At 41.6% G+C, this 72,089-nt stretch overlaps 1 protein-coding gene across 2 annotated transcripts; it reads right to left on the bottom strand.

Annotated features, from left to right (window-relative positions):
• Positions 1 to 15,458: 15,458 nt before the first annotated feature.
• Positions 15,459 to 59,607, bottom strand: LOC102447430 (desmocollin-1). 2 transcript variants are annotated; one of them, XM_075920790.2, is made up of 17 exons: positions 59,130 to 59,607; positions 55,443 to 55,527; positions 53,104 to 53,306; positions 52,505 to 52,624; positions 48,787 to 48,942; positions 46,658 to 46,802; positions 43,233 to 43,399; positions 41,359 to 41,493; positions 38,776 to 38,961; positions 35,304 to 35,563; positions 35,061 to 35,203; positions 29,481 to 29,693; positions 24,097 to 24,324; positions 20,278 to 20,399; positions 18,244 to 18,453; positions 17,155 to 17,200; positions 16,935 to 17,072 (listed from the first exon to the last, which is right to left on the bottom strand). In XM_075920790.2, exons 1-16 carry the CDS (start codon positions 59,202 to 59,204, stop codon positions 17,165 to 17,167), a joined length of 2,484 nt encoding a protein of 827 aa, XP_075776905.2. In that variant the 5' UTR covers positions 59,205 to 59,607; the 3' UTR covers positions 16,935 to 17,072; positions 17,155 to 17,164. The 2 variants fall into 2 exon arrangements, with proteins under 2 accessions (XP_075776904.2, XP_075776905.2); XM_075920789.2 differs by lacking the exon at positions 17,155 to 17,200 and having other exon boundaries at positions 15,459 to 17,072.
• Positions 59,608 to 72,089: the final 12,482 nt, after the last annotated feature.

The following is a 72,089-nucleotide window of genomic DNA, read 5'->3' as shown; positions in this document are numbered from 1 at the left end:
AGCCAGGTTTGCATGACAGCTGTGTGCAGCAAGTTAGGGTGCTGCACATTCACTCCCTGGCTTGCTGTGCACCTTCTCAACAAGCTCAATCTCTCACTCTTACCCAGATTTGTAAAGCAAACAGTAACTTTGCTGAACTAATCAGCTTTAGGAGTGTTTTTTGTTTTTTAAGGTGAAGAATAACGTGGGAAGAGGGGTGACTTCAATGTCTATATATTTGTATTATTTTTCTTCAATGCTCACCTTCCAGGCACCTGATACTGGACAATCCGTTTTCAAGAAAATTGCAAGTAAAGGTAAGTTTTGATCTATGGTGATATTTGTAAAGCGTTTTACTAAATCCCAGGTTTGATTGTCTTTGAAATTGTTTCAAATAGTTTGGGATAGTTTTAAATGAAACTAGACAACAAGTTCTCAAAGAAGAATTTTAAACTACCCATTTCATCTCTTTTCTCATTTTTGTTCTTTTTTTAATTTTCTTTGCTCCTTTTCTTTCTCCGTTCTTTTTATTTTCTCTTTTTTGTCTTTTCTGTCTTCCTTTTTTTAAAAGCCCTCAAAGAAATGTTAGGTCTGTCCTTGAGGGAAATAATAAAGAAGTATTCCCATAGCCATACATTGTATATTATCAGTCAGGGTAAATCTACCCAGCAGGGCTAAAGTCCAATTAAGCTACGCTACTTCAATTGTGTAGCTTAAGTCTAAATAGCTTAACTCAGCTTTTGGTGCTGTCTACACAGTAGGAAGTTGAAGGAAGAACACTCTTCCTTTGCCTTCTCTTACAAGAGTCAGAGTAAGAAGTACTTCAGCTTGACTTTATTTTGAAATAATGGCTTGCAGTGTAAACACACTCTTTATTTCAGAATAACATTCGATATTTTGAAATAATGCTGCTGTGTAGATGTACCCTCATAGACTTTAAGGTCAGAAGGAACCATTATGATCATCTAGTCTGACCCCCTGCACAGTGCAGGCCACAGAATCTCACCCACCCTTCCTAGAATAATCCTATATCTCAGATATTGAAGCCCTCAAATACTTTGAAGACCCCAAGATGCAGAGAATCCTCCAGCTGTGATCTGTACCCCATGCTACAGAGGAAGGCGAAAAACCTCCAGGGCTTCTGCCAATCTACCCTGGAGGAAAATTCCTTCCCGACCCCAAATATGGCGATCAGCTAAACCCTGAGCATGTGGGCAAGACTCACCAGCCAGGCACCCAGAAAGTTCTCTATAGTAACTCCTATCATCCCTCATTGTTTTAAGTACCAAAAGGAAACAAAAGGAAATATTTCTCACATAAAGCACAGTCAAGCTGTGCAACTGTTTGCCAGAGGGCATTGTAAAGGCCAACATTATAAATGGGTTGAAAAAGCAAACTAGATAGAAAAAGCAAACATGAAGGACCAGTCCATCAAAGGTTATTAACCAAGATAGGCTGGGATGCAAAACCTTGCTGTGTGTCCCTACCCTCTGTTTGCCAGAAGCTGGAAATGGGTGACAAGATCATTTGATGCTTCCCTTTTCTGTTCACTCCCTCTGGGGCACCTGGCATTGACCAGTGTCAGACGACAGAACACTGGGCTAGATGCACTTTTGGTCTGATGCAGTATGGCTGTTCTTATGTTAAAACAGTAATGCAAAAATACCTCTTGTTTTGAAATATGAGAATTTTATTAGCCATGATATAAAGATTTGTGCTTCCTAAAATGGATTAATTGTTAACAAATCAGTGACAATATAAAAGAAACTATATACTCTATTGCCCCAGGTTTTCCATTTGTTTAAATGTGTTAGGGCTTATGGTGATTGACAGTCCTGAAGATAAAATTAATCCAGTATTTTTCCACAGAACAAGTGCAGTTCAGGCTGTCTCAGCAAGACAAGACAATCTGTCCTTTCCCACAAACATTTCTCAGCCCCAATCTAGAAGAGTCACTTTTAGGGTGGGAAGGTAAGTCAGTCTCTGTGTACATTCAGGGTACGTCTAGACTACGGGCTTGTCTCAACAGAGGCTTTGTCGACTGATACTGTCGACAAAGCTTCTGTTGACAAAGAGCGTCTAGACTACATCCAGTTCTGTCAACAAAGCAAGCTACTTTGTCGACATGGGAGTGTACAAAGGACAGTGTAGATGCGTTATTCTTCATAGAATGAGGTCGTCGATAAAACTGCCGAGTTCTGTCGACGTTATGTAACGTCAATATGCAAATGACGTTATGTCGACAGAACTCAGCGGTAGTATAGACACAGGTATAGTTTTGTCGACAAAAGTCCACTTCTGTCAACAAAACCCTGTAGTCTAGACACACCTTCAGTGCTTGGGCTCTGGGCTGGAACTGTCAACAAAGCTACCTGCTGTGGGGTTTATTGTGTGGCCATTTTCTGTTAGGAACTGGACTGATGTGGTCATGTACTGGGGTGCAGATTAAACAGTTAGAGGTTGTTTCACCACTTGTCCTGTAACCCTAAGGCTATGTCTACACTGCAGGCTTTTTCTGGCAGAGTGTATGCTAATGAAGCGCTCATTCGCATTTGTCACGCTGTCTTTTGCATATTCTCTGCTGATGCTTTTTGCACAAGAGGTATTTGCGCAAAAACAAGCAGTGTAGATGGGACTGTTTGCACAAACCTCCCCTTTTGCACAAGATCTTTGTGCCTCAAAAAAGGAGGTATACAGATCTTGCACAAATGGGAGGTTTGCGCAAAACAGACCCATCTGCACTGCTTGTTTTTACACAGAAACCTCTTGCACAAAAAGCGTTGGCAGAGAATATGCAAATGACAGCGCAACAAATGCAAATGAGCGCTTCATTAGTATACTCTCTGATGGAAAAAGCCTGCAGTGTAGACATAGCCTTAAGTTCTTGAAAATTCTCCAGTGCTGTAGCGCCTGCTCTGTACACTCCCAGCCAGCATACAAGCATGCATTCAATATCTCTGTGTTAAGCAGCCCTGGTGTAGCAACTCTAATGACAGAAGCCACTGTCACGCTCTCATCTCCACCAGCCTTGGTTACTATAAGCCACATGACCCCAACACACCCCAAAGCCTAATATCCCCCAGTCTTGTCTGAAATGTCCAGCCCTCTCCTGGAACATTCAGGGGAGTATTAAGGTCCATTTATACTGTAAAGAGACAAAAGCGCAGTAACATCTTGCTTTAACTGGTGATAATAATCACATCAGATCAAACTCAGCGGTGGATTATTTAGAATAAAGGATAAAACAAGTGTATTTAATCAAAAAGAGAGAGCTTTCAAGTGAAGTGATATTGAATAATCCAGTCCTTCCTCTCTTCCAAAGACTTACTAATTTCAGGAAGCATTGTCAATTTGCCTCTTAACCAGTGTTTGTGTGATGAAGCCCCCAATGTGATGTGTGCAAGCTAGTTAAGCTTTGCTGCACATTACATTTCCTCTGAAAGTATCTCTACCTCTTTATTCCTTTCTGCCTGGATAACCAACACTGAGATTGCTTTAAATTAATTAATACTCTGGTGCATTTGGTGATATAGATTGTTTGAAATTCATTATAGGATTAGATTGTGACACCACATGATAGATGGTTAGGTAAGGATTTCATAATTTGGCTTTAACTGTAGTATACTGGTGTACCTATTATAGCCCAGATTATGATTTTAAGGACACAATCAGCCCTTTGATACAGAATAAATTTCTGCTTGTATATCCAATGGTTAAACCACAAATGTAGCATAAAGATGCCATGTGCAAGTAGGAAATCTCACTATCATGCCAATTTAGCACCAACTGGAGAGTGAAAAAAGAGGCAGCAGCAAAGAGAAAAGCCTTGGGAAGCAAAAGAAGATGCTTATGTTAACATATATAGCTTAGCAAGCACAGCAACTTTCAAGGCTTCCAGGCATATGCTAATCATATTTATAAATCAAGAAGCACTATATACAGCCTTTTGTAGTTGGCTAAGTGCATGAAGGTATTTTGAACTTTGATGGTGTGTTGTACCATTGAGCTATGCTGTTCTGGCCATGGTGCTGAATGTGTGGTCCAATTCAATATGAGGAAGACAGCTAGAGGGTCTCACAGCTGTTAGTAAGGAAATAAAATTAGCCTTAAAATGTAGCTCTCACCTGACAACAGTCAACAGCAGTTGCACAATGTTTCTTTTGTTTGTTCTATTACATTTATGTTCTATCTTGCTGGTGAATTAGTCATGTTGAAAGAAATGTTGCAATTGTTATTCCTTAGGGATTTTAGTAGCATAATTGTTCTGTTCAGAACCAGTTTGTTCAGAACCAGTTCTGTTCAGAAACATGTTTGGACAGCAAGAGGCAGCTGCCCAGTAGAAGCAAAACAATGTCAGGATAAATGTTGAATCTCATTGAGCAGAATACATGATGTACTGATGTTGGATCTTGAACCACTTTCTGAAGCAGGTTGCATGACTTGGAAATGGAAACTGAGAAATAAGTAGATACAAATCTGTGCATTCACTGGTGAATTTGCTGGCAGAAAGCCATCTTCTGAGATTCCCCTTCCTCACTTACTTGTTCACTTTCTGATTGCTTCCTTTATTTTTTGCAGGTGCTAGAGATATTAGTACATGAAGGAAGATTATTCTAAAAGCATTTCTCTGGTCAGTCCCAGTTCTGTTCTCATAGCCATTACCCTATTTCTGTTTGTCTGGTATGGGACATTGATCCAAGTCCTATTTAAGTCAAAGGAAGCAGAAAGATGTACTGCAAAGATGGAAAGTGCTTTTTCAGAGGTGTCACGAAAGTTGCCATTGTTTGTTTTGAATTAGATAATAAATTTGAAAACCTTTTTATACACAAATGGGGATATTTTAAAAGACTTTTTATGAGACTCTGAAGATCAGAACTGCAATCGATGGAGTGCACATGTACTGTCTAATGTTGACTTCACACTGCTTTGAACAGCACGCTGTGTTATCTAAATTTGGACCACCCAGTTCTGAGATGAGTGCTCTGCCTTCATCCCCACAACTCTTAATGGGAACGCAACTCTTTATTCCCACTGCAATGCTATCAGGTGCCCTAGATTCTAAATCTATGGTGTCAGCAAAGAGTACACAGGCTCCCAACTTGCTCAGACTTGATGTTTACCACTTCAATCTCAGTTCTAGCTCTGAAAGTGGAATAGGAAGGAGAGCTTCTGTATGCATTTGTAAGGTACCACTTGAAAAAGAACTATAAAACATCAGAAGGATGTTTGAGTTCAAGACATTTTTCAAGTGGACTGTAACACAGTGTGATTCACCATCACAGCACCTCCTGCTGGTCATTCAGGAATTAGCTCATTTCAGCCCTGGAGTGCCCCCTTTTGGACAGCGTCTCACTTGCTCTTACATTTTATTCTGAATATCTGTGTGTTAGAACTCACGTCCCTCCCAGACCACAGAGTCCTGCCCTCTAGGCACTGCCCTGCTGCAGTGCCCCCACACTCTGGAGAACTCCACTTCAGGGAACCTCCACTGCCAGTCTTCGTCTATTGTTCTATTCATCCAGCCCCTGCCACAGAGGCACACTGCACTCTGAAATGGCCACTCATCATTGGCCAGGGGTAAGGACCTGCTGACTTTGCCTACCCTGTCTGCATCCCTGCAACTCTAGTACCCTCAGTAACCTAGGAACTTGCCTGGCCAGAGCTTCCCCAGATCTATCTGCCTTTCCCCAGCCCTGCAGTGTGTTAGAAAGCCTCAAGCTTCCTTGGCAGCCAGGTTCCTCCTGCTCCACAGCTGGAGCAAGAGTAAGTCAGAGTTTTCCTCCCCACCAGAGTCCTTTATTTATATTGCTGGGCTCTAATTGGCTAATATCTGCCACAGTTGCATGGTACCCAGCCCCCTCCCAGGGCTGGATTTAACTCTTGTAGGGCCAGTGTGGGGCAGATGTCCTGTCACATAGACTTTTAATTTAAGACAGCCAAGTCTGTATAGTTTCTATAAAAATAGGCTGTGACTAGTTCTGTTAGCAGCAGCTGTAGGATCATGGAATCATAGAACACTAGAACTAGAAGAGACCTTGAGAGGTTATCGAGTCCAGTCCCCTGCCCTCAGGACCACACACCATCTAGACCAGTGATCTCCAATCTTTTTAACCAGACGATCATTTTTTCAAATTAAGTGCAATCTAAGATCTACCTCACACCCAAATATCCTTGCCCACTTCCTTCCCGCACCTTCTTTGAGGTCCTGACCTGCTCTGCCCCTTCTATGAGGCCTTACCCTGCTCACTCCATTCCCCTCACCTCCCCCATTTTCACTCACTTTCACTAGGCTGGGGGTAGGAGGTTGGGGTGCAGGCTCTGGTCTTGGGCTAAGGTGTTTGGAGTGAGGGAGGGGCTCTGGATTTAGTCCAAGGTAGGGGATTGGAGTCCAGGAGGAGTCTCAGGGTGCAAGCTCTGGGAAGGAGTTTGTATGCAAAGGGACTCATGTCTGGGGCAGGAGGAGGTTCACAGCTGGGACAGGTGTTCAGGGGTTCTGGTTGAGCATCGTTTACTGAGACGGCTTTTGGGTGGTGGAGCATTGGGGTTAAGTCAGGCTTACTCCTGACCGAGTCCTGCACCGCTCCTGAAAGCAGCTGGCATGTACAGCAATGGCTCCATAGTATCAAGTACTAAAAGGTGAGTACTGGGAGTAGGCCACAGATATTTAAAAATATCTCTAGGGGAATTATACCTTCCAAAGCTATAACTGTAATGCTTCCTTCCATTGCCATTAGAGCAGTAAACATGCTCTTCCCAAGTCAGGGACTCTGAGTCCTATTTTGGCCTTTGTTTTGTTTTATATAATATACATTAAGTAAAATATGTATCTGCAAAGAGATTCTCAAAAGAGTGTGTGGAAAAAGGAAATTAACAAAAATTTAACTTTTTAGTGAGAAGGGTTATGAATGATCAGGTGCTATCAGATGTTAAGTTTCATCTTATACTTTCAGCAATTAGTATCCTGGTCACATATGAAGTTATCTACTATATAAATGTATCTGAAGAAGTGGGTTGTGCCCACGAAAGCTCATGATACCATCTACATATTTTGTTAGTCTTTAAGGTGCTACTAGACTATTTGTTGTCATATAAATGTGTAGAGTCTTAAAGTGGAGTCCTAAGAACCACCATGTTTAATTAAATACATCTGTTGCTGCTGGCATGCTACTATCTCCACCTCTCTTATAAAAAAGAACTGAGTTTTGTTCCTCTCTCCCACAACCACATTACAGGCAAGTAAAATCTATAATGCTTGCAAGTAAATGCTGGTAAATGTTAACTTCACCATACACACGCCACCTGCTGAAAAAATATGTCCATCAATAATCATTAATGTTCACAGAATTAAGATAAATATTGATTGAGACCTCTAAGTATGTTTACTGCGTATGTTTTTATATGATGTTGACAATTTGTGCATGAATGATTATAAAGCATTAACTTTTTTAATCTCAGCACGTACTGTCATTAACTAATATCCCATATAAAATGAGATCCCATTTATTTATTGTAAATAGATAAATATAAAAACACATTGATATATGTCAAAATTGTAAAAAAGAAAAACATCTAGCTATAGAATATCCTGGAGAGTAGTAAACTGTGTTGCTGGATGAAAGCAGATCTCATCAGGAAAAAATGTCACTTGGACACAGTGGCTAGGGAAAAAGTCCTATAGCAACACTACCCTTCATTGGTAGTGTGGACAAGACTTAAAGTCTTTAGCAACTTCTTTTCCTGGTCATAGTATTAGGGTAACAAAGTTATAATACCACATGGATGTTCGTGAACAAATAGGAAGAACGATGCTACACATACAGTATTATGGTCTTTCATTTTGATGGTTTTCACGTCAGGTCACTATTTTTCTTGCCATAGTAAATTTCAATTAGAAACTATATGCAAGTTAAGGAAATACGGGATCAATTTGTGCAGTGAGATCACTAGCTGCTGACTAAATCATATGATATAAAGTAATGGATGTGCTGCTATACCTCAGATAAAAAGCTTTAGGGGCAGTTTAGTTTTGCCAAAGTTTTGTGGAGACTATTACAAACCTGTAGATTGTGCCCTCATTCATTCATTATGCACAGTTGTCTCAGAAAGCAGAGCGTTTATGAATGGATTGAGAGAAGAATGTGGCCTTAGATTAGTGAATGTTTCTTGTAACCACCTTTATCTAGTTGCCATGCACTTAACTTTAGCTTTTTTTGTATTAATATTGTCAGTTGATATGGTGCTGATTGGAATTAAAACAGACTAAATGGCCAAATTATGACTGCATCAAAAGGCATTTTAAATGGGGTAGCATGTAAATGGTTCAAAACACTTATTGCCTCATCTCTTTGTTTAGTGGCTAGCCCTAATTCCAGTCCACACACTTCAGTCTGATGGTGTTAGTCGCCCAAAGTGGGTGAAGAGAGGATGCTAGTGGAAATAAGGGCCTGCATCAGTTGTTAAGACATTCATGGGGTATGGATGTGATAGTGTGAAAGCTATAATTTGGGGTAGAAGAATTATAGGTGGAGCTGGTAATGCCACTTATAATTATGTTCGCCCAAGGCTTCCCACTGTAACACTGTTTTCATTTGCTTATACCTGTGTCAGAGTTAAACTCAGCTGAAATTTCCCATGCCCAGCCTCTACCTCAAGCTGGACCTTTTGGATTCAGCCATATTAGATAAGCAATTTAGCGGGAAACACTGATGTTGATTTCTTGCATTTTACCTATTTTGTTGAGGCATTTAAGCATCACTAGGCTTTGGATAATGGACTTGAAATTTGTTAAGGTAGCGGGTAAGCCCAGGGGTTTAAGATAGTGTGGAGTTGGGCTTTTGTTGTTGTTTTGTTGTACTATGTAAACTTGACCAATTGCTGAGCCTTTGAAACACTGCTCTTCGCGTATGCACAAAAACAGCTTAGAGTTTCACTCCTCTGAGAATGTCGCTGCCATCAATGTGCAACATGCTCCTCTGCAGAGGTTAAGCAGGATCTTCCCTAAAATTGCTGGCCCTAGCTGCTTTGGGTCCCTGTGGGACACACGATCACTGAGCTCAAGTAGCTTTTCTTCCATGCTCCCTTTGGCTGGCACGTAGAGGAAAGAATCTGCCTGAAAGACAGAGAGGGCAAGAACAAGACTGGGTGTGGGGGAAGAGGTGGGGAAATATAGACTTGGACCTATATGTGCACAAGACTGACTGGTACTTGCTGGATAAGAAGACAGAGTTGGAGCTAGCAGGAAGATTGAGATTGGGTAGGATGGGAAGGAGAAAGGGTTGGAGCTGGGTGGCGGAGCAGATAAAACAAAACTGGGACAGATACAGCTTAGAGGGAACACAGAGCAGGAGACATACTTGGAGTTGAAGGAGGAGGGAAAGGACAGCTGACAGTATTGTAAATTCCCCTCCAGAACCAGGAAAGGAACCCAAAGATTCCTGAATCTCACTGGTCCTCTGCTCTCAGCACCCATTTCTGACACTCACTGTAAGGCTACGTCTAGACTATAGGCTTTTGTCAACAAAGGTTTTGTCGACAGATATTGTCGACAAAGCTTCTGTCGACAAAGAGCGTCTAGACTACATCCAGTTCTGTCGGCAAAGCAAGCCACTTGCTTTGTCGACATGACAGTGTAGATGCAAAGGACAGTATAGATGCAATAACGCCTTCTGTTGACAGAATTCTGTTGACAAAAAGGCATTATTCCTCGTAGAATGAGGTTTACCGCCGTCGACAAAACTGCAGAGTTCTGTTGATGTTATGTCGACAGAACTCGGCAGTAGTGTAGACGCAGGTATATTTTTGTCGACAAAAGGCCACTTGTCGACAAAACCTTGTAGTCTAGACACACCCAGGCTGTGTCTACATTGGCATCCCTTTCGGAAAAGGGATGCTAATGAGACACTTCGGAATTGCAAATCCGCAGGGGATTTAAATATCCCCCGCAGCATTTGCATTTACATGGCTGCCACTTTTTTCCGACTCAGGGTTTTTGCCAGAGAAAAGCGCCAGTGTAGACGCGATTTTCTGGAAAATAAGCCCTTTTCCGGGAGATCCCTTATTCCTTGAAAGTAGGAATAAGGGATCTCACAGAAAAGGGCATATTTTCCAGAAATTCGCGTCTACACTGGCACTTTTCTCTGGCAAAAACCCCGAGTCGGAAAAAAGCGGCAGCCATGTAAATGCAAATGCCGCAGGGGATATTTAAATCCCCCGCGGATTTGCAATTCCGAAGTGTCTCATTAGCATCCCTTTTCCGGAAAGGGATGCCAATGTAGACACAGCCTAAGTGTGTGCCTCATTTCCTTTTGGTGTCTAATCCATGATTTATTACAGATGCCAGCCACTCCATTAGCTCAAGAGGCAGAGGTCTGCACAGTACCTCTTTAAACACTGCAGATGCCACATTGGTGGCAATGTGACTCTACACAATGGAATTGCTTTTTTCAGTTTGCTTTTGGAATAACATCCACAATTACATTATAAGGTTAAGGTTGCAAAGTCAAACACTCAAAGTTAGGATATATCAGAATTAAGGGTTGCCTTTACACCCCCCAATTTGACCCATTGTGTCATAGTACATAAGCACAGATTACATAAGTAATGTGAGATTACTTGTCTCATTCAGTGTGTGAAGATAGGTTTGTGAAGCCCTTGGATTCTAAAGGGATTAGGGGTGATATGAGCAACCTGAAGTCTGACATTTAATAGTTTAAAATAATATCAAGGGTACAATTCAAGTACTTAGTAGTTTTTGTAGGACTTCAGGTTCTGTTAAAGCATATTGAGCCACAGTCCATGTTGTGAAGTGTACCAAGGCTTTGATCCACTTTGTTCCAATTGAAATTCCCAAAGGTTTTCTGGTTAGGTGGTTGACTAAATATTTCAGAGATGGTATGGAGCAAACACTGCAGTGGATGGGGCAGCATTCATACCCATTTACCATGTTAGCAGAACGGAATTGGAAAGGCAAAGACAAAAAATGGAACACAAAGCTTGACTTGGAGAAGGGTTTAAAGATATTCTATCAATTCTACATTAGAAATTTAGGTACCCCTCTCATGTGCATTTCTACCTCTGGGAAAAGTCTCTTGACTCAAAATCATCTCTCCAATTAGTAGAATTGTTGGTAACCATTCAAGTTAATTCCTTGATTCTGAGGGCAAACTGTAACTTACATGTATGTCCTTTTGCAAGTGAGTAAACCAGCTTCATTTATGTAAGGCTCTTTAGAATATCTTTTAGTTCCTTCTGTTTGCTCCATTTGTCTTCTCATTTCCTTCTCAGGCAGCTATTTGGTAAAGCATTGTGGATATAAAAATTAAATGTCATACACAGCTGGATTAAACAACAGTATTGTAATCATTAGAAAGCTGTCCCAACTGCATGGGATTGTAAAATTCAATCTATAGATAGCAGTATCAGAATAGGACTGACTTTTTAATGTGGACCTTACTGATGAGACGTAGCAAACTCTGTTCATGCACATTTGCCAATCATTAGTTACTCTTCTGTAACTATTTTCCATTTCCCAAAAATAGGCAAAACTGACCATCTAAAATACCACTGTTTTATAATTGTTGATAAATGACCACCACTCTCCTACAGCTCCTATTGAAAGCCACCACATAGCCTCTAAAGCAGGAACACTGAGGTAGTACAAGCCCCCAGCTTTCTTCTTCTAAGCCAGGGGTGGGTAATAATTTTTGATGGGGGGGGGAGCATGTCACAAATTTTGGAAGTGGTTTCTGGTTGCTCCTGAAGGGGTTGGGCCTTGGGTGAAAAGGGGCTGCTCCTTCTAGGTGTGGCACAGGGTGGAGACTTTAGGTGCTTCCCCACCCCCAGGCCAATCAGGGTCTAGGGGTGGGGGAAAATACAGTCTCTCTCCTCTCCACCCTGTCAGGAGTGTGTGGTGCCTACAGAGAACCACTAGCTATTTTCAAGAGCTGGTGGTTCCCTCAGGTGCCTTTTGCCCAAGATCCTGTATACCTCTTTTTTTGGAGGAGTACAGGATCTTTCGAAAAAGGGTTTTATTTTTGAAAGATCCCCATCTTAACTGCCATTTTTCTATCAAAAAGCTCTGTGTCAGAACACCCCGTGGCCTCCATTATGCAAATGAAGCATGGAAAATTTAAATCCCAGCTTCATTTGTGATTTCAAAGTGTCTAATTTACATCCCTTTTTCGAGAAAGGGATGTAGTCTAGACAGAGCCTGTGCCAGCTGCATTCCTGCTCCTGTCCGAGCTCAACCCCAAGCTCATTCTGGGGCCCCTCTCCCTGGGTGCAGGAGCTACACTCTAGCAACCACTAACCACTGTGGAGAGGAGTTTCTGGAGGCTCAACACCAGTTCGGACTGGTAGGACCAGCTGGTCATGGAGGGGTGGGACCACCAGAAGTGGCTTCAAAACTTCCGCATGCAAAAGGCCACCTTTTTGGAGCTGTGTGCCTGGCTCATCCCTGCCCTCTGAAGACGCAACACCCACCTGCAGCCCACCATCCCCGTGGGTCACAATTGCCTTCTGGAAGCTCGCCACCCGAACAGCTTCCGGTTGGTGGGCAACCAGTTTGGCATGGGGGAAGTCCACCGTCAGGGCCCTCCTCATGGAGATAAAGCACTCTGGGGCTGCAATCCATGCAGGGGATTAGGGGGAGTTCTGGAAAAGGACTCAGGAAAGGGAGGTTGAGGGCTTGGGGGGGGGGGGGGAAGCCCTGTCCCCGGGGAGTTGTGCCTTCACATAGCCCTGCTGCTGCAGGGAGGGGTAGCTTAAAAGAGGATGGCTCCTAGGGTGTCTGGGGGGAAAAGAGGAGGTAGGCACCTCCCTGTGTGAGAGAAACTAAAACCACCTCACCTAAAGATCCCTCCCCGGCATCCAATGAGGCCTGGCTCACAAGAAGTGGCTCCAGGAACAGGGTCACGATCTCCTCCTCTTCCTCCTCTGCCATGACTGCTGGCCAGGCAACGATGGGGGTCTGGAAGCTGGAGTCCACCACGATGGGTAGGGAAGACGGGAAAAGGCTTCTTCCTTATAGAAAGAGGACTACCAGTGCTGGAAAAACCCTTCTGTTCTTTTGATTTACTTTCGGAAGAACACAATTGCAGTGTGGACGTAACTCAGATTTTGTTGGAAAAATGGCCGTTTTTCTGACAAAACTGTAGCGTAGATATACTGAGTGTGGAACTTTTCCACTTTCTCTCCTGCCCCTCTGGTAGCAGCCACACATGGTTATGGAGGCAGTTTTTACAGTCCTAGTAATATTGTGTTCAATTCTGCAGCCTTAGGATCCTAATAAGTGCCACCTGGCCCTTTCTTGGAAAGTTTTAGCCATTTGTGCAGACCCTTAACAAATCATATGCATTCTTTCAGATATCTTCCCCAGCACCACAGTCCATCAAAGTGATAGAATATGGGGTGAATACCACTTCGGATTGAAGACTGTTCAATTTTTTTTTTTTTTTTTTTTTTTTGGTAATTTAGTGCTCAGACACTCAAACACCAAACAAGCTGCACTGCACACTATGACAACCATTTGTGAATTCTCCGTTAGTTTCAAAGCCCCTCTCTCTCTAGCCCTTTGGACCAGATGTGGTAGGTAAGTAGTTTTCCATTTATTCCATATATTGGAACAGAACAGAAAGTATTTAAATCGAATAGTTAATATAATTAGATAAACTTCAGGGCTAATATGCAACAATACATATTTTAAATCATATGGCAAAGATGCAGATTTCCGAGAATTCTTTTCCAGGACACAAAAATGAACTACACTTGCAGTCCTTGTTTTCCAAAAATCCAGTTTATTACTCACTGTTGTACCAAATATTGTTTTAAAAAAAGGATGACATTAAACAAGAATGTTTACATAACTAGACAGTTTTAAGTTACTGAGTTGATGAGAACAAGTCTTTCCGAGATGATCCTAGACAGTAATAATCAGTGAAGTATACATCTTGAAACACTGTGTGCTTTGTGCAATTAAAGTTATTTTAAAATATACAAATCTTGTTGAATCTGAGAACTTGTATAAAACAAATCTATTTTAAACTTATTTTTCTAGTGTAGGCATGTGTTAGCATAAGGTTACCAGATTTAACAAGAACATTGCCAGACAGATATGGCATAACATTTACGATTGGTAGTAACAAAAACACTTTATAATAAAGTTTTGTAATGTCAATGGAAATGGTTAAAATATTCACCACTTATTCAAGCAATGCATGCAGCAATGTACAAATAAAATGACTCGTTTTAATTGAATTGTCCAAGCTGAGCAAAAGGTGTAAAATACTCCAGAAATGGTGAATGTAAATTAGATGCTTCTGGCACCAATAAAAGTCACACCAAGAATGAATTTGTTTGGAGCATGCTTTTTTGAACAGTTCTATTCTGGTGTCTTCTTGAATGATGAAACCATAGTTGTGAGTATTACTTTTTATATCCAGTATTTATTAAGACTATTGGGTTTATGGTTGTTTTTTGATGACATTTACCATACACACTTATGAGTCAAAGGTTTTCTTGCAGCTTTAAAAAAAAAAAAAAAAAAAAAAAGATTCCAAAGCAGTGTGTCAACCTTTTTTTGCTCATGGTCCCCTTCTGAGCCTCATTCATCATACGCCTGGTAGTTAAGTTTGGGTGGCCCCCCTAATGTTTCATTTTTTCCATGTGTCCCCCTAGAAGTAAGGTGTGGCTCCCGGGAAGCCATATGGCCCACGTTGAGAATCACTGTTCTAAAGGGTGCAGGGTGCGAAATCAAATTATCTTAAAATATCAATACCTAACATTGAAGATAGTTTATTCAAAAAAAGAGTGAAGCTAGTAAGTACCTCGGGGCCTCATTTCAGTTGTGAGCACAGCATAGCTCTATTACTGTCAATGCCAATTTACACTGCTTGAGGATCTTAGCCCTCAATATACAAAGAAACAGAATGGATGTGGGTGAGTAGCAATGCCATCACGATTTATTTTTACTGTGATTTTATTCTGTAGCAAGAAAGTTCAGAATACCTTGGATATTATTAAAATCTTTGATCTCTGTGACAGTCTTGCCTCTCGTGTTGGAAGCGGACATTGCTCAGGGTAAATTGGGCGCCATTGCCATACACACTACTGATTATCTAAAATACCTTTAACATTTTCATCCTTGTGCAGACTATTTATCACAATTTGATCTTATTAAAAAATATTCTGAAGTCTACTTACAGCCAATAAAATATAAAGCTGCATCTACCTTTTGAAGTTATTTAGACAATTAAGGTTTTGAACTGACTTGTAGCCATGTGTAGAATTCCCATTGCCATCAAAGGCAGTTTTCCACACAGACACAGAATAACATGACCCCCTTTGTCATGTATCATGTGTTTAAAAAATTCATATAATACAGGTTAAAAACAATTTCCATCCTAAGGCATATGTGGACAGAGCAACTCCTACAAGCAGCATGACAAAAAACAAAACAAAAAACCCCACCATAAAACCCTTAATTTTCTCCCTTTTTTTTTTTTACAATGAAAGGGAAATTTTAATGCACAAATGAATCCTGGGAGCACAGCAAAGATGAGTATTATATCCAGGGTAGCAAAGGTTAACCAGATGAAAACTTACTGAATTCAGGAACAGCTAGTTTATAACACAACCATGAGGTCCCAATCTTATATACATGATACAATACTAAAGTATTTTAATATGTAAACTTTAATTATGCTTGAGCAATACATGTTTACTTTTCCTTAGGGATCTGCCTGTAGTCGTACCTGTGAGTATGTAACAAATTATATATTAATAAATAATAGGATAACAGTGGATATCATACTTGAGTTGTTTTTTTAAATGATAAAATTATCAGTGCTGTCTGTGTCCATACTTCATGCTGCATTTTGTGACACTTCTGCTCACAGAAATAAATGACTGATTTCATAATATGATTAATTTTATAATGTGACTTGTCTCCTTTGCCTTAGGGTTCTTTCTCTCTCCAGTGGTATACACCTAAGGCTAGATTTTACAGTAGGCATTAGTAGCCATATTGTATAAAATGGTAGGCAGTATTCACCATCTCTGATGTACTTATACTGAAGCTCACAAACAGCTGAGGTACAAATTATATCTAGAACACTAAAAGTAAGTCTTGGAGGTCATGTGCTCAGGATATAGGAGTCTATTCTACTGCATTTGCATTACAGTAGTTATCCTATATCCTGAACTCCTGATCTCCAAGCATATTACTTAAGTGCTTACATACAATACTAATCTACATCCCTTGGGATAGTACGTTTAGCGGGTACTAGTCCAATAGGAGGAAATACACTTTTGAATATTGTTACATCTATACAATACATACTGTTTTTTCTTTTCAGTTCAACATAATGTTTCTTCCCACATCATCATCGAGTATTCTAGTTTGAAACTGTACTTGTAAATTAAAATCTCCTATTTAAATGTATACAGGTAAGACATAAAATACCTTGTTTTAGTTATACAGTATTTTTTCACTGAAGAAAAAAAATGAAATAAAACTGTCTACCTCAAGCCAAATAAGAGGAAAATATGAAGATGAACGCTTAAGGACTACACTACTAAGTTTTATATTAAAAAGCAAAACACAATAGAAAAGTAGAACACCAGAAAGAATGCAATATTATTGTATTCACATCACTTTAAGAAAAGCACCTAAAATATAAACTTCAAAGCATAGGAAATGAGTACAGGTAAAAAATCTACATACCACGGAATTAATGCAGGATTTACACACTTAAAACCACCCTAAATGTTTTGATAAACCACTTTCCTTAGCAAGAAAAAAAAAATAGAATCAGCTACTTCAAGTTTAAAAATACCTATCCTCTGCAAAGTATGACACCGCCCTTTATTTACAGATATTAGTACTCTGACACAAACACTTATCTCTTTATACATGTTTCTGCTAATGTCCTAAACTTGGGTTCCAGATGATCTAAAAAGTCAAGCGCCTCCTCTTCTTGCTGATCAGTGCAGCAGCCTACAGAACCAGCCAATGATCCTCTTCCTTCATAATTATATGGAAGGACATAGTCTTCAGAATGCTTATTTTCTTCATCCTGTCTGCACATATACACCTTCTGCATAATAAAACAAAATATACTATTAGTTTTCTTAAACTGTTATCCTAAAAGTATGGCATAAAAATAATTTTTTATTTACCTTTTATTGTTTAATTTTTAATCAGAGTGTGTCCTCTAATGGGTTCCTACATACAAAAAATGCACATAATTGGTCTATATCTTTCATACTATAAAATAAGTATTTAACAAAAATACTGATCACACACACAATAATAAAAATGTGAAGAAACTGGTTAACCTGTTAAACAATTCAAAACCATTGGAAAATGAGATTAAAAGCATGATTTATACATAATTGGGGCCCTACCAAATTTACAGTATCAGTTTTAATATTGGCCAATTTCACATTTTTAGACATTCCGGGTATATCTAAACTACACCCTTCTGTCAGCAGAGGAATATAAATTAGACGTATCAAAAGCGCAAATGAAGCCGTGATTTAAATATCCCGCGCTTCATTTGCATAAAGGCAACCGCTGCTTTTTTTCTAAACGAGGCTCTTCAGAAAAAAACAGCAGTTTAGACGGGGCATTTTTGATAGAAATGCCTCGTTTCGAAAGATCCTGTATACCTCTGCAGCATGAGAAAATACTCGGAGGTGGAACTCATATACCCACCTCTGGCAGTTATAAAAGGGACAAACAAATCCTGTCCCTGCCCACCCCAGCCAGGACTTGCAGCTAGGAGTCGTTCCCCTACCCCCAACCCAGCTGGAGTGCTCCCAGCAGCATGGGGAGATCAACTTTTACAGGGAAGAACTTATTTCACAGTCTAGGACACATTTTTCACTGCCAAACACATAAAACTTGGGATTTGGTGCATTTTGTACATACATTTTCTAATGTTGTATAGCAAAATATGCATCACATCTAGTATGTGCATGAGGCCTTAAATTATCATTTCTTGGAAGCACTTAGATAAAAACTGTGTAATGAACAGTAGCCCAAAACCAAGTATGACTGTTCACACACAGGTTGCATTCTAAATGGAAAACAGTTCTGCTTTTTTAAAAAGTGAAGAAAATCATTTACCCAACTCTAATAAATTCCACTGAGAACCACACCAAAACAAAGAATGGTCTAACAATCACAGAAGGGATGGGGTAAGGAGAGGAACTGTTGTAAATTTAAACTAGTGCAATACCTAAGACAGATATCAAAATACTTACTTCACCTAGACGAGAATGTGTGAAATTGTGCCATTCTGAGTATGAGTATCTGCCTTGTTCCATCATGGTCTGCCCACGTTCATTGAGGGTCTGATGTCCTTTGGACATTTCAAAAGCATTTCCCCCTGTGCTTACTTCATGTCCGCCCATGCCAACCCCATGTTCACAAGAATGTACAGGTGCAGCTTGTAAAGGAATTATATTTGGATCCTAAAAGCAAAGATAATAGTGGGGAGGAAAATCTTACCAAAATACTTCAGGTGTAAATTTTTCCTAACAAAGAAATATTTCCTTTTCTTTAGGCACCTTTGCTTTTGAATACCTAACTTGGAAAGGATACAAAATGGTCAGTGCTTAAACTGAAATGTCTCAGTTCTGTCTGCAAACAGTATTGTACTGAATCCAGGCTGAGCACGCTCCCTGATATCAAAAGAAATTTGTGGATAAATCACAAACAACTGAAGGCCTTAAATACATATAGTTTCGAAAGCATCTTACAATGACCACTTTGGGAAGCAAAAAGCACTCAGATACTTTTGTATTACAAATCTTTGGCTAGTATGCTATAAAGTATTACATCAATAAAATTTTATTTAGATTGCAAAGTCAAGCACTAAAAAGCTGCAAAGCCAAATTTTTGGTTGTTTGTACAACCTTCATTTTGTTCCCTTGGGCATTTCAGCCTTTGCACTGAAAGAGGCTGGAGTCCTGTAGAAAAAAATTGTATATAATCACATGATTAAAAGACAGACATTAACAATACCTAGGCACAGGGTGGCCAATTTAAGATTACAGGCAACTGTAAATCTGATATTTCCTAACTTTTTGAAACTCAAGAAAGATTTAAGGTGATTTTAAGAGGGAAAAAAACCAGGCGCTATGCTCAATTATAACACCCTTCCAAACAATGCATCATTATAATTTGCATCCCGAGTTTTAAACTTGAGTGCTTGACTTTACAACTTTAATGTTGTTTTAACCAGTTGAGAGAGTAGTTGAATGCTGTTATCCTCTGTGTGGATCAGCCACTTTCATTAAATTCCCCTGCTGGAAGCCTCAGGCAGGCGTGGGCAATAATTTGATAGGGGGCCACACCAAGATTTTGGAAAGTGGTTGAAGGCCACGCTCTTGCATGGAGGAAGTGTGGGATCTGGGATGGTAGTTGGGTGCAGGAAGGGACTTGGGGTAAGATTGAGATTCAGGAGGGAGAATGGAGTCTGGGAGTGAGTTTGGGTGAAGGAGGCAGTTGTGACCCAGGGCAGGGAACTGGGATGCAGGATTTGGGGATGTGACCTAAGATAGGAGGGGATTGTGATCTCAGGCAGGAGATTGGGGTGCCAGATCTGGGAGGTGGTATGGGTGCATGTGGAATAGTGGGGCAGGAGTGGGGGCCAGAGGCAGGTTCTGGCCAGAAGACTGACCAGCCAGCAGCCAAACCAGCCTGCCTCCCTGCAGAGCTTAAATTGTTTCTGACTGCTCAGCCATGTGCTTGAGTGAGTAACTGAGCAGAAGGATTGTGCTCCTTGGCTGCCTGTTATTCAAACAAGCAGCTCCCATTGGCTAGTGTCTGTCCAGAAACCAGACAGTGGGATTGTGCTGTGGGCAGGAACAGAATCTGAATCTTTCTCCCTCCCCTCCCGACTCAAAGAGAAAGCATCCCACAGCTGTGTTTGAGTGATGTCCAGGGCAAGCAGAAGAGATTGCCTGGGGCTCCCCACTGCCTCCGTGGGCCGGATCCAGCCCGTGTGCCTTATTTTGCCCAAGCCTGGCCTCATGTGTAGGTCTCTCTCGGCTATTAAATACATCCCCACCTCTTCAAGATTTGACACACCTATCTTTTTCCTTTCTAACCCCTATCTCTATTTGAAAATAAAACCCGCTTTGCAAGTGATCAATACATTTACTAATCCATTATCCTAATTTTTTCTTTTCACTTACTGATTCACAAATTTGCAAGGCTTCTCTGTTACACTGTGGTGCTAAAATACCTTCATTCCACATTCCTACATTTAAATAAATAAAACCACAACTCACCATCACTTCTTCTCCTGGTGCTTCTGTGTTTGATATAATTAAGTTCTGATTAGCTAAATCATCAGTCACGTGTTTATGCACTATTGTCCTGCCATAACAGCCACAAAGTGTAATCAGGATTACTACAAAACAGAAAAAAACATTTTTTAAAAACATCTTGAGTATAAGGTACTTGATTTTTGTGCATGTCTGAGAAGAATATATGCATAGCCTAGTACTGATGAAGTACTTAATATTTTATCTCCAGCAAACCCAAGTGTGATTAGTGACTAGCAAATTTTAAGCCTATAAATACTCTGGTATGCAAAAGTCATATTTGAAAACAGGGTGCATTGATTTAAATCAGCAAGCAGGAAACCCTGATTTAAATAATTTATTTTGATCTTGTTTATTGATGGTGTTCGATTATTTTCCCATACGGAGGTTAAGTCTCCATGGTTAGCAACCAAGTTTACATTCAACTAAGTATTGCCTTTACACTAAATTTCATATTGCTTTTTGCTAATATAGCATACATATACATTTATGTAAGCAGCTATATTAACATGCATACATTTAGATTTCTGAAGTTTACATTTTCTCATTGTTAGAAAATGATAAATATGTTATTTATCAGAAATGCACAAACTTTAGTTAAATGGAACTCTCAAATATTCTGGATACAAACAAGAAAAGTTTTTAAAAAGTCAGTTTTAAATACAAAATGTGTTTGATAAATAAAGTATTAGCTGTAATAAACTGAACAGTTTATGGTTACCATGTCCATCCATATTTTAGAACTAGTAAACCCTGTTACTCATATATCAAGATTTTATTCCCAGTCGGACTAAATCAAATATAATTTACCTCGATATGAAGCTACCAGACCTGAGGAATCTCCAGCTAGTATAGAATGGGGCAACCTGTCTCCTCAGAAACATAAGCACATCAAGACTGTTGCCATTTACTGCACTGTCTTCTCATAAAATACTATGTCAGCTTCAAGTTCCCAGTCCTCTATTTTCAAAACACTTTGATGGTTTAAGCCACAATATGTATGTTGCACAAAGATGCAAGAGGAGGACTCCATATCTCTGGCAAAAATCAAACTGAAAACTGACCATTACAAGAGTAAAGCTCACCTGTGCAGGCAACAAAGCTTTCTTATAAGCTTTGAAATGAGATCTTGTGAGAGTTTAACACAACATCACAAACTTCACCCACTTCTATTCCAAATACAAATGCAAAATGAACAACATGTAGCACAGCTAACATATGCTCAATAAAATAACTTGCGCTGTTGATTAACTGCAGTTAATGCACATGATTAACTAAAAAAATTGTGTTAAAAATTAGTTCTGATTAAACACCACTTTAATCCCACTGTTACATAACAGGATACCAATTGAAATTGAATAAGTGTTTTTCTACATTTTCATATAGATTAATTTCAATTACAACATAGAATACGTATGCAAGTGCCTAATATTTTATTATAAATGTTTGCAGTATAAAAATGATTTTAAAAGTCTTTCAATTTACTTAAGTATACTATAGTGTATTCTCTATCATGAAAATGCAACTTACAACATAAATATTTGTTACATAACTGTACTTAATACAAAACAACGTAAAACTTTAGAGGCTACAAGTTCAATCAGTCCTACTTCTTGTTTAGTCAATCATTATGACAAACAAGTTTGTTTACATTTACAAGAGATAATTTTACCTGCTTGTTTACACTGTCACCTGAAAGTCAGAAAAGGTATTTGCATGACACTGTTGTACCCAGTGTTGCAAGATATTTACATGCCAACTCATATATTCCTTTATGCTTCAACTAGAAGACAGGTACACCAAACAGAATGCCATATATTTCATGTTACAACTGTCTTGAATGAAATGAGCAATAGTTTCATCAAGAACACTTTCACTACAGATTTGACAACACAAAGAAGGTACCAACGTGAAATTTCTAGAGATAGCTACAGCACTCAACCCAAGTTTTGAGAATCTGAAGTGCTTTCCAAAATCTGAGAAGGATGAGATGTGGAACATTCTATAAGAAATCTTAAAAGAGCAATACACTGATGCAAAAACTACAGAACTCAAACAACCAAAAAGACAATCTACTGCATGTAGGTGGCATCTCACTCAGATGATGAAAAAACATCTGTCAGTCCATGTTTCTTTGGATTAATACTGAGCAGAACTAATCATCAGCATGGAAACATAAGAACATAAAAACAGCCATACTGGTCACACCATAGGTCCATTGAGCCCAGTGTCTTCTCTTCCAACAGTGGCTCATGCCAGATGCCCCAGAGGGAGTGAACAGAACAGATAATTACCACATGACCCTTCTCCTGTCATCCATTTCCAGCCTCTGACAAATGGAGGCTAGAGACACCATTTCTACCCATCTGGCTAATAGCCATTGAAGGACATAATCTCCATGAATTTATCTAGTTCTTTTTTGAACCATGTTAAAGTCCTGGTCTTCACAACCTCTTCTGGCAACAAATTCCACAGATTGACTGTTCACTGCGTGAAGAAATACTTCTTTGTTTGTTTTAAACATGCTACCTATTAATTTCATTTCATGATCCCTAGTTTTATATTATGGGAACAAGTAATTAATTTTTCTTATTCACTTTTTCCACATCAGTCATAATTTTATAGACCCCCCCCCCCCATCATATTCCCCTTTAACTGCCTCTTTTCCAAGCTAAAAATCCCAGTCTTTTTAATCTCTCTTCCTATAGGAACCATTCCAAACCACTAATCATTTTTGTTGCCCTTTTCTGAACCTTTTCCAATGTCAATATATCTTTGAGATAAAGCAACCACATCTGTATGCAGTATTCAAGGTGTGGGTGTACCATGGTTTTATATAGAGGCAATTAGATACTGTTTTATTCTATATCCCTTTTTCATTGATTCCTAATGTTCTGTTTGCTTTTTTGACTGCTGCTGCACATTGAGTGGATGTTTTCAGAGAATTATCCACAATGACGCCAAGATCTCTCTTTAGTAGTTATAGCTAAATTAGTCCCCATCATATTGTATGTATAGTTATACATTTATCAACATTAACTTTACATTTATCAACATTAAATTTTGTTTTGCTATTGTGTTGCCCAATCAGTTTTGTGAAATCTTTTTGAAGCTCTTCACACACTGCTTTGGTCTTAACTACCTTGAGCCGTTTAATATGTTCTGCAAATTTTGCCACATGTCCTCTGGAATGGTGGCTGAAGCATGAAGAAATATTTGACTCTTTAGCACATCCAGCATGTAAATATCTTTCAACCCCAGATACAAGTGCCATGTGAAAGCCTTTCCTGATTTTTAGAGAAGATATTTACCATGTTACCTAAGTTCAAATTTCATAATAGTATTTTCAATTTTCCCATCTCTTTTGTTTTTAACAGTACAAATATTTATCAAAAATAAATATGATGTGAGCACTGTACCCTTTGTATTCTGTGTTGCAATTGAAATATTTTATGAAAAATGTAGAAAATATCAAAAAAATATTTAAATGATATTTTAGTATTGTTTAACAACATGATTAATTTTTAATAGCATGAAAGCCTTAAAAATTAACTATGCAAAATCCCCAGACAGACATCAACTTCCCCCAAAGAAAAGAAGAAAAAGAACCTCAAGTGACAGATATCATATCATATAATGTGCTTCTGGAAAATGCTCAGATACTATGGCAACGCAGGTTATAAAAATCTTAATAGAAGAGGGTGTGTCAATTTTGCAATTAGAATCTTACCTAATTTTGAAAAGAGAATATTTTTCATTTCATATAAATACTAATATACTTACATAGCAGTAATAGTGCCCCCAGAATCATTGCAAGAATGGCCCATACACCAAGAGTAACAGCTGGTGCATCTTGTCGGCTCTTATAACAATCACTTGGAGTAGTACAGTCACAATAGTTAACTGTAACCATACTTATTCCTTCTTTTCCTGCATTATCTTTTACGGCCATAGGAATTTTATATATTCCAAATGGCATATCCCTCATTGGTGAAAGAAATATAGATGAATCTGCAAAGACAAAACAAAACAAAAGTTGGAGGGATTTGGGTTGGAATATGTGAGGGGCTCAAGGCAGGGGGGTCCAGTGTACGATAGGCTCAGATCTTGGGTCAGGGGAGGGAAGGTGCAGGAGTGTTATGATGCTGCGGCCAGACGGGGGCTTGGCCCCAATTGAGGGGGGTGTTGCCCAGACTTCATTTTTAAATAAAATACCATGTCAAACACAAAAAGTTTCTGCATTGTCTTTATTTATGAGAAAGGCAGGGAACCTGTTTTGAGTCAGGGGTCATTGACCTACAGAAAAGTCAGTTGGGGGCCACACGAGTAACTCCTCCAAAAAAAACCAAGCCTCACTAATGTCGCCCCAACTGTGCTGGTGGAAGCAGAGGACATGATACTGGGGAAGGGTGCTAGGGCAGGGTGCTAGTGGGAGTAGGGGACAGGGTTCTGAAGCAGGGGACAGGATGCCAGTGGCAACAGGGGACAGCGTGTTGCTGGGGGCAGAGAACAGGGAGTCCCCTGCACCTACCTCCTCCCAGGACTCCTCCCCTTACCACCACCCCCCACAGAGAAGGGAAGCCCCGGCGCACACTTCCTCTAGGGACTCCCCAACCCCCGCAAGTTCCCAGCATGCTACAGACCTGGGGGAGGGGAACAGCCAGCACACTTCTGGAATCCCCAGAAGTGGTGCACAGCTACAGGACTTCCGTCCACCCTGCAGGAAGCTGGCACTAACTCCATTGTCGCTGGAGGTAGGTAGTGGGGCCCCGAACGACTCACAATCGACTGGTTGAGCCCTCGTGATTGACCAGTCAATCGCAATTAACAGGTTGGTGACCACGGTTCTAGCTTTAAATTACTGAATAGGAAACCAGTTACCATACAATTAAGTTTGGTCACTGACACAGAAAACAAGAAACATGTCTAAAAATTTACACCCTTTCTCCAAGTGCACTTTGTTAATGATACAGGAAAGGAAAAGTGAAAGCTGCATAATCCTCTTCTGAAGGTCCCTGGTATGAAACTTTGGTGGGTTTTGTTTCTGCTTCTTCTCACTCTTATTGATTTTTAAGATCTTTGGGAATGTCTACACTACAGCGCTAATTCGAACTAACTTAGTTCGAATTAGTTAATTCAAACTAAGCTAATTCAAGCTAACGGATCCAGACTAAAAAACTAGTTCGAATTAGCGTTTTGCTAATTCGAACTAGCATGTCCACATTAAGTGGACCCTGAACCGGGGTTAAGGATGGCTGGAAGCAGTGCCGGCAGGGCATCAGATGAGGACTTAGAGCGTAGAGATGCTGCCTCAGGCTAGCCGAGGGCTGTGCTTAAAGGGACCCGACCCCCACCCCGGACAGACAGTTCTCAGGGGTGCCCCGCTTGCAAAGCAGTCCTGGCTTGGATTGCCCGGAGTGCCCACACTGGGCACATCACACCACTCAGCCATCAGCCTGGCTGCACTTGCCGCAGGCTGCTATCTGGGGAGAGGGGGTAATTGGGGGGCTGCAGGAGAGCTTCCCCCCGCCAGAAGCCCGCAGAGCCAGCCCAGTCCTCCCCATCGGGGGCTTGTATCCCATTCCTCCCTCACCTCCTTCCACTTACCCTTCCCTAGCCCCCCTTCCTGGTGTACTAAATAAAGGACAATTGTGTTCAAAAATAGAATCTCTCTATTGAACAAAACTCGGGGAGACTGGGAAAAGGAGGTGGGAGAGGGGAAGAGAGGGTGGGAGAGGGGAGGGCAACTACAATGATGAGGGGTTTGGAACAGGTCCCATATGAAGAGAGGCTAAAGAGACTGGGACTTTTCAGCTTAGAAAAGGAGGAGACTGAGGGGGGATATAATAGAGGTCTATAAAAGCATGAGTGGGGTGGAGAGGGTGCATCAAGAAAAGTTCTTCATTAGTTCCCATAATAGAAGGACTAGAGGACACCAAAGGAAAGGAATGGGTAGCAGGCTTCAAACTAGTAACAGAAAGTTGTTCTTCACAAAGCAAAGAGTCAACCTGCGGAACTCCTTGCTGCAGGAGGCTGTGAAGGCTAGAACTAGAACAGAGTTTAAAGAGACGTGAGATCAAGTCATGGAGGTTGGGTCCATGGAATGGTATTAGCCAGGGGGTAGGAGTGGTGTCCCTGCCCAAGGTTTGTGGAAGGCTGGAGAGGGATGGCACGAGACAAATGGCTTGGTCACTGTCTTTGGTCCATCTCCTCCAGGGTCCCTAGAGTTGGCCACTGTCAGCAGACAGGCTACTGGGCTAGATGGACCTTTGGTCTGACCCAGGACGGCCATTGGAAGCTCAAGGCTCAGGGTCAGGGGTCTCAGTGGACCCCCTTGATTTTCATGCACACCTGCTCCTGGGTGGCCAGGCTGGCAGCTCTCCTGCCCTAGATGGCCACTTTCCTGTTCCTAGTGCGGAGATCGTGGACAAGGTCCACGATGTCCGCACTAGACCAGTCGGGTGCCCGCCTCTTGTGGTCCCAGGCAAGCTCCCGGGAGCCGCCAGCCTGGTCCCGGGAAGAGGCGGAGGGCTGGGGGGGCATCGGGTGGCTGGTTCGAGCCATACCAGGTGCAGGGTCTGCTAGCTGGGTGCTGGCAGGCTTGCACCTGGCACGGGCATCGTAGCCAGCCCGTGCCCCTTTAAGGGGTCTGGGGCCAGGAGGGGGGCAATAGAGTTTCCCTGGTGTTGACCAGAGTGGCCACCAGGGAAAGCTGGGGAGGGCTAGCCTCCCATTAGTTCGAATTAAGGGGCTACACACCCCTTACTTCAAACTAGTAAGTTCGAACTAGGCTTAGTCCTCGTAGAATGAGGTTTACCTAGTTCGAACTAAGCGCTCCGCTAGTTCGAATTAAGTTCGAACTAGCGGAGCGCTTGTGTAGCGCCTATCAAAGTTAATTTGAACTAACGTCTGTTAGTTCGAATTAACTTTGTAGTGTAGACATACCCTATCTCACCCCCCTCCCAGCCCCCCAAACAGTGCAGTGTTCTCTATTAAAGAAGCAGACATTCACTTTCTCTCCATTCCTGAATATTGGAACTGCCCTAATCACCCAGATTAGGGTGTCTTAGTTAGGGTTGCCACGTGTCCAGTTTTCTACCAGACAGTCTGTGCCCTCTGTCCGGTAGAAAAATTCAGAAAATACCGGACATGTGTAATGTCCAGTATTTTCTGAATTGCTGGCTGGGTGCCGGATGGAAGCCTGGCGGGGATAGGGGAGTGACTAGGAGGCGAGACTGCGGTTGGCGCTGGGAGCCCTATGGTCACGTGCAAAAGCTGGGCAGGGGCATTGGCTGGGACTCCCAGCCACTCCCCCCACCTGGCTTCTGCACACAACCAGAGTCTCCCAGCACCAATCGCAGCTCCACCTCCCAGCTGGGAGCCTCTGGTTGTGTGCAGAAGCAGGGCAGGAGGAGTAGCTCCCAACCACTCCCCCAGGCTTCTACTAGCAACTAGAGGGAGTGCCTGCTGGGGGCACAGCCTGTTGGACTCCGGCTGCAGTCAGTGGCTGCACCCCCAGCCAGTTCTGCTTCCTGTCCCCCTTCCTCTGCCCCCCCTCCTCTCATCCAGCCCCCCCAACCCGTAATCGCTGCCCCAACCCCTAATCGCCCCCCAACTCTGCTTCCCGCCCCCCCTTCCTCCTGGCTAGCCCTGCAGCAGCCCCCAACACCCTCCCCCACCAGCCCCACTTCCCATCCCCCTCCTTGCCGGTCCCTCCCCCCGCCCATGATCAAGTGTGTCCATTTTTTTGGCAGGGTCTACCTGGTAACCCTAGTCTTTTTATCTTTCAGTATCTTTTTATCTTTAAGGAGCAAGTGGCCTTCCAGCAAGATGCAATAAATCAATATTGCACAACAATGAATAAGATGTTCACTAGAGAAGTTTTTTCCTAACTCCCATCAGTTACTGGTTGCCTTTTCCCTGAGACATGAAAATATATGTCCTCCTAAAATATTTCAGTTTGTCTAATGAAACTGGATTTTTAACATCAATTTCTAATCCCTAGAAACTCTTGGCTTCATTACTATCTTGTGGGTTTCATGTTAACTTTCTATTGTGTATTTCTTTTCATTAGCTTTAAATCAAATGCCTTTCAAGGAAAATGTGATTGTTTTTCATGCTGTTCCCAATGTCTAACCAGTGTCAAATTTTTGGAATTATCATATAGTACTATGTATTAAATGTTTTTTTGGGATGTTTATGGAGAGCTCCTTGCAAGAACAGGAGAAAGACCACCACATGCACTCATGGGAGAATCTGGCACAAAGGACAACACTTATCAGGAGAATGGAGGCAGACCAGATATCTTAATAATGAATAAGATTTTTAGGTAGCGTGAGGTAGACCAGAAAAGGTTAAAAGTGAAGACAAGTAATTTGTGTGTTTGACTCACTGGAGAAGCAGAGAGATGAGAAAGGGGGAAGAAGCGGGAATGGTTGAAATGCCAAGGAAAATGAAGTACTGGGGACAGCTTTTGGATTGCATACATGTATGGCAACAGGACATGTTTCAAGGCTGGAAAGAAGGAGGAAGTTATGCAGGAGAGCAGCACATGCCAGGGGCAACGCTGGGCTATACTGAAAAGTCACTCTAGGAGGTTACAAAGGAAACACTGGTCAGGCCCTAGTTTGGGGTGTTTCCTTAACTTCTTTATCTGGCGCAGAATTATGCCAAAATATGTATAATGGAAAATATTGGGACGGGAGAAATTAAGTGTCCCCTTTACTCCACTGTCGTTCAACCAAACCACTGCTTATAGTTTTCTTGTTTCTCATATTTAAAAATCTTCCTATTTGTTTTCAGATATTTGGCTATTTGCTCTTCAGAATTGCTTTTAGGTCCTCCTTAATGTACACACTTTTTACCAGCCAAGTTCCTTTGTACTGGTTTGACTAGAATTTGACTGCCATTTTCCAAAGGATCTCTTTTAGGTTTTAAAAAAAATTGTACCTTTCTATTTGGTCATACTAGTTTCCTTCTTGCTTTGCTACTTCCTGTCTGAAGGTTTACATGTTTTCTGTGACTCTGGTATGGTTTGATTAATTTCCAAATACGAATTGCAAATTTGTCTAAGCACACACAAAACTGCATATTGAAAAGATACAGAAAACCGTCAATTCATACCATCAATGTTCTTACTTTTAAAAAGAATATACAATATTGCATACCGTTATTTTGTACTGTTCGCCATTCTGTACGCATTCTCTTGTCAGAAATATCAAATGTGAAAGGATAAGAATAGGGAGACACGTCTGGATCATGTGCAGTAACAAAAATTGGTTTTTTGTCTCTACACATTACATAGTTAATTGGATCCACAAAGGGAGACCTGTTGCAAGGACCCATGGTAGCCCATATTGTTCCAGTACCAGTTTTACCACCTAGGAGACAGAAATAATAAATGTCAGTGCTTTTAATGCTTTTAAAGTGCTAACTGTGGTTTCATCTAATCCAAGCTAGTACCTAGATTTTAAAAGTAAAAAGCAGAGGGGAAGTTTCACCATCTCTCTAGCTTGTCGGAGCACCGACTTCCTCCTTGGCTGCTGCTATGAGGATTCAGTAGGCAGAGGACTGTGAAATGAAGTCAGGAGATGAGGTCTTGCTTGGGAGCTTTTAGGTGCTTCTCAGGATTTCTGGCAGCAGAGAGAGCAGCATCCAGTTGGAGGGGAGGTGTTCCAGTTGGTATTCTCTTACTCACCCCTCAGCTCTTCTAAAGAAAAATCTGCCCCTTGTTGGCTCTTCTCCCCTCTTTGCAAAAACAAAGCTGCCGGGAGACCTGCGACTGAGTGCTTTATCTCCCCTTTAGGGAAGACAGGTGAATCATTCATAATAAATTGTATGATAAATCCCTGTCTTTAATTGACATAAGAGCTTTTACAATGCAGGCTATTCCATAGAGGATTTCAAAACCTTGTGGGAAAGAATCCTGCCTTTATCCCCAATCTCCAACCAGGGCAGGATCTACGCTCCAGCAAAACAAGCAGGTGCTTGGGGCGGCACATTGCCTGGGGCAGCATTCTGGCCTGCACAAGGAGCACGGCAGCGGGAAGCACCAAGGGAGGCCACCCGGAGCTGAGAGCCCCATGCTTAGAGCCTGCGCCTGGCCCCGGGGCGCTGTGAGGGTTGGACAGGAAGGACGGGGCACCCGGCCCCAGCGCAAGGTGGCCGTGGCTGGTGACGCTGAGCCCGGTGGGGCAGGCCGCAGCCACGGTGTCTGCTCCTGGCAGCCGGCTCACTGGAGCAGAGTTCAGGGGCTCAGCAGGCTCTGGGGCTCTACTGCAGTGGGGCCCCATAACCCCCGAGCAGGGAGCCCCACAGACATCATCTTGAGCTAGGAACCCCATGCCCGGCTGCTCGGAGCCTGCCCCCGGAAGCTTTGGGTGGGAAGCCCCGCGGCACAGCCCCTGCTGGGAGGGCGGCGTGGGACAGCCACCGCTGATGAGGCTGAGCCCAGCGGCCTCTTATTTGCCTTCGTTAGTGCGGGCCCCCCTGCCTGTGTGCTCCCTCCAGTCAGCCCCCCCCCCCCCCACGCGCTGTCCCCACAACTCCCCCTCCTCCAACCCCCCCGGCTTGTGTTCTCTCCCATGAAATTCCCCTGCCCGTGAACCCTCCCCCCAGCCTGTGTGCCCCTGCCCACAGTCCAGCGACCCCACCCCCCTCAGCTCGGCCTCTGCCCAGCAACCCCACTTCCTGGCCCACTGCAACCCTGCTGGGACCTCATCTCCTCTCCCCCCCCCATCCCACCTCCCACCTGGATCCCCATATCTGTCTGGATCTCTAAACAATCCCCCCTCCCCCTAGTCTCTGGGCCCTGAACCCTCTCCCCCCCCCACACACACACCCTCTGCCCAGGAACCCAGCCCCCTTGTGCTGTGTCCTGACAACCTCACACCTGCCTGGGACCCAGGTGATTCTCCCTCCCCCTTTGTCTGAGGAAGGGGAACTCTGGTGTTTCCAGTGCCCATGTCGTCAAGTCCCTTCCTGTCTGGGGCAGGAGAGCTTTATTAAAATTGGAATTGTGATCCCATTTAAATAGGCTTTGTTTTAAATAATATACCTTAAAAAATTAAATTAAAAATTGTTATGGCCTAAATTTATCATAACCTAGTTATATAATTTATGAATTAAATTTAAAAATTAAATAGAACATGTCTCCTGTCAACTTTTAACGAAATTCTATCAGTTCACTAGTATAAGTACCCAGAACCAGTGTTTACATCAGCAGTAGCTTCTTCTGCAGGGGAAGAAAGAATGTTTTTATCACTTTGGTTTATTCAGCTAGTTCAATTCAATGATTAGTTGATTCACCATATCAAAACCGAGAGTTGATGAAGCAGAAAAACTTGTTTTCCTCTTCTCTCAGTAAAAAACTGGTTATGAGATCATTCTAACATCTTGAAGAACATGACGACTAGAATTGATCTGTTAAATTCACTATGGATATTTCCTTTGTTTAATAAATGAATTTTAGATGCAAAATGTGTTTGGATACTTTTTTGTTATGCGTCCTTCACATTTAAGGTAGTTTTTTTTCATACAGAAATTAAATGCTGGTTTTGTTTATTTTAAATAAAATTTCCATTCAGACAGAAGTACATACAAATTATGTTTTTAAAAAATTAGCCACCACTTAGCAAATAATAAATGGGGTAAAACCTGTCTCTTACATGTTCCTATTACACACCATTTTGTAATAGAATAATAATGTAAAAATTAAGAATCTGATTACATGTAAGTTACACAATTATTTGGGCATTTATTTAGTTGATAGCTGTACTTAATGTATTTTCCTGGTTAGTAAATAGAAGCGCCAAATAGGTTATATTTAGTTGTAAATCAACATGTTTTAAAGGTTGCTAACCAAGACGACAACCATCCTATAGGAAAATATTTTAAAAGTATAATTTAAATGATTAATTGCTCATTTAAACCTAAGTTTTCTGCTTTCCAGTTTAAATCATGATTAAAAGTAGAAATTTAAATCAAAGCTATTTAAATCAATCCACCCTGCCTCAGAGGCTGTTTGGTCCCTCCCTGAAGGAGAAATTACAGGACTGCGCTTAAGGAATAGGTCTTGGGCTAGTGGGGTTTTGTTGCCTGGTGCCTGTCTTGTTCTGGACAGTTGAGCCGGGGAGTTGAAACAAAAGTTCTCTTAATCTCTTTGAACTGTTTCATTGTATAGTGAGGCCAATTCTTGTCCATGGACACCAAGAGTTGGACAGCTTATGTGCTGGGGTTGGAAACTGAATGATTATAAGGCTTCTAGTAATATAATCCCTTTGCAGAGTGAGGAGTGGGACCAGGACTCCAGCACTAGGTGATGTGAACAGCTGCATGCTTTGGAAGTCTAAATAGCTTGCTGTGGATGAACCTGCCCTCCCGTTGTCCTCACGTGGGGAGTCCCTGGCACTCTCCTAGGAGATGAAAATGTCCCAGGGTTTGAGCTCTCCCTGAAGCACGCGCCCCCAAACCCCAGGAAGCCGCACAAGCTGCATTTGCGCGCAGACCCCCAGCAAGCCGTGCAAGCTGCATTTGCATGAGGACCTTCCCCGGACCAAAAAAAAAAAAGGGGGGGGGGTGGCAAAAAAATTTGTTTGGGGTGGCAAAAAACCTAGAGCCAGCCCGGTCTCCAAAACCTGTTTTTACATTATAAAGTCTCCATCCTGATCAAAACTAAACAAAGGTGTTTACAAATATGGGAGCGCAGTGCACCAGGAGGCAGGGATCAACAGTTCTGCATACTGATGTACACACGCTTGGTCTAGATGGCTGAATTCATTTCACATGCACTTCTATTATCCCTACCCTTTTCATTGCATCATCTTTCAGCGATGGGATGCAGCAATGCCTCCTCTACATATAAGAGAGACATATGACAACAGCCACCAAAGCCAGGAAAAATCCTCCTCCTAAACCACTTAAAGGTATCTAGTATCCTTCACAAAAATGATGAAGCTTTATATATGCAGAATGCTAAAAAGGTCAATTATTTCTTACCACCTCCTTTTATGGGTATTTGGTCACTATTATATACTGCATTTACATTATACATGGTATAATAAAATTTGCAATAAAATTATTTGCATTTAGCATTATAAACTGCAAAATTTAAGAAATTACACAGAAAAATAAAACTTTTTAAGAACAGGTTCTGCTTACAAAGCAATTTGAGAAACTTTAATTCATTCCCATTCAAGTTTTAACAGATTGCGATCTTGACTGTGAGCTTGATCTTGTCACTGGGTCCAAAGCCTTTTTTATTTCTATATGAAATGCATCTTTGTAATGCCTCTAACAGTACCCATATTGGCATACCAAAATATTAGTAAGTCTGTGGGCTACAAATCATTAAAACTACCTTGAGACTCTATTAGCTACACTAAGCTTTTGGAAAACAAAGGGTATTTACATTAGCTCATCTCAATGATGTCTTTTCCAAGGATAATAAAGGATATAGATGAGTACCCATAGGTTATGTAATCTTTAAATGTTAAACTGATAGATTTTGGTTTTGAAAATTGTTTTATAGAATGAAAACTAGGGATGTTTAAATTTATTTAGTTAAACATGCAACCGCTGAAAATGTCAGCAGTTACACATTACATGGGATGGTGGGGAGGGAGGAGAAGTAATCTCCCTGGGAACTGGTACGTGCAAAGAGACAGCTTTTAAGATGGCTCCCTAAGCAGATTTGCTTGCTGCTGCCTCTGTATCAGAGTCACCTGCTCCTACCTACTTCCCCCCCCCCCCCCCACACACAACCTCTGTAACAGAAGCCTTTTAAGGGAGGGGGAGCCTATATAAAACCATGAAGGCTCACTGGTTAACCATGTACACGTTTATACTTTCACATCCCTCATGGAAATCTGATTCTGTAAGCCTTAAGCAAGACGAGTAATATTTACCTAGTAATCCCAGGTAAAATAGGGACTACTAATCTGAGTAAGTACTACTAATTGTCAGGGCTTGCCAAGCAGTGGCGAGACCTGCTCGCCAGCCGCGCAGTTCGGCACGCTGCACATACGCAGACCGCGCCGCACGGCTATGCCGGCTTGCAATCTACTCGCCATGGGTGAGTAGATTACACTAATTGTCGAGCCCTGCTTACTATGATAAGTGTTTAAAAAAAATTTAGCCCTAGGTAGTTTACTAGAGAAGAAAGTCACAATATAATATAGAACACAGCAAACCCAAGTTATTCTTAAAAGTGCTTTTAAATCAGATACTTCACAGCAAGGGATCAAACAGAAGATTAGAGATAACATTTACGGGATTTACAAGAATTTTCTATTTACAATTTGACAGCCTGATTCTCATGGCTGTCTGAAGTACCACCTAGGGGACCAATCCAGCAGAAGAGAACAAACCCAAAGGAAAAAAAAAACGTTCACTAGTTCAAGTATCAAAACATTTTAAATAGAACTGAGCTTTTCAGTACTCCTGGCCCAAACTGCGTAAGAACACTACTTTTGGAAATTTGGCCCAACCTGCTGTATTCAGTTGCTCAACCCACAAAAAGCTACCCTCATTCCCAGTGAATCACTGTCCTCCCCTCACCCCCATTGGGGGAACAGGAATTACCACTCCCCAAAAATATGATGGCCAAAAGACTGTCTCCATTACAATTAACTGCAAGTTCCCAGAAAATAGTTTAATGACACTGTTCCAAGAATATTTGTGTGCGCACATGAACATGTATGATTAATATATCCATAACCTATTTGATCTATAAAACATTTGGTACTCACTTCGATCTATTGCAATGACTGAAATGTTACACTGCTTGTTCGTCATGTCTTGCTGATCTCTGTCCAAAAGTGTAACAGTTCTGAGCTCGCCTGAATTTTCATTAATGGAGAGCCATTTGCATTGCTCAGGTGGAATCCGATAGCTAGTAAAGATAAAAATTGTTTTTTTTAATTGCATAATGTTTTTCTCTCCCATATTCCCAAATATTATGTAATTAATAAATCCAATAATAAAATGTACACCTTATGCCGTCGCTATTTCCGGTTTCTGGGTCCTCAGCTAGGTATTTGCCGACCACTGTTTCACCTTTAGCGCATCCGTCAATCGTGATACGTAACAAACAAGGTTTGAATACTGGCCCCTCATCAACATCTTGTACAATAACTCTAACAGTACAGATGCCCTTAGCAAGTGAACTTGAATATGGTACCATAATATAAGGTATCTCATTAGCTACGGTAATCTCAAGTATCTTTAGCTGGCTGATTTCATAATCCAATCCCTGTAAAATAAATGTACAGCTAGTAAATTCACCAAAACCAACTATAAGTTCTCTCATCACAGTTTCTAATAGTAGAAAAAGCCAAAGTCATAATGGTCATGATTATAGGAAAGGACTAGTTATTTTGGACCTCTCAATTCTTAGATATCCAACTTGAGAAACCTTAAAGAGACCTGATTTTCAGGAAGCGCTAAGAAAAAAAGTGGCAGCATCCCTTGCATGGTATAAGGAGCACCACGAAAAGTTATATTTGTAACGTTTTATTTGCCTACCTTTCACCCCAAGGGCCATAGCTTAATTCCTTAACGGAGGCCTGGTCTACACTCAGAGCTGTAAACAATTTTGCATCCTGAGAGCTGTGTACAAATTGACCTAACCCCCAAGAATTGTTCCCTCTTGAAGTGTGGACTTCCTACATGGGTAGAAACACCTCCTTTCAACAATAGCATGTACACTATGGTAGCACAGCTGCCACATCATAGCTGTGTTACTGTAGCATAGCCACTAGGGATGCCAACATGTAGTCAACTATACGATTAACCAATAAGCCTGTATCAGAGGCAGCAAGGGAAGGCGGATGGAGCTGGTGTGGTAATGAGCGGCAGCAGGATGGAGGGCGGAGAAGGGGTAGGCTTTCAAGCCAGGTCCCCCACGTATCGGCTCCACAGACCTGGTTTCCACACACACACAGCTTGCTGCCTCTTACAGTGGTGGGGTGAGGGGGTCAGGCAGATGACAGTGCTGGGGGAGAGCTGGCTAAAATGCCAGTTCCCCCCAGCACTGGCTCCTCATTGCTGCCTGCCCACACTGCTGCCTCTATCTGAAGCAGCAGCACAGGGGGCAGGCAAGGCTGCAAAGTAGTCTCTGTCCATGGTGGGCTGAAGTCCCCACAGAGAGACACTGCTCCACATCCCACAGAGCAGGCTCTGTCTGTGGGGAGCTCAGACCCCCGCCCCCTGATATGAGCTGCTGCCACGCCCCCTCTAGATCAGAGGCAGCATCGCAGGGCAGCAGGCATTTGGTCTGCAAAGGAAGCTTTGATACAGAGGCAGCAGCATGGGTTGGCAGGGAGCTCCGTAGGAACAGGGTCAGGAGAGCACTGGCTGCCAACCCTGCACTTGGGGACTATTGAATAGCTTGTATAACCAATATTATTTTGTGCTGTTACATGACAATTCAATTACACTATAACATCCATCCCTACTAGCCACTGCAGTGTAAACACACCCTGACTTTTTCCCAAGAATGCTTGCAGTCTTTCCTTCCTGCTGTCACAACTCAAGAATACTTACCTATTAGAAATGCATATGGGTACCTGGTGAGAATTTAACTATGGGCAAGAGTCTCTGAACTTGCAGAGCAGCCACCATGAAAATGGTTTTTGTTAACATGATATCCATGCTGTCCATAAAGGCCATTTTCTTGCCTTTCAAAAGGAGTAAGTCTCTCTTTTATAACACTAAGGCCATGGTCACTAACGAGTAGATCGTGATCTACCGGTAGATCTCAGGGGCTCTAAGAGTAGCTCTTCAGCCCTCTTTGAACTGCGTGCCTGTGCAGTACCTTTACATTAGATTTTCTCATTTGAGGAGCAGCTACTCACCAAGCAACAACACAGGTGAGTAGCTGCAAGGAATGGTGGGAGCTGGGAGGTCAGGAGGGCCGATACATCCCAGCCAGCTGACTGTGGCTTTCAGCTGAAAGAGGCTGCCATGCACTCCAGCTGATTGGCAGCTTCTCCTCTGCGCCTGCCCACGTGGAGCTTCTCTTCGCTCCCACACGGCTGCCCTGCGCTCAGCCCAGGAAGCTTGCTCCAGCACAGCTCCCCTTCCCACACCCAAATCCCTCATTCCCACTACACATCCTGTCTCAACACAGCAAGGGTCCAGCTGGACTGCAGGAGTTTTTCAGGATTCTGGAGATATCCCAGAAAAACTCTTCTGCATCCACGGTGGCGTTTGTTCTTCCGCTTTTTTAGTGGAAAAGCAAACAGGCTCTTTCGGTCACCCCTATATTCCTCTTTCCACAAGGAATAAGGTGGATTTCAAAAGAATTTTTTTTTCCTGACATTTGGTCCAGTCTAGACAGGCTAAATGTTGGAAAAACCTCTTCCTACAGAGAATTTTTTTTTTTAAAGCAGCAGTATAAGGATTGGGGATAGCAAGTGATGGAGAGGAGGAGAATAGAGAGGGCAGGGCTTCAAGGAAGGGGCGGGGCAGTAGATCTTGGCTTAGTCTGTCATTTAAAAAGCGATCTTGGGTGTAAAAAGGTTGGAGACGACTGCACTAAGGGATACCAGATTGCTTTTACCTATTCAGAAATATTGATAAACACATTTAAAAAAACCCCAACATATCCTTGAAATGTTTTAATTGCCTAGCACTTTCCAATGTAAGATTCTCCTCTTTAAGAGGACAAAGGCGATGAAGCCATGTTCCATACAGCAAACACGGACATCACGGAGAAAGGCAAGTATTAATTCTTAAACCAGAACAGAAATGTCACTAGCTGTAGCAGAATTGTTAGAACTGTTACATTCTGCAGGCCAATGAGTAGAAGTTGACAGTCTACCATTATGATGAAAAGTATACTTTCATCATAGCAGGGTTCTGTGTGTTTAAAATATAAATCATATTTTAAGCAGAAAGCTAGCCATGCCCATACTCACTACAGTAACTCTCTGCTACTTACATTTCTCAAGTGCATATTAACCTTCTGCCCACCTTGGGAGGTACTAAAAAAAGGTGTGAACTAAAAAAGGTTCCCAGTTCAGGTTGATATAACCCTGTTTCAGATTAGTGAAAGACCCCATTCCTTGTCAACCAGATTAAACCAAATATGGAATTTTAGGTCTAGCTATTATGGAATTAAAATTTAACACAACCCCCTTCTGTACTCCACCACGCAAAAACATTAGCAAAAGTCCCAAAGGGAAAATATATCTGAATAATTTTCAAATCTCACTAAGCACATAAAATTTCCTACACTTTTGCCAGAAAACAAACAAACAAAACAAAAAATGTACAAAAAAACCCACCTACCCTCAGAGAAGTATCAGATGAATTTGTTTGTTCAATTCAAAAAGGAAGCAGAGCTAATATCCCACAGATAGAGTGTAATTAGCTAACCAGAATTTATAGCTTCAACAAAAAAGTTGGTGTTAAAAACAACTAACTCCCAGGATTTGAGCTTATGTTTTCATCTTTGCTTACCTTAACAACACATAATATCCCTTCATTTGTTCTTTTATCTGTTGTAATAGCAAAATGTTTATCTTCATTTCCTTTTACAATAGCGAATTTGCACTGCCAGGCAGGTGATTTGGGCTCATCCTTGTCCAAACAAGGAATTCTCAGTATTTCCACATTCACTCGGTTTTCCTGCACTCTTACTTCATACTGAAATAAAATTATATTATCTATTGTTTAAAGTAAATATGAAATACAGTATCAATTACACAGTTCATAAAAGATGTTTAAATGCAATGCCTTAAATTCAATGACAAGTGTAAAGCTTTGGTAATAAGATTTGGTTTCTTCTGTTTGGTTTTTTGTTGGTTTTCTGCAAGGGAAGTATTAAGCACTGTTTTCTACTTCTATATTCAACATTCTCTGGTGGAACCCTTAATTCTACTCACTTTACTTGGACCAAAATTTCATTTGAAGAATGTTACATTTCCAATTAGAATGCTTAATTAATTGTTTAAAGAAACAGACAAAAGCCTCACTACAGCAGCTTTATAGTTTAAACTAACATGAGCCAAAACCAAAGTAAAGCTCTCACGTGCCAGAATAAAAGCATCCTTTGTGAGGAGTTATACCAGCATAATTATAGCAGCTTAAATTCACACTTTTTCTCTTATACTGGTATATCTTCCTGTGTGGAAATGCCCTTAGATGTTCTAGCTCAATGTTTCTTAAACTTTAAGACCGAGGAACACTGAACAATGTGTTTTAAAATGGAGAACATCAAGGAAACAACATAAAAAGAAGCTTGCCCCTTTAAGGGTAGCTATTTCCCAGGGAAAAGCTGTTGACCAAACCAAAAAAAAAAAAAAAAGCAGCGTGCCGGCAGGGAAAAGTTGTGACCAACGAAAAAACTGAGGCTTGTCCCTTCAAGGGCAGTCATTTTGAATTCTGTTTTCTCCGAGGCACACTTCTGACTGCCTTGCGGCACATCAGTGTTGTCACGGAACACTCTTTAGGAAACCCTGCTCTAGCTGGATGACTAGAAGCCAGTCCGAGAGAACAGTGAGACTTTGCATCTAGCCTCTGTAATAGAGATACGTGAGAAACATGGTATTTGGAGGAGACCAGAGATACAGGGGAGAGTCACTCTTGGAGAAACTAACAGGGTCCCACCTAGATCCCACAGAGCTCCTTGGTCTCCTTGGGAAAAAACAAACAAACATTAGGTCTATTCTAACTCTAGAGGAAACCCCATGTAACTTTGGCTTGTAATGAAGCATTAGATTAGATAAGAGTAAATAAAACTATTTTTAAAAATAGCATGAATAGTTTTCTAATGCTTTGTTCCACTGTCTAATAAACATACTTCTTGTAAAAAGGCTGTTGGTCAATGGACATCATTGATCACAGGATACCTTAAGAGAGCATCAAGCAAGTGCCTGAATCTGACTTGGCCTACTCAGTTGACCCAGGAGGGGTATTTTTTAAACCAGATTCTGCTCTAAGAAGGGAAAAATGAAAAGATTCCACTCCAAGACAGGTAAGGGTATGAGACCAAACACCTCAAGAGTCCAGAAAGGGGTCAGAGGCTAAGTTCCTTCAAAGCTCTGGGGCCAGTAACTGCCTATTAAGCCTTGCACTGAGGATCAGTTTCCCTGAGGGGGGGGGGGGACCTCCCTGCTCCTGGAGCTAGACCTGCTTGGGCCTAGGTGTAGGGAGGCCACAGAGCTCCACATTCTGTCCTGCCCAGACCACTGGCTCCACAATTAGACAATGGAAGTTGGCAATTGGCTAATAGAAGCTTGAGGATCGGTTTTGCAAGCCAGAACAGTGCACACAGCATGTCATGGAGCCTCATGCTCCTGCCTCTTCCTCCCATCCTCACAGAAGCCAGATCTGCTGGCCACTTCCAGGGCACAACGTGGTGCCCCAGAACAGTCAAGCACCAGGCAGCCTATCTTAATACTGCTGCCCACGAGCTGCTCAGGTACACCCCAAGCCCCAACTGCCTGACCCACCATAAGCCCCCCCCCCAAAAAACCCCATAACCCACATGCTGTGAGCCCCCCAAAGCCCACAACGCAGTCCATGGCCTGTACCATCTCCTGCAACTCCAAATCCTAGGCCTATGCCCCTCTCCAAATCTGGAGCCCCCCTCGGGTATCCCAAACCTCACATCCCTAGGCCCACCCCAGAGCCCTCATCCTCTCCTGTACAGTAACTCCTTGCTTCAAGCCACAGCCCCCTCTTGTATTTCAAATCCCTCTGTCCCACCCCACTGCCAGTCTGAAACCCCCTTCTGCACCTAAACCCCTCATCCCCAGCCCTACTCCAGAGTTCAGCCGCAGCACTCACCCCCTCCCGTACCCCAACTACCTGCCCCAATCCAAAGTCCCCTCCCACATCCAAAGGCTCCATTTAAAGCCCTTACCCTAACCCTCACCACACACTGTCCATGTATCACATAACAGAAATCATTCCGCACATCACCTACAGGTTGGTGTACATAACAAAAGTCACTTCACACATGGACATAAAAAATTAGAGGGAACACTGGACAGAGGTGCAGTCAACCCCACAACTGTGACAGACACAAAACAAACTTACAGATGTAACGCTAAAAATTGGAGCATTGTCATTTATATCTCCAACGGTAATGACAGCTGTTGCTGTATTGCACAAACCAAAAGGCTGACCTCCCATATCTCGTACTTCAATTAGCAACGTATGTTTGGCTATTCCCTGAAAAACAAACATTAAAAAAAAGGTTAGAGAAAACTTTCACATTCATATTACTTTTACCATAGAATTAAATACTTTATTTCCTTCCCTGCCTTTCTAAAGATATAACATTAAACATGCAAATATTTTCTAGGAAAAGAGAAATCAAACCACCAGCTTTATGGATAGAAAAAAGTGAAAATGTGAATAAAATATTTTTCAGTGACTAAACAATACATGGAGCTCAAAGTTTTACTGGAAACCTAGAGTCATGTTGACTGATAGAAGGATCTTCATAATGTCCTAAGTCCACAACTATTTTCCCTTCCCTTAAAGAAAGCCCACAAACGCATCCACATGGCAGCCACTTCTCCTCCATCATATGCACAGTGTTGTCTGCTGAGAAAAGTAGCAAGATGTTCTATATAGTCTGATACTGTTTGGTGGCAGGCAGAAGTTAGCATAATATGTGGGTGTCTCTCCTCTGGATCTTATGATGAAGAGCTTCACCCATGGGTTGCTGCTTTATTTCCCCTCTCACATGTTTGGCTAATGAGATTTCCACCCTCTCCTCCCACTGCTCACGGAGGGAGAAACACAAAAATGCATCCTTCATTGCAACTTAGTTCCATAATCTTGTGCTGCCCCCTCTCATGCTACATCTTGAATAGAAAGAACAGAAATGCTCCTGTGATGAATCTTTGTTCAGTGTAAGTACGATAAGGCATGCTTGTCAGCAGGTCTGACAATGCATGAGCAACACACTTTACACATCCCGATAAAATCACTGGAAAGAGGAAGGGGAATCAAGTATTTAAACACTACTATAATTTTAGTAGTTATAAAATGCATACCAATAATTTGAGTAGCTACAGTAGTAACAAAATACCACCACCTGAGACAGAGCGGCTCTGAAGGATCCGAACACCCTAAATTTGCTGGTCTAAATTTGGTTTATTGAGTTGGAGGGGATAACTTTGCTTCATAAAGTCCTAAAATTCATCTGTAGGAAATAAGTAATCTGTCCTCTACAATCAAGATTCATTTTTCCATTGCAAAACCTTAATATTTCTCATTCACTATACCCACAATCTCAACATTGTTCAAGGCTTTGTCTACACAGAGAAAATTGATAGGCATAGCCAGGGCTTGACAAGCAGTGGTGAACACCGCTCGCCAGCCATGCAGTTTGGCGCACTGAGCATGCACAGACCACTCTGCGGCGCCATGCTGGGCTAAAATCTACTTGCCCTGGGCATAGCTATTTCTTAATATCTATATGGCACAGTCAAGCAACGCTAGCAAGATATGTTAGGCCAAGTCTACACTGGAGAGGAGAGGAGTCAATGCTCCTCTTGACTTTCCTTATTCCTCACGATAACAAGTACCAGTGCCAACAGGGATGCCCTCAGCCTTTGATCCTTCAGGAATTGATTTAGCTGGTCTAGTAAAGACCCACTAACCAATCACCAAAGTATTGATAGTCTGGCAAGTGGAGATGTGGCCTCAGACTGCCAGTTTTGCTTTGCTGATCCACTCTCATATTGGATCAGGGAAACAGAAAAAGTTCAGATTCAAGTTCTTCTGTGTTTTTCCAAAGCTTACGGGAGAATCTCGCTTCTAAATCATCATAGACAATTTGAAACCATATATTGTGCTTTTTTAGTCTCATTAAAATGTTGCATACTTCTTTGAATATATCAGTTCATAAAACTATGAAGTGAAACTAAATATTATGTTTTAGATTAAAAAAAAGTTACCTCTCTATCCAGTTGTGTTGATAGTGTGCTTATGATACCTGATTCAGAATTAATAGAAAATATTTTGGGTGACGATGGTTGTTGTGATACAATTCGATACCTCAGGGAAGTATGCAGAGTATGAGGTTCATCTCGGTCTTCTGCCGTGACTTGTCCAACTATTGTCCCTGTATATACAGAACAATTTTAAATTCAAAAAATCCTCCAAGAAACATTGTTTGAAATTAATTTTTAAAGTGTCTGTACACATAAAATAGAAACAAACGTTGCTCCTTTACACATGACAATTTGGGGGAACCTGTGTATTTCTATCTGGAGATATTTAAGAGCACGTTAGATAAATGTCTACCAGGGATCATCTAGACAGTACTGGGTCCTGCCATGAGGGCAGGGGACTGGACTAAACGACCACTCAAGGTCCCTTCCAGTTTCCAATTTCACATGCGTTCATTTTTTTGATTATATCACTTCGGTATATATGGTTGTGCCAATTTTTTTCCACATATTGATCTGAGGAAGTGGGTCTGGCCCACGAAAGCTCATCACCCAATAAACCATCTTGTTAGTCTTTAAAGTGCTACATAGTTCTGTCTTTTGTTTCAGCTACACCAGACTAACACGGCTGCATCTCTATCACTATCCTTCCACTGTTTTATGATTCTATGATTCTGAATATTGTGTGTATGTGTATATCTTTATCCAGCTACTGATTTCATTCTGAATGTGCTGCTTGTTTGTCTTCACGTTGGGCTGGAATTCTAACAGGTAGTTGTCAAGGGTTAAAACAGTGTAAGTCTGGATGGTCCACTAATCAAAAGGAAGAGAAATTAAAAAGGCTTGGACTTTTCATCTTAGAAAATAGGAGGCTAAAGGGGGATACAATAGAGGTCTGCAAAATCATGACTGGTGTGGAAAAAGTGAATAAGGAGAAGTTATTTACTTGTTCCTATAATATAAAAACTAGGGGTTTCTAAATTAAATTAATAGGTAGCTGGTTTAAAACAAACAAAAGGAAGCTTTTCTTCATGCAGCGGACAGTCAACTATTGGAACTCGTTGCCAGAGGATGTTGTGAAGGCTAGTACTTTAACAGTGTTTGAAAAAGACCTAGATAAATTCATGGAGATTAGGTCCATCATTGGCTATTAGCCAGGATGGGTAGGAATGGCGTACTTAGCCTCTGTTTGTCTGGAAAAGGATGACAGGAGAAGAATCATGTGATGATTACCTGTTATGTTCACTCCCTTTAGGGCAACTGGCATTGGCCATTGTTGGCAGATAAAATACTGGGCTAGATGGACCTTTGGTCTGACCCAGTATGGCCGTTCTTACGTTCTAAGCAATAAGTTACTATCAGTGCATATCTACACTACAAGCCATTATTTTGAAATAATAGTAAGCTGGAGAACGTCTTACTCTGACTCCTGTAACCCTCATTTTACGAGGTGTAAGGGAAGTTGAAGGAAGAGTGTTCTTCCTTTGACTTCCTGCTGTGTAGACAGCTCCAAAAGCTAAATTAAGCTATTTTGACTTATGCTACACAATTCACGTAGCTCAAGTTGCGCAGCTTAAATCGAAAAAACTCAATATGTAATAACTATCAAAAGAGAGTATTAGAAACCATTAGGAAAGGGAATGATTACAAGACAGAAAACAATATGTCACTGTATAAATCCATGGTAGACTTACACCTTGAATACTTTCTGCAGGTTTGGCTGCCTCATCTCAAAATACATCATTGGAAAACAAATGGAAAGAAAAAAGCAATAAAAAGAATTCAAGGTATGGAACAGTTTTGATATGAATTGAGATTAAGAAGACTGCCGTTGTTCAAACAATGCACATTCAACCTGTGTAACTTATTGGCAGGGCATTTTGTGAAAGCCAAAAGTATAACTGGGTTCACATATGATTTTGACAAGTTCATGGAAGATGGGTCCTTCAGTGTCTGTTAGCCCAGGTGTCCCAGGGATACAGAGGCTGGGACTGGATGAGCAGTCTTGGTTATTCCCCTGTTCATTCTCCCTAAAGCAACCAGCTCTGGCCATAGTCGGATGACTAGACAGAGAGTTAAATGGACAAATGGTGTGAATCAGTATCACGTTAGATACACTTTTTGCACTGAGTGCACAGAATCACTTTTTCAAGATTCTGCTCTACTGTAACTTCTAGTAGTTTTGAAGACTTATAGGAGCATTATCTAAAAATCCTTCCTATACCACATGCAATAAGGCCAAGATTTCCAAGGATTATTGATTTGAGTGTACAAAGTTAGCCATGGACAAATTATCTGGTATGCATATACAGCTGTGAATATAGCATGCAAATGGGAGTATGTGTGAATTTTACATAGACTAACTGGAAGGAAGCCCTTCAAAAATGTAGCCTTCAGTGTAAAAATACCGATTACAGGCAGTCCCCGGGTTACATACAAGATAGGGACTGTAGGTTTGTTCTTAAGTTGAATCTGTATGTAAGTCGGAACTGGCGTCCAGATTCAGCCGCTGCTGAAACTGACCGCCAGTTCTGACTTACATACAGATTCAACTTAAGAACCCCAAGCGTCCCCAAGTCAGCTGCTGCTGAAACTGATCAGCGGCTGATTCCAGGAAGCCTGGGGCAGAGCAACTCTGCCTCAGGCTTCCTGTAGTCAGTGCTGGTCAGTTTCAGCAGCGGCTGACTTGGGGACGCCTGGGGCAGAGCAGCTGGGGTGCTGCTGGGTTGCTCCAGTAGCACTGAGGAGCGGTGCTACTGGACCAACCCAGCAGCACCCCAGCTGCTCTGCCCCAGGCGTCCTGATTCAGCCACTGCTGAAACTGACCAGCAGCAGCTGAATCAGGACCTGGGGCAGAGCAGCTGGGGTGTTGCCGGGTTGGTCCAGTAGTGCCCAGAGCTGGCGCTGCAGGACCAATCGGCAGCGCCCCAGCTGCTCTGCCCCAGGGTCCAAAAAAAAAAAAGCCTGGTCTGCTGGGGGGGGGGGGGGCACACTAGCCGCACCCCCCCCCCCCCCAGCAGACCAGGGACACGGGGAGCAGAGCCGCAGCGGCAGCGGGGTGCCGCGCCTCTGAGGCTTTGCTCTGGCAAAGTCTCAGAGGCGCGGGAACCCGCCCGGTGCCCCTGGTCTGCTGGAGACAGTCTCCAGCAGACCAGGGGTACCCGAGCAGCTTACGAATGGGGCTTTCTCCCCCGGAGCTCGCAGGTAGTAATCCGCTACCTCGACCTCCGGGGCGAGAAAGCCCCATTCGTAAGTGCGGATCCGACATAAGTCAGATCCGCGTAAGTCGGGGACCGCCTGTAGTTATTTCTACTGAAAAACTGATCAAACATCAGAACTATACATATTCATCATTGGGGTATGTCACTTTTGGAAGCTGATCATATTTTAGATACTGATCAAAAATATTTAAAAAATAAAATTATGCTTACCAGATTTGCAATGTTCCTCAACAACAAACTGAAAACAGTCTTGTGTAAACTGTGGTGCATTATCATTATCATCCTCAATTCTGATTGTATGTACCAGTGGTCTCTCTGGTGAGTAGCCATCTGCAGTGGTTGCAAAGCAAATTATCTATAAAGGAGAAAAAAAAGCCACTTAGTTGCCAGCTGTTCTAGAGCAGACAAATGTTCTTTTTCTGCCCAATGGATAACAGAGTCTATGGAATAATTTCTGAAAAGTACAACATGTCAAATGTACTCTTTTCATAAACAGACAACATTCACTAGATGTAAATTTGGCTTATGCCTGCAATAAATATTTTGCAGCTATTAGTATATACTAATCTTTCCTTGCTGACCACAGAAAAACCAAGATAAGTTCTTGCTAACCAATGGTGCACTGTTTTTGTTGTTGTTCTCTTCTCCTTTTGTTACCAATAGCTTTTACTTCAGGATAAAGTGCTAGATGCAATTTAAGTAACAAATCTGTCTTCATTCTGAGGCAAGAGCAGATGACTGATATAGACTGGAGGTGGCAGAAGTAATGCATTTAACTACTTCCCAGCGTCATTCACATGCAACTATGCAAACTAATGCAAATGGTTGTCAAAGATTTCCATCCTGAAATCTGAAAACATTGAAGAACTTATATTTGACCCTCTGTCACTCACCAACCCATCTTGTATCCAAGTGTCATATTGAGAAGTGTCCATTGAGAGTCCAGCTTTTGGCAAAAAAGTGAAAAGGAAACACTCAAGGGAGCGAGCAGTACCAGCAGCTTTATGGGATGGGACTATGTAGACATTAGGGATGTCATGTAGACAGCTACATGATTAACTGATAAGCCTACGTTTGTCAGTTTAACTTGTTCCCTACTTGCATTCCCCGCCCCCCCCCCACATACACACACACACTCCTTGATGCCACTGTGTCAGAGGCAGCAAAGTGTGGGGGGAGCTGGAGGGAGTGCTGGCTTTAAGCAAGTTCCCCACAAGCACCGGATCTGCCAGCCCTCCCCGAAGCCCCATGATGCTGCCTCTGATAGAGGGCGAGCGAGGCAGCCTGGAGCTGATATGCAAGGGGAGCCAGCTTTCAAGTTACATTATCAGTATTGTATAAACGAAGAGTGTCCAAGTACAGCAACTCAAGCATTTAAGCAGAAGAGTAAAAAAAATGAAGCAGCAATTGCCATAGACATAACTACCTGTGTTTCTCATTAACTTTCTTTTTAATTAAGACATTACCCTGGGTAACCAACTGCCAAAGAGGAGAATGGAGGAAGCAATTCACTGGGAAATAAGCAGGAGGGAAGCAATCAACAAACAAATCTAATGTGCAATGGAATTCTTAATCTGTATCTTAAATTTTATTTTCACTACTTCCCTCTCAGAGGGTATGCCTAGATCCGGGAGGAAAAAACTCTGAGGTGTCCTGTAAACGGGTTTGCTCTTCCGCTTTTTTGCGGAAGGGCAGATGCGCTTTCAGAAGCCCTGTCTTCCTCATTTCATGAGGAAGAAGAGATCTTCTGAAAGAAGGATTTTTTCTGAAATTTGGCCCACTGTAGACAAGCCAAATTTTGGAAAAGTCTTTTACGAAAAAAAGCGGAAAAAGGTACGTAAAATGGAGCATATTTTGCATGCCTTTTTCCGAAAAAAAGTTGTAGTGTAGACATAGCCAAAGTAATAGCTTCTTGCTGCGCAGGGAAACACTCCATTGTTCTTAAGAAACCAGCAGGGAGCAGGCATCTCCATGTCTCCCAGCTCCTTATACCTTTCAACCAGCAGAGAGAGCAGTTTACCCATTTAACAAACATTACAACTGAACAGAAAAAGCAAATGCTGCAGAACTAATATAGTTGTCTTATCTTTGTCGGATTTTAATTTTACATGGACTTTTTGAATTCTTCCACCAGAAAAGAGAAAAGTGCTATAAAGCTAGGTCTTCCTTCACCCATGCCACCAATTTCTGCCCATAAATATCAGAGAGAGAGTTCTGAGACAGTTGTCTGAATACTGATGCATTTTCCTCTCATTCCTGTTAGGACATACCAGGGAAGTATTAGCACTAGAAATGAAAATACTAATGCATTTAATTGTGTGTTCAATCTAGGTCCTTACTTTAAACATTGGATACTCTTCACGGTCTACTGGGCCAGTAGCAAAAATATTCCCAGTTTCTTTTTCCACGTAAAACAAACCCACTGGCTCTTTATCAATTCCAGGACCAGTTGCAGAGTAATAAATGGTGTAGTGTTGAGCTGTGTCAGATTGGACCTAGAGTTTGTTAAACGAAGACAAAACACAATTATTAAACGGTGTTCTCAATATAAATACGGAATAGAAAACACAGACATGCTTCGGAAAGGATGCATAAAATCCAATTCTTATTTTCCCCAAGTACTACAGCAACTCAAACTCTTATAAAGAATAAGGAAGTGATCTGCTCAGTGCCATTCTTAACTACCTTTGTATTAAATGCACTTGTGAGAAAGGTCGCTAATCCTTTACAAATATCAGCGGAAGGAAATCCAGCTTGAAGAAAAGTACAAAGGGGAGTGAAGACGTGAGTAGCACTATTTAAAAAACGTTTCCTGCAGGATGACAGTGACATCATGCATCACTCTGCATCCCCTCCTTCCACCCTCAGCTACATGGCCTCCACCAGCCCCAGTGCTTAGTGGGAGCCATGAGACATGTGGCCTCCCCCATAGTTGGCTGGGCTTCCTGCAGCTTTGGATCAGCCTGACTCCCCCAGCAGCTGGGGGGAGAGAGCCAGGCCTGCCACAGCAAGGCCTTGGGCATCAGGGGACAGGAGCCACAAGCTGTGTAGCTCCCATGTCATGTGGCTTCCCTCCTCCCCAGTACTCTGGGGAGAGGCCGCGTGGCCTGCATACTTTGTTCCCGAAGCAGGGCTGTGGGGGGCATGCAGCAGCACGGGCAGCAACAGGGTTGGGATGGGGAGGGCAGCTGGGAAGCAGGGCAGCCTGACTCCGCTCAGTCCTGGACGTCTTGGGTCATACTCAGGAGCCGCTTGAGAAGAACAAAGGCAGGTGAGGCCTCCACTTCCCTCTCAGTAAGCCAGGGTGGCACTGCAGGATCGGGCCCCAGGCAGAGACGCCCCACAGACTAGAGCAGCTGGAAGCCGGCAAAGGTGCTTGTGTCCCACTGAATGCCCTTGGATATGGGTCACTGGTGGGCAAAGGGTGGGGGTGGGGGGGCTGGCACTCCACTTCCTACAGAGAAAAGGACTCCCAACCCAACCCCACAATGCATAGGGTGTGACGGGCTCCCTCAACTCCACCTGAAGAGTAATGCCACCTCCAGGTGTATGGGGGAGAACCCCCCTACACCGACCCCCTCCCAGCGCTGCACCTCACAGGCCGGCAGGTAATCCCCTCCCCTTGGCACCCAAGTATTGCTCCACCTCCTGGCTCCACACCACACAGGCTGGCAGTTAACCCCTTCCCCCAGATGCTATCCCACCCCCCCTTCCCCCAACAGACTTCAGGCAGGTTGAGTCAGGGGCTAACTTCCCCCACCACCATCTCCCAAAGCATCACAAAGGGGCAGCCCAGCAGCATTCGTAGCAGCTGCCAAACTGTTGGTGCCGTTTCCTTGCTAGTTAGGTTGCCCCTTCATGAGAGGAAGCAGGACATATGTAGGGAGGGAGGGAGGGGGATAGGGTGTATGTGGGGATGGAAGGTGTAGTAAAGGGGGATGGTAGAGGTGAGGGGGGTATAGGAATGGAGACCAGGGGGATGTGGAGAGAGGAGAGGTTCAGGAGGATGGGTGGGTGTAGGGCTGGAAGGAAGAGGGTAGATCATGGAGCTCTCCTCCTCACAGCAGCACATGCTCTTTTCCACAAGCCAAATCTGGTTTGGAGCCTCAGGGTTTTCTTCTCGTCCAACTCCACAACTGTAATCCTGCTGGGGGAGGTGGATGGGGGGGCGGAGAGACGGTGCGGCACGTTGTTCAAGGCTGGAGTGCCAGGCAGGCGGCGGCCTGAGCACGGGCCAGGCAGAGGCAGCAGTTTCCCGCGGTGACCTGGAGCATCGGGGCCCCAGAGCATAGCAAGGAGCTGCTGCTGCCACCTCCGCTGCCCCCTAGCTCAGCCCCAAACCTCCTCAAGGGGCAAGAGCCTTGCAGAGGAGAACCAGCCAAGAGGCCAGGAATGGCACAGCTGTGGGCCCTCCCAGGAAGCCAGGGAAAACCCAGGCCTGCCAACCCCCGACACAGGTGGGTTAACAAGAGCAGCAAGCAGGTGGCATCACCCCCTAGTTTATTAAAAAATTACTTAGGCATAGCATCACAGAGACAGTGATGCCAGGTACAGCTAAGTTTGCCTAACAATTTTAATTAAAAACCCTATTTTCAACCACTCAATCATTCTAGTTAACATTGGCAACATCTCAAGGTGACTTTTCATCATTTTTAGGCAAAACTGGCTCAGTCATTTATGACTGGATTAGGGATGTTAATTGTGTAAAGGATTACATGCTAACTGCTAAGGCTGGTTCATCTGTTAATCCTAATGGTTATGTGCACACGCACGCACACATACCCCCTTGCTACCTCTGTTTCAAAAGGCAGAAGCCAGTGTCCACAGAGGCAGCAACATGGGGTGGGCCAGGCAAGACCCGGTACAGGTGGGAAGCCAGCTGCCCCCTGCACTGCTGCCTCTCTATCAGAGACTGCTGGAGGAGGGAAGGAAAAAAGGTGGGAGCCCGTGCTTGTAAGAAGCCAGCTAAAAGCCAACTCCATGCAAGCACTGGCTGCCGCCTGCTCACCTGCATGGAAATATGCAAACACTAAAAATGTGAGTGGTTACATGTTTACACAAACACTCTTTTTAACATCCCTAGACTAGATATGGGTTTAGGGGGTATTTTTGCAGGGGAAGTTCTTTTGTCACTGTTAGTCCTTCTGACAGTTTTAAGAAATCTAGCACCTTCCTTCTTTGGAGCAGGGATTTAATATTTGGCAAGAGGAATGCACTGGAGTCAGGAAGATGCCTTTTTTTTTTTTGGTCCTCATCTGACTGGCTTTTGTACCTCACCCCATTCTATGCCTCTGAAGAGTGGTATTTGCACATGGTAAGTAGAGCTTTTTAGAATGTTTCTAAAAGTCTCCAGAAATGCAAAAAGCATGTTCCAGCCCCACAGATCTCCATGGTGTCTGCAGTGAGCATGCTTCAGGCTCCATTCTGTCTCTTACACAGTAGGTAGGGAGCTAGTGCTCCAGACAAAACTTAACACACAACAGAAGCATCTCACCTCTTTGGCGTAAGTAAAGATGTGCTAGTCAGGGATGATATTAATAATTTTAAGTTGCACTCATTAAGGGATGGGCACTCTCTCACACTTACTTTGCTAGATATGCAAGTATCATTCCCTCCCCTTTCCAGGCTGAGTGACTTTGCACCCTTAATTTGGCCCTTTTATGTATATGTATGGTACAGTTTTCTGTGACATGATCACATTAATTGTGCTACAGGACCTCAGAATAGACAATGAACGGGACGAAGTTTTGAGATATAGGCCTGGGATTTAGGAGCTGTGTTTTAATGTTAACTCTGCCTCAGACCTCCTATGTGATATTTGTCAAGATTGTATTAATGCACATACACAAAGGGGGTGAATTAATTTTGAGGTTTTTATTTTCCTGAAGAGCAATTACGGGATTCACAGTTGCTTTTCTAAAAGCATGATTGAGTTGGTTTTCTTCACTTTTTTGCAAAGATATCATCTGAATCCAAAAGCAGTGACCTACCTTTTTATCTGATCAATTCAAAATAGTGCAACTTACATTATAAAAACAACTGATGTATAAAATGTACCTGTTGAATTTGCATTGGAAAAGGTCCAAGAGCATTCTCCATCATAGAGGATGGGATAGGAGCCCACCTTCTTTTGGTTCTCCTGAGGACTGTATCTCTAGCATGTCTTGTCTTATGTGTCTGGATTTAGAAGGCCAAAGGAGATAATTAAGTAAAGATCAACCCATAAATTCATAAGGTTTATATTCTTGTTTCCCTTCATTTTCCCCCTTTTCAGGTACTCCAGGATTCCCTCCAAATCTTATGGACCACTTTTTGTTCTTTTAAATCATCTTCTTCATGATTCCACTTAATTCTGTTGTCTTGAGAATTCTTCAGCCCTAAGCAACATATGATTTTAGTACCTCATACAAATACACAGTGCTCTATAGGTTTTTAATTGCTTAATCCTGTGGTGAAGGTCATAATTTCCAGCCTTTGCCACTCAAGGAGTTTTAAAATTTAAATGCATGCACTTATTAGGTATTGCTATATAAAAAGTACGCTTTTGTATAGAGCAATCATTTTAAGAATTATAAACAAATTTTACACAATGAACTGTAAACAGGCAGTTTAAAACAAAAAGCAAGAAGTAGAATATCTAATAATTATGAGCCTACCTTTTCTTGATGACCTAGCAAATTGACATCTATAGTCTTTTCTTCATGCCCTTGAACATCCTTGAGTAAGATAGTAAAAGTCTTTTCCTCAGAAGACAAAGAAGTTGTATTTGTTGTAAACACAGAACCATCTTCTAGTATTCTAAAGTTCGGATCACTTGAACTAATATGTTCTGCAGACTTAAGGCACTCTTTCAGATTTACTGTAAGAAAAATTTGCAATTACTCTCTCAAGTCACAACAAAACAAATGTTTTCAAACAGATATGTTTTAAGTCTGTCTTATGTTTATGCACTTATATAAAAAAGTGAACTTATTTCAAGTCAACATGTTTAGCACCTTTAAATATCAGGCTACTTTTACTTAAGAGTAAAAGAATAAATTTAAAGCCCAGCTTTTGGACAAAGTTTACATTCATATTACACATCCATCCATTTGTTAAGCATATTAGGCCATCTGCTAAAGAATAGTTAACCATAGTGAGTATTTTACACACATATTGCTGGAAAGGAGAGAGAGAGAGAGAGAATAGCTTTCATTTTGGTGACTAATGTTTCCCAAATTCATACAATAATACTTGTGTATTTTTGACCCCCTTCAAAGTGTTTATCTTTCTTAATACAGTGCCATCGCCCATTTACATATATAATATTGCTATAACTCAGTGGATGAAATTCTGTCTTCATTAAGTGACTGGCAAGATTCCCCACACACTTCAATGGAACCAGGATTTTGCCAATGTGCAGATTATGGAAGACAAAAGCACTCAAACAGATTCCATCTCCATGGTTCTTAAGTATAACCAATGAGGGGGTAATTTGACAGTGTTCCTTCATTTTCTTTAGAACAAGCTTACTGTTGAATAGTCAAACTAACATTATGATACACTATTTCAACAAATCTCACTCCTTTTTTGTCTGCACAAAATCAGTTTATATCACCAAGCAAGACACCACAGAATTTTCCTTCAACTGCTTTTCCAAAAGCGAGTGCTTGAGAATGAATTCTATATCTGAGGTACATCGGCATTACTCCTACTACTGAATAGCTCTGTGTACTCTTACATGCCGCAGGATTTTAAAATCACATAGAATTTTGCAATTGTGGGGGAAATCCTTGCTTGTTTTACCATTGCGCTATGTATCACTAGTTGTATTACCACTAAACCAGCATCGTCTCCCAATAAAATGCGAAAGAACAGCAGTTGAGTGTGGCTAGTTTGCTAGACAGTAGCCAATATAGTGGCTAATGCTTCAGAAATGGCTGGACAACACAGATCTAGATAGTACTTGGTCCTGCCGTGAGTGCAGGGGACTGGACTTGATGACCTCGAGGTCCTAGTATTCTATGAAAATAATATACAATGATCAGCTGCATATGTTTTCATTATAAAACCTGACATTAAGGTGAACATTTCCATCATGTTCTTTTTATTCCCCTTCTTTTTAAAGGTAGCTTTGATTAATAAAGATAAACACTGTGGTGGGATAAAAATCTACTGAAGGAACAGAGGCAGTTGAGACTATGGCCCCTATTCTGAATCACGTTCCAAAACTGTGCCAGTACTGATATAAGACAGCCTCAGATTCAGCTCCCATTGTGTAGGAGGATCCTCAGTTGGCACAAAGCCTCTGTAGCAGCTCCTACATCACACCCTTCCTAAATGCTGCCATAGAAAAAAAGATCTGGAAAAAGTGGGTGTTGTCTGGGCATTGCTAATCCCCATCAAATGCCTCAAACTTGAATTGCTCAGCCCAGTACAGAACAACCCCAGGACTGGGGAACTTCTTTCTTGAATACTGTACTAAATACTTCATAGCCACAGCTGAGTATTTGACCATATTTTATTTCACTGCTGACATATCGGTGACACAAGGAAAACAATCTGTTTTTTTAAAAGAAAAAAAATAAAAACAATCCAAGGTAATTACTAAAAAAAAAAAAATATGTATCTTTTCTATGGGATTTATGAACATTCAACACACTTCTGGTGTTTAGACCACATATTTAGCGGTTCCCCACCCCCCCAAGCTTGAACACACTGGCCTAAACTACTGCCTTGAATATAAAACAAAACAAAATCTGCTATTCTGTTGTAACAAAAAAATCAAAATGCATACTCTGGTAGTAAGCAACATTGAATTGTATAACAAAACACAGTAAATGCTTCAATAAAAGGTAAATCTAATATACAACTGAATTTAACTAACTGAGTGTTGTCCCAGCTGCAATAAATTGTACTGAAAAAGAAATCAGTATATCCCTTTCATTGTAAAAGCAGGTACAGAAATGGCAAAACGATGCTGTATAGTTTTGAAGGACATCTTGAAACTTCTTACCTTTTCCAACTAATGTCCCAGCCTCTAATTTAGAAGGAACATTAAAAGTGACTTCCTTGCAACCTTCACAAAATGAATTCAAAACCTGAAAACAAAAAGAATAGACACCCTTGCTGTGAAAGAATTCGTTAAACACTGTTTGAAATCATGGCCTAAAAAGTATATCGTAATTAGCTTTTTTGTCATGTTAAAGAACACCAAACATGAAAAGATGAAATATGTATTACATATTTTGGTGACTAATTTCAAGTTACATCAGTACTGAGACATAGGGAGTTCTTTATTTTAAACAACCCAGTGGGGGTTGGGGGAGAATCTAGAACGTATTATTTATTACATAGGACAGGAAAGCTCTGAGTTGTAATATCCAGGGTTAGAACACAGAAGATGCAGGTTCTAATCTTGACTCTCTTGTCAAAAATCTCACATCAGTGGGCCCAGCACTTCAATCACAAAGAGATTAAATGTCCTTGCCAATGGCAGAACTTCTATTGACTTCAACAGGGTCACAATTAAACTTGGCCTCCCATTTTACCGTACATTGAAGTGGGAAAATTAAAACAAACAACTTATCTTCCTTTAAAGAACACTTTGGGCTCTATGGATGAAGTGTATTCAGAATTAAGATTCAGCAATTTCATGACATTTATTTCCACAAGGCTGCATTGATTTATAATATTTAAAGAATATTTTATTGTCATTGATGTGTACGAATTATAATATATGCACCTACAAATGTACTTTACTAGCAAACTAATCACCAAAATCCTTTAATTGAATCCATCAATATAGGCAGAGGTGTATCTACTCATGTATATCCCATTACAGAATTGGAGCTTCCAACTTCAAAACAGCCATCTGCAGCTGGTAAATAATCACATTTTATAAAACAAAGTGAAGGCACAGAGTGGTTCCAAGCTCTCAGCCTGAGCTCAGATCATGTGTAATAGAAGAACTAAAGGACACCAAATGAAATTAATGGGTAACAGGTTTAAAACTAATAAAAGAAAGTTCTTCTTTACACAGCATGTAGTCAACCTGTGGCACTCCTTGCCAGAGGAGGCGGTGAAGGCTAGGACTATAACAGAGTTTAAAGAGAAGCTAGATAATTTCATGGAGGTTCGGTCCATAAAAGGCTATTAGCCAGGGGATAAATGGCGTCCCTGGCCTCTATTTGTCAGAGGCTGGGAGGAGACAAATCGCTTGATCATTGTCTTTGGTCCACCCTCTATGGGGCACCTGGTGATGGCCACTGTTGGCAGACAGGCTACTGGGCTAGATGGACCTTTGGTCTGACCCAGTATGGCCGTTCTTATATCTATCCAAAGTTTTATTTAATTTAATTACAATTTAAAGTTAGGACCACTAACTGTGGAATATAAAAAAAAAAAAATCAATAAGTGTGTTCATGGAAGGAATCTAGATTTTTTTTTCTATGAACAACTTACAGGAAAAAAGTGACAAACTTTACATTCAACAATAGATGAGACACCTTTTACGTATTTGTTCAAGATATTGAAAAAACGGCAAAGTGAAATGAGTTGCTTTTGCTGGGAAAATTAGTTCACTCATTTTGAATTTTTTAAAAAGCAAGCAATCTTTTAGAGTCATGATTGGCAACAATTTCCAACTAATTTAATTTGTAACACTTTGGATAACCACAGCATTTAAGATACATCACAGACAACTCCTTTTCCTATTCAAATTGGGTTTAAAATCCTCACGTGAACCATGTAACTGAAATCATTATTCGTTTCTCAGCCCATATTTTATCTATCTGTAATAGTAATTAATGCTTACAAAACTCTCCATTCTCCTAAAAATATTGCTTTAAAAATATCATTTACAATATAGTCATGCATTGATTCTGCTGGCCTAAAAAAGCCTAATTTCAAAGCATCAACCAACAAGTTTAATATGATTCTAAGAGGAAGATTTATGGAAAGAATATACACAGAGACAAGATAAGAATACACCTGTCAGTAAACACAGAAATGTACAGTATACTCTGAGCATACATATGGCAAATGCCTACACTTGCATTTGTGTGTTGAGTTTTGCTTTTGTTTGTTGGAGAAGGAGGCTGCAAGAGAGAACATGGAACATTTCTTTTTGTAATTGGACTGGTGAGTAAAGTATGATCAGCATGGAGACAAAAATGCCATTGATTACGATTATAGCAAAGGGTAATTAAATGCATCCTGTTTGGGCTAGTAAGTTTTCATGAAAATTTTCCATTAGTGTATAATGTAGCAAAATAATCAGTTTAGCCTGGCAACAGTATTGAAAATGTATTTATGAAGGCACAATCTACTCATCTATTCTTTACTAGGATTATGATAATGGGGGTAAGTGTGACCAAACAATGTTACTTTACTCAACCGTTGAAAAAGAGTTGTTTTCCTCAGGGCAAACAGAACTGGTCAGGGCTGATAATTATACAGGCAGTCCCCGGGTTACGTACAAGATAGGGACTGTAGGTTTGTTCTTAAGTTGAATTTGTATGTAAGTTGGAACTGGTACATATTGTAGGGGAAACTCTAGCCAAACATTTCTCCAGAGCTCAGTTTTATTCTCCCACACCTCACTTCCCTCAGTCCTTTATTCTCAAGCTGAAGTGTCTGCTGAAAAAAGCCACTCTGCGTCTCCCTGGTCTGCTGGGGGGGGGGGGGGCGCTAGCTTCATGTCTCCCTGGTCTGCTGGGGGGAAGCAGCTAGTGCGGGGTTGCCTCACCCCGTTTGTAAGTAGGGATCTGATGTAAGTCGGGGACTGCCTGTATATGAATATAAATAGATTTGTTACCCTGCATTTAAATGGGCCAAAAATTATTCAACCTTCAATGCATATAGATCCTTTGAAGTAAATAGAGCATCTACTTGCGTGAGCAAAGCAAACAAGATTTGTCCTCATGTGAATAATTTCAATTTGACTTTTATAAATACAACATATAGACAAAGACTCTTTCCTTTTCATAGCTGATGTGTTGAATAATAAGTATCTGTTTAATGACAATCTTTCAAAGCTCTAACGAGTATGTCTGGCCTGATGGCCCTAATCAAGAAAAACAAAAACAAAAAAAATCCAAGCACTATTTTGGACAAATGGACTGGCCAGATCAATAAATGTAAGTGTCAAAGTACCAAAGTCAATTTCATTTTTCTAACTCATTTACAGTCTTTCCTTTCTGAAGGTCACCTACTTGAGGACCGTATACCAGATAGGCACATTACTTTCCACCGTACAACCTGATGTGCATGGAATGGTGCCTTCAGACACTTACATTAAAAGGGATAAAGGCTAAGCCCTAAGGAGAGAGAGAGAAAGGGGAAGGGAAAGGGAAAGCCAGGAACAAACTTCAAAGCCTTCACTGACAACTACGACCCAGAAAGGTTGGAATGAATTCAGGCAAGTGTCAAACAGGAGGAGGGGGGATGGTTCTCTCTCAATTTAGACGCTACCACTAAAGCAAAATTCCACTTTCTTTAGTGCAACCCAGGCGCTAATCAGCAGGGGCACCAGGGGGAAACGCCTCATTTCCCGAACCACTTTCTTCCGAACTTCTACAGCCCGCCGAAGTTGATCCTGGACAAGCTCCAACTCCTCCAGCCCAGTCCCCCCGTCCGGCCCCAGAGCCTCGCCCGGGGACCAGCCCGCAGGGCGCTCGTGGCCAGCGCCGGGCGCACTCACCAGGAGGCCGAAGAGGAGGTGCCGGGAGGCTGCTCTGCAGAGGGAGCCCCGCTGGCGGGCTGCGGCGGGGGCCATCTCCGGGTGGCCGCGGAGGAGCAGGGTCCAGGCGGCGGCGGGGAGCGGGAGGGCGGCGGCGCGGGAGGCGGCTACTTTCCGCTCCGGCGGCGGGCGGGGCGAGGTGCAGCGGCAGCAATAGACGCTCCGTGCGGCTCCTTGCGCGGACCTGAGTTGTTTGCGCTGCTCCTCGCCCGGGCCAGGCAACTCCGGGCGCCGCTTCCCTCCCCCGCCCACCGCGGGGCCGCCCTGCCCCGGCGCGCCGGGAGGGGGGAGGGAGCGAGGCGCCGCCTCCGCCGCACCTGAGTCCCGCTCGCCTGGGCGCCGGAGGCTCAGAGCGCGCCCGGCGTGGGGCGGTGGCGCCGTTTCCCTCGAGCCTCGCCGCAGGCAGCGCCCTTCCGCCTGCCCCTGCTGGCGCGGGCCCCGTGGTGGGTGGGGCCCTTCCTAGGAGCTTGACTGCGGTTCCTCCCATTCGCCCTCCCACCCCAGTGGAGCGGGCAAAGGCGCCACCCCCTGGCAACCTGCAGCCGAGGAGGCGGCGCTCAAGGGGCTGCTGCTCTGCCTCAGGTGAGTGCAGGCTGGGGTGTGAGAAGCGGCTCTGCAGGTGAGCTGGGCGAGGCTGACAAAAGCCACACCTGCCCCGCAGCCAGAAGTCTGGGACGCAGATCAGCGCTGGAGCCCCAAATCTTCCGCGAAGGGGGGAAGAAGGGGGGGGGAGAGAGAGAGACAAGCCTCTCTAGGCACCGAAAAAACTGCCTGTTTGTGCCTCTTTATCAAAGACTCACTATTAGGTACCTGAGAGGTCATCAAGTCCAGTCCTCTGCCGATCTAGATATTGGGTTTCTTGGACTTATATTAGGTTTTTACTTATTTTATGTAGACTTTACAGTCACATTTTCAAGCAGACTGTCTAGATGTCTTAAGTGAAAACTGAGATTTTTTTCCCCCACTTCATTACATGATCCCAGAAACTGCACTTGTGAAGAAAAAGCAACACGGGGTGCCTGCAGTTCAGCTACAGTTTTTGTTGTTGTTTTTTTTTAAAAAAAATGTTTACAAATGATAAGATCCATAGCAATATTTCTGTGATGGTTTAAAACTAAAAATAGGTTTTAAAAATAATTGTTCCCCTCTCCATGCAGTGTTTGCAAACAGAATTCAATTCAGAGTTCAACAGAAAATGAAACTGAACAGAAACAAAAGTGAAGATGAGTTTTGTATGTTGTTGTCCAAACTGAGTGAGGCACAAAAGTAAACAAACCATTTAAATGATAAAAAATGAATTATTATATGACCATAAACTTCAATGTATAATCTAAAGAGATATAGGATGTGATAAGAGAGTTATAGTGTACTTTTTCAATTAACTTATCACAGTGCTTTCCCGCTGAATCTATATAGGGCTTGTCTACATTATTACACTGCTGTAGTTCTTGATGAAGATGTTATTTGTGCTTACAGGAGAATTTCTCCTGTTGAGACAGCATTGTCTCCACTTGCGCTTAGGTTGATGTAACTACATCACTCAAGAATGTGGATTTTCCACATCTGTAGTAAGGTAGCTGTATCGAAGTAAGTGCTTAGTGTAATCTAAGGGTGTGTCTAGACTACAGGATTTTGTCAACAAAAGTAGCCTTTTGTCAACAAAACTATACCTGGGTCTACACTACCACCGAGTTCTGTCGACATAACGTCAACAGAATTTGGCAGTTTTGTCAAGAGCAGTAAACCTCATTCTATGAGGAATAACGCCTTTTGTCAACAGAATTCTGTCTACAGAAGGTGTTATTGCATCTACACTGTCCTTTCGACTCTCATGTCGACAAAGCGGCTTGCTTTGTCGACAGAACTGGATGTAGTCTAGACGCTCTTTTGTCAACAGAAGCTGTTGACAGGTACTGTTGATATAGCCTTTGTCGACAAAAAGCCTGTAGTCTCGACGTACCCTATCTATCTGTCACTCTACTTTGCTTACAGTTTCTCCTTTCAGTTGAAGCCCTGATTATCCTTTATCTTGTGCATGATGAGCCTGATGTATTTCTGCACAAGATTGTAGAATCTGTCCCTAAAAGTGAAATAAACAGGAAAGAAGGAATGACCTACTAATGGGGCATGTCATCAATACCACACGTTTTCACTGCACATTTTTCTGTACTTAATGATAATGCTAATGAAATATTTTCTTCTCAGATAGGTGAGCTGGGAAACTGGAATTTGGGAGCTAACACTTACGAAATGGGAGCTTACTCTCGTTTTGTTTTGTTTTGTTTTGTTTTGTTTTCCTAGAAAACATATCCTGCTAATCCTCCCTTTTTCTTAAAAGCAAATACAGGGCCAGAATGTTACCCATTCTGCATACCACCAGAGGCATTGAGCTGTCTTTATTCCTCTGTGCCGTCTAACCAAACTGTGGATGGAAGCATGGAGAGGAGAGACAGACGCTTCCTCAGGACCACTGCATTCCTTGTACGGGGCTGCTACGGGGCGTATACCCTATCGAGCAGGAAAACAGATTGTGACAGCTCCAGGGGTAGCATAACTGTGTATTGCCCCTTCCATAGGTTTTGTGGCAAAATCACAGTTGTCTCATAATAATTATGTTAAAATGAGTTACAGTACCATACCAACCTTCAAAATATTAATGGGTAATATCCTACCATCAGAATTACACACCTGTCATTCATTTCCAAAAGAATTGCAGACATGGTAAAATGTCAGGATATGGCTACAATTTGGGCCCAGTTATGACACATTTCCTAATGTAATGCTCCAAGTGAATCAGACCACTCATATTCGTAAGCACTATGCTCAACAATAAGTATTTGCGCTTTTAGATCTTTAGTTGTGTCAACATATTTGCCTGGAGAAATCCCTAGTAGTAAGGTTAACAAGTGTTGGATGATTCAAGCTTCTTCTTCTGAAGGTGTGGCTAAGATCCTCAACTGTCATATCAAATTTACATAAATATTTTGGACTTTGTAGAATTTACTCTGAGGTCTAGTCTACACTACTGCTGCCTATCGATCTTAGGTACTCAACTTCACCTATAGCAATAATGTAGCCAAAGTCGATGTACATAAATCCACTTACTGTGGTATTTTCACAGCAGTAAGTGGACAGTTTATGCTCTCCCATTGACTCTCCTGACTCTTCTCGTTCTGCTGGAGTATTGGAGTTGATGGGAGAATGCTTGACGGTTGATTTATCGGGAGGTGGAACAAATCAACCTGGCTGGATTGATTGCTGTCCATCAATTTGGTGGGTAGTTAAAATATGCCCTGAATGTATTTACCCTTCACTAAAGCTAACACATTACTGCCTTTAAGATAAAAATATACTTCCCTAATGAAAATCTCAGTATATTTTATTATAATTCTTTCACTGGTCTCCATTTCTACAGATCTTTATGGGCTTCTACTGGTTGGTTTCTCCTGGACAACCAGTAGTCCTGGGAGCCAGCAAAGTAATAGGCCTCTTCCTAGTTCTAACATTTATTTGTAAACTAGACTCAGATAAACATTTTTAACAAAAAATTCCGCTAGTGTCAGTGAAAATGTATTTTTTATTTTCATATTCAGTGTTGCATGCCTTTCACATGTTCAGCACTGCATAAGGTAACTATGCGATCATTTAATCTTCATGTGGCTCTTTCACTCTGGTTTTCTTTCTCAACCAGTTTATTTTTTCTTAATTGAATCCTGGTTCTAATTTCTTTTATTTTTATTTATTCTGCTCACTTTCACTTCTTTTAAATTCTTCCATGATTCTAATCACACATATTAAATTTATTCCTGCAAAATTAAGTTCTGTTTGCTCACTGGCCCCCCATGTCTTTCCTCTACGGTGGAGCATGTTTCTCTTTTTATATTTTACTCAGTTGTCTCCTTCTCCTTTGCCTTCTATCCCCCACTACACAGTGCCTATTCCAGCTGCTGCAAAACCTTTAAGAAGGTTCTGAGTCATCCCTTCACTGAAAACATATTCCTTCATATTTGAGTAGAAAGAAAGTGAGAAAAATATGTTGCCATATGTACACTGCAGCAATAGTATCCTGAACACAAATCGCTCTTTAAGATATGCTGTCTAATATAGATTCAATAATTGATTTATTTGTTTGAATGTATATATGAATTACTGAATACTTGCATTATGTTCTTAAAGAAAATTAGAATAAACAGCTTTCTCTAATTTATTTTCCTAGTCACTGTAGTGAATACAGTATTCCAAAACCGTAATTGTTCTGATACGTGTTTATTTCCTCAACTAAATAAAATTCAAATATTGTGCTTGCATAAAATAAACTAAAACCACTATGTTTAGATAATAAGGTACTATAACATTTCATTAACTAAAGTTTGACTACTATTTTAAAATATTTTTGTCTTGCAAACCCTACATGAACGCACATTGATAAAAATATGGCAATAGAAAGAAGAAGAATTGTGTTAGTTCACTTAAAATTGCTTAAAGCTTTTGCAAAATACTTTTAGTAACATATGTTACAGTTCGAACTGCAGAGCAACAGCAAAATTCTGAACATCTGGCTCTCCAAGTTTATGCAGGAGTTGCTACAATCACTCATGTCTTTTTCAGCTACAGGAAGAAGTACCACAATGTGGCTACTGTTGAAGACCATTCTGGAGCCTCAGCTAACTGAAAATGTGATGACTTATCTGATGAAGTCAGTGTTACCCCCCCAAAGTTCATGACCTAATACATCTGTTAGTGTATAAGGCCATGTCTACACTACAGAGAAGATTGAAGCAGCCACAGTCAAACTTCCGGGGTTCGAATTAGCGGGTCTAGTGAAGACATGCTAATTTGAATTTAGAGGCCACTCCCATCGATGCTGGTAGTCCTGTTTCTACGAGCAGTAAGGGAAGTTGAAGGGAGAGTGTGCTCCCTTTGACTTCCCGCAGTGTGGACAGTGCCAAAATTTGAGTTAAGATATTTTGACTCCAGCTATGCAATTAACATAGCTGAAGTTGCATTCGACCTCATCCCCTAGTGTAGATCAGAGGCAGGGTGTCACTGGACTCCTTTTTGTTTTTATAGTTGCAGACTAATATAACTACCCCTCAGAGACTTTTTACCTGGTTAATGCAATTTCAGGAAATCCATGTCCCATTCATTTCCATCTGTTTCTAAGTGCATTTCAAGGTGTTGTTTTTTAACAAATAAAGCCCTATGTAATTTATGATCTGCGTATTTTTAGAGACTGTCTTTCTTCTTGTGTGTCATTGCAATGACTTCAATCAGTTGGTGCACTCAAGTAGAAAGTCACTAGATATGTACTTTTCAGGTTTAGTAGCAGGGACTCACAACTTAGTAAAGTTTGCACTCTGTATTACACTATTCTGAACATGGAGCCCCTTCAAACGCCCTCCTCCCTCTCCCCCCCCCCCCCCCGGGGTCACTTTAATGCAGGCTGTATACTCCAGAGCTACGTTTAAGAGGGATAAGGGATCTTTCGGAAAAGGCTTTATTTTCTGAAAGATCCGTGTCTAGACTGGCGCTTTTTTCTGGCAAAGCTCCGAGCCAAAAAAAAGCAGCAGCCATTTTTATGCTAATGAAGCGGGGGAGATTTAAATCCCTACTTCATTAGCAATTGCGATACGTCTAATTTGCATCCCTCTTACGAAAAAGGGATGCAATCTAGATGTAGCCCAGCGGTATAAAACTGGTATTGCAACTCCTATACCACCTCCACACTACTAGGTCATGTCTACACTACAGAGAAGATAGACCCTCCGGAGGTTGATCTTGTAGCGTTTGATTTAGCAGGTCAAATCAAACGCTGAGCACAGTCCTCACCAAGGTCCTGTACTCTTAATGCTGTGAGGAGTAAGGGAAGCCAAGAGGAGTGTGTGCTCCCATCAGCCTCCCACAGTGTAGACACTGTGGTGGCTCAACTTAAGGTAAGATGAATCTAGCAACATATTTTGCATATCTGGATGGTGTACCTTAAGCTGACCTGAGTAGTCTAATGTAAATCAGGCCCCAGTGACATAGAGGTGTGGTCTTGGGAAAAGGGATGTGGCATTTACTTCATTTGTTGCTAGTTAGACTGTGGGTACCTTGGAATATTTTATTATTCCAAGTGTTCTGGCTGCTTGAAGTTATTTAGGAATATCAAAGCTATAAACCACTAGCCAAGGATTGGGGTTGCAAGCCGAGATACCACCTTTGCAGCTGCTCTTCTGAATGGCACTGTGTTCTTTTTTGCAGTAGCCAAGAACCAAGATAAGAATGCTTTCAGTGCAGCATTTCTTGCCTTGAAACTCACTCCATTTGTGGCCCACCAGAGACCATATTTAGTGATCTTTAGCATATTAATCAAGGGCTATGCTTTTGCCAAGCATTAAACTATGAATTATTCTATGTGTTGAAGAGAGTCTAATGTGGTGATTGTTCTTAATTTAGATCACATACTCAGTTGTGAAGGGTATATAATATATAAATGAGACTCACCCTAAGAGATCAATCACTCTTCCAACTCTGGCTTTATTAGTACATTGAGGAGTGGGATGTGGAGGATATGCAACTTGTCTTTAATTGTGAGAATAATTACTAAAAAAAAGATTTAAATCCTTCCTCCTTTCCTCATTCCCAGTTGACATTTGGACTGAGTAAGAATGCATAATATGGCCTCATGCTTTTACAGAATATTTTTTGTCATAAAAAAAACACTCTGAAGCATTCAGAAAAATCTAAATAAAATGTCTCATTTTAAAACTATTCTCATTAAAAGGTTTTGTTTATTTAATACGTCTTTTAGAAGTTTTATCTGTCTCTTCCCTAAATAAAACAGTACACACATGCATATTTTAACTAGCTTTTCTTGTTCTTAACCTAGTGATTTATCTCAACATTTTCATATGAAAATTACTATTTGCCAAGACACAGGGTGTATTATGGCAGGTATGAATATACCTTCTGTCATAACCAAACCAGATTTTCATCTGACTCTCTTGGAATTATGAGATCATTACAGATATGTGCTTCATTGAGCCTACTCATTCAAATAATAGATAATGTCACTTGTAGGTTTAAATTAGAATAAATGGCAGTTTATCTGCAACTGGGAATCTTTAAATCATGATCTGAGGACTTCAGTAACTCATCCAGAGGTTATGGGTCTGTTACAGGAGTGGGTGGGTGAGATTGTGTGGCCTGCGATGTACAGGAGGTCAGAGTAGATTAACATTATTGTTCTCTCCGGCCTTAAAGTCTATGAAACTTTTTTACCAATACAATTTAAAATAATAGTTGTAGAACTTAAAACAACTAAAGGAAATTTTAAAGGAATATTGTCAACATTATTTTATTTCCAGTATTTGAAAGCCATTCTTTATAACATGAATCTGAATTCAGTGCAATTTTAAACTGCTTGAAGAATATAGCATGCAGTGTAGAAATTGTTCAAGAGTTTCAACCCTGGCAGAACATATTCATTATTGAACCAGCATACTGCCTTCAAAATGCTCTTGTCAGGCAAGATCTGAAAAAAGGAGGATGGATCTTACATCATGCTTTGAAACCCAGGTGACTTGTACTGTGCTAGATTTGTGGGAGAAGTGAATGCCAAAGTGAAAAACCCTCTTTTGAGAATCTCTGCTCCTATTTCTATAAAAGAGAAGTTCCCGTGCCGACTAGTGATGGATAGAGTAGAAAGACTATTTTTCAGGTATTCAGCACCTCACTGTTCAGGGATTTACAGGTATATGTGGCCTGGAAGTAAACAGAAAATCAGTGCCATCCAGAAATTAATTTGCTATATCTCTCATAGTTAAACTGGTGAGAACTTTATTCTCCACTAGCTGTAGCCTCTGAGCAGTTATGATCTGTACCCTATGTACAGGATATCTCTATACTTCAATCTGAAGGCTAAAAGGGGTTGTGTAACTACAGAATGGTCTTTGTTGAAAATAAATTATGGGAATTGTCTTAGTAAGTATGATTTTCTTTTTTTTTTTTTAAGTTGTTTTTGGCTGCTAATGCCACCTGAGAATGCAAGAGCAATCAGAGATAAACACTCCTAAATTATGAGTCTCTTGGGATAAATGATTAGTGGACTCCCTAAATATTGGAAAAGATTCAATTCCTGCCATAACTCCTCAATACTTCCTCTACCACTAGCGTCACCTCCATCTTGTAGCAAGTAATTGAGTTGAGTTGCACATTTAAAAGAACAACTAGATGTGACTTATTTTAGATTTAGAATCTCATGCAACTAAGTGATTCATGAGGCAACCCATTTTGTCCATTGTTATCTCCGTCTTCACTTCCATCATGGCAGCATTCTCTTTGTTCGCCCTATGGTAAGTCCCTTTTCTTTCCTCTTTTCCTCTACTCGGGGAGAATCCAATCTAAGATGGATGTTGTGCTTCTTTCCTTGGGTATCCTAATGGCATGACCAAACCATAATAGTCATCACTGTCTCATTATGGAGTCTGCAGTCCGCTGACCTTGTGGTATAGCACTTTCTTATTAATTAGGTGATTTCACCAATGGATTCCCAAGATTCTTATTAAACTTGTTTTCTGTTGAGTACTTCCATCTTCAGCCATATTTCCAAGACATACAGTAGTGTCAGAAAGTCAATAGCATTGTACAATCTTATTTAAGTATCTTCTTATTCTTCCAGATATGAGTCCATTCTTAAAAGAAAATCATCAACCACAAAACTATCTAAGTCCCTCTGTCATGCTCAGGCCAAAAACCAGAATGAAAGGGTTTTTTTATTTTAAATTTAAGATTATATTAAATGTACCTTATCGCAATTTTGTCAATAACTTGATTCAAAGAACAGGAGAATTAAAAACATAGTATAAGTGTTTGTTTATACCATCTGTCAAAGCTGTTACCCACTCTGGCACTTCAAGTGCAGAAGGCGGGGCTCTGCAAGGGTACGTGTACTCTATAGAGGAAGATTGAAGCTGCCACTGTAAGTCTTCTAGTGTTCAAATTAGTGGATCTTGTTAAGACAGCTAATTCAAAATGAGAGGGGTGCTCCGGTAGATGCCGGTAGACCTGCTTTCACGAGGAATAAGGGAAATTGAAGGGAAAGTGTGCTCCCTTTGATTTTCTGCAGTGTAGACAGTGCCAAAAGCCGAGTTAAGGTACTTCAATTTCAGCTATGTAATTAATGTAGCTGAAGTTGCGTATTTTAATTCAACTTTGTCCTGCAGCGTAGACACTTTAAAATACCTTGCCACTAAAAGCTTTTGTTTAAAACTCCCGAAGGTCAAAGATTCCCTGGCCTTAGATAGGTATTGCTGCCACCACCCAAATGCAATCCATTGGAAAACCCAGGAAGGTCCATTTGGGAATTCCTACCTGTTGAGCATCCTCTTAGTAATTTGTCTTTGCAGTCTTAGGCACATTCATACAAAACCTCCTGCCTTCAGGAACACAGGAATCAGATGATGGACTTAAAATAGTGATTTTTATTAACAACAACAACAAAAAGAGAGAACACAGTTGGCGAAATAGTACTTGATTGCTAGGTGTTACAGACCTGTTAATCCCTCTATGGGGATTAACACACAGAGAATTGCTTCCCAGGGATTCAGTTTGGAAAGTTACAGTATAAGGGGGTAGTTATATGTTTCAGCACAGAGAAGTCCAACAAACCCCAACATAAAGAAAACAACTTTCGCACGTCAGATTTAAACATTCCCTGTTCTACTTACATACCTGTAGTTTCAAGATTTAGTTTTCCCTAGATATGGATGTCTCTGAATTGTTCATACCAGAGTCCCTGCCTTATTTCATGTCTACCAAAGCTTTCCTATGGACACAACAGGGGCAGGAAGGTCACACTTCCAATTCAAAAGCCCACCTTCCATTTCCATTGACTCTCCTGGCCTCCTGCCAACTCACCTACTGCTTCCATATTATTCCTGGATACTCTCTAGGACCAACTGTCTGGTTTTAACCCTTACAGGCAAGACAGCTAGGGTTATGTCTCAAGAGTTAACCACCCAACAGTAGATCTATTAGTTCCATACTTGATTTTCCTAGACATGGGAATGAAGGCCACCATGCAAGCCTTTTAGCATCTCTAGATTCATATTGAATTCCTATTCATCTCTGTGGGAAACACTCAGTTCTGCTACTGACCAGGAATATTACAGGTTCACTGAGCTGAACTTGGTACAAGTTCTCTGGTCAGCGTCACATGGACATTCTAATGGAAGAAGAAACATACTTATCTTTCACTACAGCTACCTTATACATTTTCAAAAGAACTTCTTGGCATAAGATATCAGACTGTGCAATTTCTGCCTCTGGTGTTAAAGTCTCCCTTCTATGCTTCATTTTTTTCATGCCATATTTGTACCAATAGCAGAATTATAACAATCTAAAAGATTTTATTACAGACTTCATAATGGTAGCATTTTTATTTTGCATGTATTTGGCATTAAATTATAAGAGCCACATTTAAAATATATGGGAAAGACTGCTGATAGCAATTATTATGGTATTATTACTCACTAAACATTACTTTCAGATGCTACATTTTCTATTCTTAAGACTCTTCTTTATTCATCTCATATCAGCAAAGAAACTTTACCTTCTTTCTCGTGCATATAATATTTTGTAGATTAGATAGAGACAGACTGTTACTATTAATATTCATTAAAGAAATGAGTGACAAACCTGTAAGTTGTTTCTGCCCTATATATGTATATGGCTGTAAACCCCAGTCCATGAGCAGGAAAATCTGGAATTAATCCTGGAAAAGAAAATTCACAAAATTTTCCTCTTTGTAGTACGTACATTGTAGAGGGTTAGCTGGACCAGTATTTTTATTGTAGTCCCAGTTTTAAAATATAGTAGGTTAATTCTACATAACTGTTTCTAATCCTTATAACAGTTTAATATGTGTTTCAGTAAAATACTGTTCCCCAAACTAATTCCATTTCAAACATAAATAACCAAATTCTGTTCTAGTTTACAACCTTGTAAATCCCATGAACTTCACTGACTTCCTTATAAATCTTATCACATTGCTGAAGAGTATACTAAAATAATTATAATTTGTTAAATGTGTATCCTTTTTTTCTTTTGGAGTCTATGGTATTTATAGACTTATTTTTATAAAATGTTTCGTTGTTACTATAATTGGTTCAGTTTCATTGGTAAAGCCTAATACAGACAAGTGACATCCCGCATATTACTCACATGTTCTTTAGATCAACTCTAAAGCAAGTTAAGCAATACTGTGTTCAAAATACAAATGACAAGTTGGTTTCCTGTCTACAAGGGTATTTTCACCATTACGCCTTTATATAGCATTGGAATGATGGTAGCAAAAGTGAAAAATGATTTGCAAACATAAATAAATGTAGAATCCATTCAATGCCAGATCCTACTTTAAATTATATTAATGTAAATGTGGAATAACTCATTGACTTCAGTGTTAAGCTGAGAACAGAAACTGCCCGTTTGCTTCTGTTTAAAAACATGTTGATGATGAATCCTTGGCATGGGGTATATGCCATCCTGTCTCTGATATAGGCCTAAGAGGCCAGTTAATGGGTCTGGCTTCCCCTGATGCAGAAGCCCAGAGGAAGTCTGTAGGGGAAAGAGCCGGGTGGTGACTATAAAGAAAAGGTGTGAGGATCAGAGTAATGGCTGAAGACTTGGATATTTTTCTGTTGTACTTCCCATAACCCTGGAAGGTGTGAGACTAAAATATGATCTGGCCAGAGGGCTGACTCTCAAAAAGAGGCAGATCAGTGAAGCACTGGAGCAACTGTGGTTTGGGGGATGCTAGAGAGAAAAGAGCTGCTATGCCATGCCCAAACACAAGAAGGCAAGATAATGGAGAGTCCACAGTCCACCAAAGCAGTAACATCTTTCTAAAGTAACACATTTTGCAGGAAAGGGTTGGGAACTTATTATTTTTTTAAATCTTCTGTTTTAGAACAGATTTAATTCAATGAAATGCAATAATCTCACTCAAAATACGGTGTAAATGTTTTGTTCTGCAATATTTTAAAAGTCAGATGCTTCTCTCTGATTTATCAAGAATTAATGTTTTCTGCATAGTAGCTACAAATAAACGTACAAGTGCTAATTCCAAAATTAAGACCTTTTAGGCACCTCTGTAGGGTAATATTTAGATTCATAGAGTATATTTGGATTCATATCAATTCACTGTGGTTAGTGGAGAAGAAAAAAGGAAAATGTTAGATGACTTCTTTCATTTTAAACAAAATAAACTGCTCATCTTGATTGGTTTATGAAAACATCCAATGGATGCACTGTTTTTTAAGTGCCTAATCCTTGCTCAAGACTCTTCTCTACTGCAGAGTTCTCATGAATCCTCCGCTCCGGAGCCATGAGTTAACATGACGTTTTAGAGTCCTTTCACGTGTGTCTATCTAGGTGCTTACATGGCTCCCAGCATTATAGTATCTGGATTTTCCTCCTGTGCAATAGTTGTTCTAAGCCCTGATAAGGGATTGAATCTGTGAATCTAAACCTCTGCCCTTGATTATGTGTACGTCTATACTGCAGGGGGTTTCTGGGATACCAGAGGTATCTCGGAAAAACTCCGCCGAGTCAAGAGAATGTATTTGCTTTTTTTTGCAGAAGTGCAAACGCGCTCTTTCAGAAGCCCAGTCTTTCTCATTTCATGAGGAAGAAGGGGTCTTCCGAAAGAGGGCAATTTTCTGAAATTTGGCCCACTGTAGACAGGCCAAATTTCAGATAAGCCTCCTCTGGAAAAAAAAATCAGAATAAGCTACACAAAATGCGGAGTGCATTTTGCATAGCTTTCCCCCCAAAAAAGTTGTAGTGTAGACCTAGCCTATGAAAATTATTTTTGAAAAATGAAATTTATATAATCCATCTAGCTGTACACATAGCTGTCCTCTGAGAATTCACATTCTT

Source organism: Pelodiscus sinensis, chromosome 2 (assembly GCF_052426305.1).
Source record: "Pelodiscus sinensis isolate ZL-2025 chromosome 2, ASM5242630v1, whole genome shotgun sequence".
Lineage (NCBI taxonomy): Eukaryota > Metazoa > Chordata > Testudines > Trionychidae > Pelodiscus > Pelodiscus sinensis.
Note: the sequence above shows the minus strand (reverse complement) of the source record. Positions and strands in the feature narration are given on the sequence as shown.

What these genes read in the sequence shown, in the direction of transcription:
- LOC102447430 (XM_075920789.2), bottom strand. Translation starts at nt 59,204, where the DNA reads ATGGCCCCCGCCGCAGCCCGCCAGCGGGGCTCCCTCTGCAGAGCAGCC. An exon ending in ACCTCCTCTTCGGCCTCCTG is followed by an intron (nt 55,528 to 59,129) that starts GTGAGTGCGCCC and finishes TTTTGTTTTCAG; the next exon opens with GTTTTGAATTCATTTTGTGA. An exon ending in CACCAGGAGAAGAAGTGATG is followed by an intron (nt 18,454 to 20,277) that starts GTGAGTTGTGGT and finishes CTTTGCTTTTAG; the next exon opens with GATCCAAATATAATTCCTTT.